This window comes from Leptonotus elevatus, chromosome 12 (genome assembly GCF_054856555.1).
Source record: "Leptonotus elevatus isolate MCC_2025b chromosome 12, RoL_Lele_1.0, whole genome shotgun sequence".
Classification (NCBI taxonomy): domain Eukaryota; kingdom Metazoa; phylum Chordata; class Actinopteri; order Syngnathiformes; family Syngnathidae; genus Leptonotus; species Leptonotus elevatus.
The window spans coordinates 2157345-2229433 of NC_141250.1; positions in this window are offsets into that span (position 1 = coordinate 2157345).

Sequence of the window (72089 nt, forward strand, 5' to 3'; positions counted from 1 at the left end):
AAGAGTTGTGAGCTTTGTATTTTTTTTCTTTGTGTTTATGTGTTTTAAATTTATTGCACAGCACTTTGGTGAACTCTGTTTTTAAATGTGCTCTGTAAATACATATGGATTAGATTGGGTTGATGAATTCACGTTTAAGAATTCTTTGGTTAAGTCTTGTATGGAGGTAAATATGGTGCAAAAGTAACTTGTACCTGTAAAAAAAAAAAATTGGGTCGTATTATTATTATTTTTTTACCTGTAGAAAAAAGTATACATTTATATCTGTAAAAGTCGTGAATTGTACCTGTACAAAAAAAATAAAATAAAAATTCTGTAGAAAAAAGTGTACATTTGTATCTGTAAATGTCGTGATTTGTACCTGTAGAAACGACAACTTGTAGTCAAATAAGTCACCACTAGGAGTCACAAGTGGTTTTTCTGCGGCTGTCTAGTCACTTAACTTTTGCACCAAATCAGATGGTGCAAAACTGATTTGTACTTGCAGAGCTCCGTGATTTGTACTCGTAGAAGAAGAGGGCGGGCTCTGGAGGATTTGGGCGGGCTAAAGCTCAACCTCATTGGTTCAGCGAACGACAGTGGGTTGATCTCAAATGCACAAGTCAGAAATTCCAAACAAACAGAGTAGCCACACCAGTTTACGCGTCATTTTGGAAGAAGAGGACGTCCCAGGAGTGAAAATTTCAACATGGTTCAATATACAAACACCGTGTGGAACAGCTTAAATGTTGGTTGACATGCAGAGCACTCAAAGTGGGCAGAAAGAAATACGTTTTTGTATGAAGGTAAGATTTAGCCGAAACCGTGCCATCGTGTGGATGAACGGCCTAAATGGTAAGAAACTTGCGAGGGTACCTTGAAACTGACTTTCGTGTGGACGGGGCCTTAGTTTGCTTTCGCTCCTCGTCCTGGTAATTCTGTCTATGTAAATTTAGTCTGAGCGTTTGTTTCTTTGAGTCTGTGTTTGACTTTAGGTGTTATTGATGTTTCAAGAGTTTAGTTTTCTTCTTATATTTTTATTCATTAAACATTTTGTGAGCACACCTGCCTTCCTGAATTGTTTCTGCATTTGGATCCACAACCCCCCGCACACCCCCATGACACATGACACGTTTTGTTATTTCATGTGATTTACATGTTGTGGTCAGCCACGGAAATAATCCATTCATGCATTCCATTAAAATAAGGAACCTGATTTTCATTTCAGCACTTGGGAGGTACCAGGATCTCAAATTAATGGCAACCAGTGCCAACCACCATAATCAAATTGGCAAACTGTAACTTGTATAGATTTATATTGGTGAAAAACACATACTGAGCTGTGCTGCTCATCTCAAGAATCCATGTTCCTTACTCCCTTTTCCAACACAGCTGATATATGATCAGCTCATCAGCAAGCTCTGCATAAGCCTGATAATGATCCTGTTGATTGGAATAAGCTGTGTTAGAAAAGGGAAACATCCAAAACCTGGAGGAGTCCAGCCCTCGAGGACGGAGTTTGCCCACCACTGATATACAATGTACTGACAAAAAAGGATTTTCATTTTTTTAACAAAGAACTAATTTACCAAATAACAAATACCAATGTTTTTGTTTCATATTTACCTAGACAGTGATTTGCCATGTCTACAGACCGGGCGGCTTTGCAAATTCAGATAATTACATGTATGTCAGCACCAGCATAATTCGCTGGTGTCAGGCCAAAACCTTGTCCACCGAAATCATCACTTCTCAGGAGACCCCAAAAACGGCATGTTTGCTCAACTATTAACATTGCATCATCAAAGGAGAGCAAGCCATTTTCAACATTCATAGTTCGTAAAAATTACACCACCCACATCTGTGGACTGACCAGCGATATGAGACGGACACAATAACTTTCAACACAAATGTGCACTGGCAGTGAGTCGCTGATGTTAAACTTCACACTCTGGCTGCAGCCCCTTACACACTGGCAGCTGTCTCTCTCCGTTAGAGTATAAAGTATAGCGAGCCTTGTAGACAGGCAAAAGATTGCTTTGACTGCCTGTGTGAAAGGGGATATTGATTCTTAAACGTGGAACACGGATGGAGAAAAATCACATACCGTACATGTATTCCAATTTGTTGCCCCATGTCTGCTTGACAGGTGATGCCTACAAATAGAAATTTACAAAATGGCTTTAGGATGTTAATACATACATTAATACATACATTTGGCTGTAACTGTGGATATGTACATTCTAGCTTTGAAATTAGATGGCATTTTGCAGAAATGACATAAATACTGTGGGCGCGAAAAGAAGAATCCAGTTTTTTTTGTGACACACTAATGGACCTTCTCGACCTCATAATGTACAACAACGGTATGTTGGGCACTGTTCATTGACCTTTCTGTGGATAGGCAGTCATTAACAAAACACATAAAATTATGTTCCAACTACTTTATAACATCCATATTTAACACTGTGTGGCGCCTGCACTGACAGGTACCAAGAAAGACGTAGAGTGATGAGGATGTAAAAAATAAATGAAATAAATAAACAGGAGGTGGATAAACAAGATTGCCATTTTCAAACCATCTGTTTCTTTGGCATCCATATATTACCGGCATCAACATCTCCTTGTCAGCTTTCTGGCTAATAAGATCCGATGACTACAATGTGTGTTATCCCAGTTGCCATGGCGATAGCCTCCCTCTCGTACCCCACTAACAGAATGCTAACAACTTGTCACCTTTCATACACACACAACATGCTGGCAAATGAGTGACTTACTCTAGCCATCTTGATGTAAATGTAAATGACTAAATACACAGGGATCTTTGGAGGATTGTAAATATATAGTTGTACAACCTTTCAACATTGCTCAAGGCTAAGATACCAACATAAGTACGTCGTTTCAGGCAGGGGTCAAATTACAGATGCGTGTGTTGTATTGTCTCACTTTACTGCTATTTTAGTGGTAGAAAACTGACAGTGCTATGTGTCTTGGGAAGTAAGACAGACTTGGCGGGAGGGGTGTCAGTAGAAAGGTTGAAGATGCTGTCAGTCAATGTCAATCTCTGCTATTTGGATTCCAATTACACTTGTCAGCTCAGTCTGAGTCTTCATGTGGCTCTGTCTGTCGTCTGCATCTACAAAAACTCCACACACACACGCATGCACACACGCACACCCCCCCCCCCCCCACACACACACACACACACACTTGGCCGCATTACTTAATATTCACACAACACTTTAATCATGTTCCTTATATCGACCATTTGCACCAACGTCACGTGATCACGTGACTGCCCTATGACGGACGGCGGAAGGAATTGATTGTTGAATGGAAGTGGACTACTACTTCAACCGAAGTTCGCCTGTCAGTCGAAGTTGCACATTTAGTCGGGACTCATAGAGCGCGATATTTACTTAAGTTGGAGATCGCTAGTTTGAAAACAGCCCCTTACCTTCTGTCTGTTTTTATCAAGTTAATCAAATCGCCGACTTTGCCGAAATTCACAGCGCACGACCTATATCATTATGTAGTCAATGCTTCTTACAGCGGAGCTGATTTAAACGCTCGTCGCTGGCGGCCTCTGGGACGAGATGCTACGATTGCACCGGGGCACAATATACCTCGTGAAGCTAAGGTAAAACTTGTTCATCATGCTAACTGACTTATTTTGACACATTACGTTATGTTATGTTGACCAGTATGGGAAAAAAAAAAGACTATCGTAGTGGTAAGCTATGCAGTTATTTCATGAATTTGATTCCGGCCGGCTCCAGAGTGGAAAAACTCCAAGCACAAAGACAAAATCCCCCATTATTAAACAGTCAAATGCACTTAATAGTTTTGAAGAAGGTACATTTTAAAACTAAGCTGTGTGTACGTGCAGTTTGAGTGGACGCTAACTATCTGGCTCGTTAATGTGATTTGAAACACGTAATTCGACACCTCTGTTATTAGAGTGTACGTTTACTAGTAAAATGTATGAACATTTATCTACTAACCTCGCAAAAAAATTATCGCTACAAATCTGTGAATACTTTGTGGGCTGCCAGTCCTTTCTGTTGATTGCTGCTATCTATCAACGTCTTTTGTCTTCATTAGAGGGTATGCGATAAAAATGCGATAAAAAAGCAATATTTGGTTTACTCCCTTTTCTATCTGTACAACCGACCGCACAGCAAGATATGACCATTTTATGAGATAATTAATTAGATGAAGGACTTTACGCTGTACGAGATTCAATGGTTACAATACAGGCAAGTGGTTCTTTTGCCGTCCAGCGTCCCGGAGGGGGCGTTTCCATTAGGGGTGAAGTCACGTGCAAAAGGTCAATATTTACTAGGAATGTTCCATACCACTTTTTTTTAGGCCGATACCGATACTCAAATCTTCAGCACACCGATAACGATACCAAGTGCCGATACCATTAGTACTTATGATCCATAAAATTTCCCCCAAAACAATAACAGATCGATTAAAAAATAAATAAATAAATAAATAAATATATATATATATATATATATATATGCTGTGCTGTCAAAGTTAAAGCGTTAACTAATTATATATATATATATATATATATATATATATATATATATATATATATATATATATATATATATATATATATATATAATGTAGTATGTATAAGAGCTATAATTTAGCACCGCAGCTCAATGATGTTAACAAAGTAAACGAGGCACTTAAATTCCACGAAGTTACGTGAGCCACAAACATATATAACACACATTGAACCACAGATATAGGTGATATTAGTCACAGCAAGATTACTTACTCATTCTCAGTAACGCACACTGAAATGGTGCTGCTGGAAGTAATGACATGAGCAAGTGTTACCTCATAAGGAGACACAGGAAACGAACGAGACGGAACAAAACTTTCATTCCCCCCAGTCTTTCTGACAGTTCCTGACTGAAAAATGGCCACAAGAGCGTGGGCTGATACCAGTATCGATTACAGTTGCGAGTACCGATACCATGAAATGTGGCCTAGTATCTGCCCGATACGATACCTGGTATTGGTACTCGCCCATCCCTAATATTTACTAACACTACGAGGATGGCAATATTACATTGTATTGCATTTTTTATTATTTTTTTAAAGGGTGAGAAAGAATGGTAAATTATACTTTTCCACCTTACAAGGCCCTCAAAGCGCTTAACATTCAACTACCCATTTACTTACTGGTGATGTAGCATCAGGAGCGCCTGGGGGTTCAGTATATTGCTCAAGGATACTTTGACGGTTCGCACAATGGCATGGGATCAAACCCACACCCTCTAGGTTGGGAGACAACCACTCTACCACTGAGCCTTGCCGCCCCAGAATGGTTTCTGGTGATTATTATGCTGACTAAAATGGTGCAATGGACTATATGCACGGCAGGTCATAACATATTTCGAGGCAAAAGATAAGAAGGTGTACGAGCTTCCGGTTTCCATTTATTCTAAGCAACCGGGACACCATCTGAAGAAAAAACAACATCATTCTTGAAAATGTACTTTACATGGATTTTTGTAATTGGTATATTCAATAGCTCTGAGCTGGTGCTTTTCAAGGTGGAAATGTCATCTGTAGAAGTGACTGCTTAAAGATATAGGAACAGCTCCTCTTGCCAACTCCGTGGTGTGCCTTTATATTCAGTTTTGTATTTGAGCATGTTTACTACCTTTGAGCCGATACCTCAAAGGAGATAACAAGTTTATACATTCGGCGAGTAATTTAACTATAGCAATTGAATTGACGAAGGAAGCCCGGCCATCTTTTCTTTTCTTCCTTCAACTTTAATTAATTTTTTTCTTCAACTTATATTTTATATTTCGTTTGTGTTTATTTGTTTATATGTTCAATAAACCAAACCTGCATGTACTGTGAAACAGCATATGGCTCATAAATCAGATATGGTGCTTTGATCGCTTCGCCGACATTTGGATAACTTGAGCAATTAATATCCATCCATCCATTTACTATCGCTTATCCGGGGTCGGGTCGCGGGGGCAGCAGCCTTAGGAGGGAAGCCCGGACTTCCCTGTCCCCAGCCACTTCAACCAGCTCTTCCAGCGGGATACCAAGGCGTTCCCAGGCCAGTCGAGAGACAAACCATGTTCTGGGTCGTCCCCGGGGCCTCCTGCCGGTGGGACATGCCCGGAACAAGTCTTGCCCAGGGGTTCCTTATGGTCTAGTTAGTTTATTATTATTTTTTAATGTATTTAGTTCCCTGGTTGCGTTCATTGTTGGTTTAATTGTCTGTTGATCCTGTCAGTCGTCACGTCTCCATGTCTGGTGAATTTAGTCTGATTGTTTGTTACTTTGACTCCGTTTATGGACTTCAGTTAATTTAAATTTTGTTTTTCCAAAGGTACTTGTTTTTCTTTTTTACATTTCTGAAATAAATACTTTTTGAGAGCACTGGAGATTATTTTTGTCAACCAATCTACATTAAAGCTCAATCCTGTTGATTGGCATTCTGTGCTTAAGTTTTGAGTTAAGTTTAAATATTTTAGGATTTTGTCCAGGGAATGAAAATCTCTCAATATATATCAAACATATTGATTATATATGATTATATATTAAACATATATGATTTTCAATTCAATTTTCAATTATTGATCACAGAAATGTGAGGAAGATATTAAACAGTTATCATGTTTTGTTCACAGTCCCAAAATGATCCAAACCATGTGCTAAACTCTATTTTACTGCAAATCTGAGGAGTCAGGGATGGCTTTTTGACAAAATAATGTAACAGCTTGACAAGAAAACAAACGAGAGTTTCAGAAGAGTCTGCAAAGCTGAAAAAATACATAGATAGAGGTGGAAGGGATTGAATTAGGTGACAAATAAAAGGATGAGTATAAAATAATTGATTTGTTGGATGTCTCACAGGATAAATATGTAGATGGATGGGTGAATGAATGTGGAGAGGCCTGACAGTTAGTTCAAAGGGTCGAAACACATTCATCAGGTCTGGTGACAGTTTATGTGAGGCTATTTTGTGACACACCCTACAGGCACAAGTCTGGAAATAGCCTGAAAGTGGGTGGCTTGAAATTGGTCTGGGGAGCCTTTCCCAAACTTATGTTTGGGACCATAACACTGTAAGCTATTTGCAGTGACGTGCGGTGAGGTTCATGACTGGTGAGGCACTACTCCCCTCAAGTCAGACATACAAATATGAAGCCAAAATAGATTTGCCTATAATTAAATTTTCAAAATATAATTTTTGAATATTTGTTTTCAAACCTTTTAATTGTGTTTCAATTGAATCCATACATTTCAACAATGTGATAGCAAGAAAAACAAAATAATATTTAATTTAAGGTCAAGATCATTATTGTTGGGTTGTTGCTTTTTGCAAATCTCTCTTTAAAAAAAAAAGTACAATGTATTTAATGTCATGAAAGCCATAATTATAAAATCCCCTAGGTGTCTGGTATTGGACATAACTGCATGTCTAATGTTTCTAAAAAAAACAATCCGTGCCAAAATCGACAAAGAATTTAATATTTATTGGAGCCTAACACAGTCACTTCAGTACAAGTGAATGGATACTAAAAAGGTCAATATGTTACTTCTTCTTTTTTTTTTTAACAGATGTGTTATAGGTAACTAGTCTTACTGCTTTGAAGTTATTACCAAACTTGTCATGTGTGGTTTTGGACCGATTCCTCACTTTCCTTATGATCATACTAACCCGTTGTGACAAGATCATGCAAAGAGCTCCAAACTGAAGGCATAACCAGTACATAGTGTGTATGTTCTTAACTCATTCAAACCCAAAAACGTCTAGATATGTTTTTTAATACTTTGTCCTTCACTTCCGAAAACGTATTTATACATTTTTTATGTTTGTTTGTTTTGCTAGAGCATACCTAAGGCTTTGATGCAGCTTCTGACCTGAAGAGGTTGCTTAAAACATTGGTAGTTATTACAATAAAATGCCCAGCAGGTGGCAGCAGAGTCCGAGAGATCAGCCAGGGCCATGTTGCAACAAGATCTTTTTGCCAGTGTTTTCACCAGGTTTGTGAATAATGATGAAACATAGCTATATATATAGCTAATTGCTGCAAAACGGAACCACATTTACTTTTTTTCCTGACGAAAGAAGGGACACTAATCTTTCTTTTGTTAGGTTCCATGTTTTATAGCAATAGCATACAATAGTCTGTGGGCCTTGCAAAATCAGTCAAAATCCAGTAAAACAGCCGGGAGCGAACGGGGTTGCTTCAGTGAAAATGGCTGCGAGTGAATGAGTTTGCGTGACAGGCTTAATCTATTAACGTCAGGGGCGCATTGCTGATGTGTGGGAAGCCATAATTCCTGCTGGTTTGCAGAGGATTAAATTTTAGGTTACACTATTGAGATCAAAACAAATTAGTTCAGAACCTTTATATTAATGTATTTTGTTCTGATTTATTATTGGTGGTATTCTGTCTATCTCGGTTAAAGTGTGTGTGTGCGTGCATGCATGCATGCATGTGTGTGAAAAGTGTGAATGGCCTTCCCGAATCCACCACACTGACTAGGACTGCATGGCATACAACACCTGGCAGAGGATATCACTGAAACGGCAAGGTCAGCACTGGGTGAGACACTCTGTGAAGTCTCATAAAACATCCAACTGCATCACATAAAAACTGTGCTGCAGGGATGAAAGAGTGCCACGGTCCTGATGTGAGTGTGAACACTGTTAAGTGCAAACACTGCTCCATCTGTGGCTAATAATGTTCAACACATTGGAGGCCTCTCCGCTGCTGCTTCTGGTACTCCATAAATCATGTACATCTGGTTCACTGATCACCCGCTGATGGACACCGGTGGCAGAGGAACACATGCGCAGAGGCCGATACAAAAAGGCAGAGACAATATGAACACTCAGTAGTCAGACGTGCACATTTATCATGTTGCCATGTTTCGCTCTTTCCACATGTGAAACTAGTTTCGAGCTATATTTGTATGTAAATATGAGCTCATAACCCATTAGTAAAATAGTGTTAATAGGTACATTATACTTATATCTCATCATTTTTTTAGATAGAGTGCCTGTTCATTTCCATATTATTGTGTGGTTAAGGCTCTAACGGATGGATCAAATTGCAAGATTACCAATAGAACATATGACATATAGTATTCCAAGCTGTGAAAGACGCAACCAAGCAAATGAGTTCATCAGGGCAACAATATTTCAAGAAAAAACTTGCAAATTTGCAACTTTATAAAGTGGCAAATTTGCGAGAAAAAAGCTCAGAAACTTATGAGAAATACACATAGTGTAGCCTAATGTGAGGATTCGTTGGTTGTTAATGGGACACTGTTTATAAAATGAAAAGGCAGGATGGAGACAAATTCATTCTTAATTCAAACTTTACTCGTCATACACGGCAGCGAGAGCAACAACACTTCCTGATCCCTATCAGCTGACTAACACTAACCAATCAGAAGCTAGCATACTTTAGGTAAATGCAAGTGAATGACAGAGAGCAGCAGATTCGACACATCAATTTAGCTACTTGTGCAAAAAAAAAAAAAAAATGTGTAAATAATAATTCTGGAAACATAAATGTCCAAGTAAATATACATTTTAACAAATTAACTTTAATGCTTGCTCCTCAGTGTGGACCTTCACAAAACGAGGCGTCTGTCGCTGGCCGTACACAACGCTTCAAAGAGCGAATGCTTAACATCATCTGGTTAATCTCTACTAAAGCAATTACTATCTCCTTATTTGAAAACGCGACCAAAAAGTATTGGCAAAAACATCAGAGTGGTACGCTATTCACCTATGCTGTCTAAGACATACTGTACAATACAGTAGGCTTCTGTATGTGGTTTAAAGAGAACAAGAGAAACAACATGGAACAACTTCCCCAGAAACCTCTCGTGTTTATTATCCATAAATCATGCATAAGAATTTGGCAAAAAAAGCCAATTTATGATCTTGTTTTGAGAAGGCTTAATCAATAGCAGCTCTGCTTCTTCTACAGAGACAATAGACACATTATGCAAAGGGCCCTGTCATAACCAGGACCCCCACCGGTGATGAACACCATAATCACCACCATGTGATGACCAAGTGAGGCATTCCTGACCCCTGACAGCTTCCTAACTTCCTTGATTGATGATATTGTTTTTAAAAAGTGAAAATCGTTTAAGCTTCTACTGGGCGCTTTGTGGGGTCCTCTCTCCAAAGAAGTTGCATTCCAGTGGGAATAAAGAATTGTATTATGGAGCCTAATCAGCTTAAGTAAAATAACTGCAATCCTTTGTAAAGTTTGAGTATTAGGTAGGCACATGCCCAGAGAACTGTGAGTGACCAAATGTCTCTGACTGATTTAATTTAGAGTCTAGCCTCAAATCTTTGTATTTTTATAATATAAGTCCATACAAGTGACATATAGTCTTTGTTTGGATAGGTCACCCATACTTTGTAAATTGCAAAATAATTTTACTGTCAAATCCAGATAACACTGAACGGGTAGAAATTCGCGTCCATGCAAGACCATCACTGAGTCTCCATACTGGCAACTTTCCAAAGCCTCTTGGCGACGTTTTTTTGTTTCGTTTTTTGGTTTTTGACAAAAGCGACTAGCGACAAATCTATAATTTATTTTACTTTTACTGGTGTTCTTTAGGGTGTTTTTTAAACTAATGTTTTGGCACTCCCAATACATTAAACCTCTCTTCTACACAGAGGTGGCAAATCCAGGTCCAGAAATTCAAGACCCTGTCATAGTTTGGCTTTAGCATCTTGTGCTAGCCAGGTGCTCGGTTACCTGCTAGGGAGCTCACTAGCTAGCACAAGGGGCTAACGCCAAACTGTGGCATGTTTTTTACTTTCTGGACCTGGATTTGCCACCTCTGCTCCTATAGCGTCCATTATTATTACATGCAAATTGCCAATTAGGAAATTATGTCATTTAGCAACTTCTAGCTACTTTCAGGACAGCCATTAGCTACTTCCCTTCCTGGGGAGTTAGCAACACTGCACCATACTGGCACAAATGACAGAAGTACACTTAACATGAAATGCCAACCTATTTTTATGATTACTATTTTGAAATGTTCTAATTTTTCATACATTATGAGGTACAAATTAATGGCACTCAATTCTGATGATAAATTACTGAAAGGTCATACATGGACACTCTTTCAATACCAGCTGGTATAGGCCCCAGTCTCCTCCCAACACTGGAACTACAATTTCCTTCCAAAACATTATTCCACAGTAAGTCTGATACGTTCATATTTAAAGAAAATCAATAAATGTATTCAACAGTTGATTAAATATAAAATCCTTGACCCTCATCTGTTACGCTACCTTAATATAAAGTCTACAACGGAAAACAACAACCCATTTCCCAAGCTGTTTGGTAACATTGTCAATTGAAAAAAGGGTGGGGCGAATAAGAAACTATGATGAAGTGTGGTGTTTTATTTTTACACTGACTGTACACATAAAACCACCATTGTATTTGTTATCATGGCTAACTAACCTGGAATTTAAAATTGCATACCTCGTGATCAGTAATTCTCGCCAGGTAATCATGACACACTTTAAAATTAAAAACATTTGCTGAAAAAAAGTCTAAGAACTGCTGATATTTTAAAGGGAATGTATCTCGGTATTTTAAGCCCTTCCACAGTTAACTATAGGAATATAATGGTTAAATCTTACCATTGACACCATCGCAATGTAATTTTTTTTCTAAAATATTAGGTATTTTGCTGGCTATTTTTCTAAAACGGAGGTAAAACGGCCGATTCAGTATACACCTCTCCCCGTGTGGTTGCTGTGCCCCACTCGTCCTAAGTCGGCTGCTGCGTGCAGCACCCACAAAACTCTGGAGCGCTGTGTTCGAGCACTCCTCTGAGTGGCCACGTAAGACCGACCAGACCTTGCAGTTCAATCTTCTTTAAATGTGGAAATTGGATGGATGTTCAATTCTTCAATAAACATTTGAAACAAAACGGCTTTTTGCTGCAAGAAATCGTAGTGGAGGTGAAGGGGAGGGAGGGAGGGATAAAATCCTTGAGTGGGCATGTTGTAAAAATGGGGGCAACTTCATTTTTGTGTTTGGGACCAAGTTGTGCCTCGCTGGACGGTCTGCCGTACAAAACTACTGCGCCCCCTGCGTACATGACAACTTAGTGACAGAATATAGACTGTGCTTGGCATAAAAACAGACACATCTACTTGTACATTTTTGTTCCCGGTGAAATCTAGTTTAATGAGTTTGTGGCCGGGAGTCGGCTGCATTTCTTTCCACAACAGCGCACAATGTTGCAAACAAACAGAGCTGGGCATTTCCGTTTTCTGTTGCTTCCCATCATTGACCTTTTACCTAGTGCTTGCTCATATTTGGCAAGTGCTTTATGATGTGAAATCTCGCAAAAATACACGGAATAAGAGAGATCGTTCGTACTTACCCCAATCAACGGACGTAAACCTGCTTCAGTCAGTACTCAGTCCGTGTATTTATCCGAGGCTTTGTGTCATTGTGCACTCACCGAAAAGTAGGCGTCGTCAACAGGAAGCGCCGAGAGACGGAAGTGCCCAGCTCTGCAAGCGTCCTCTTCTATCTGCGCTAGTTAATTAGACTGTGTTTTCTTGGCAAGGATGATTGTTTTCGCTTTATAATAATTATTGATGTGTTCTTAAAATTTTTTTTTTTAATTCTAAATTCAAATTTTTAACTTTTGGTTACATTTTGGGCATCTGTGACCAGGCGGGAAAGCAGGATTTGGGTTTTGCTGACAATCTTTTCTTTGGCTTTTGTAACTCTTCCAAATCATTGGATCTATTACTTTGTACTTTCACTTGTAGAAATTCCTAATCTGGAAAAAAATAAAGCCCTATAAAATGTAACCAAGAAATGCTAAATAGGTACGGCAGCATGTTCTATGTCAGGTTGTTTCATGTCTAGACTCCCTCTTGCCACTGGGGAGAGACAAGCAGACTATAATTTCTGGCACCCACACTGACAGATCAGAAATATTCATGCACACTGCCACACCACAGTCCCTCCCTTTTATCTAATCACTCACGGATTCCCTTTTTCCCGTTTTTACACTAATTCCTCTCATGCTTCCCTGTCCTTATATTTAATCTCTCATTACAAGTCCCTGCATCTTCCTCCATCTTTTCTCATTTCTACTCTCTCCCTCATTCCATTTTTCTTCTTTCATTCATCTCTCACGATAATGCATCTCACATTAATTTCTTTCCTACTCACCGCGGCCCCACTCACCCGCCAACACACACTTCACTCGATCTTCTGTGCCTCTGCCCTTATCAGAGTTCAGAATGAATGGTGAAAGGCAAGGATGCGAAGTTGAGACGCACACCTGATGCCTCGTGTGTGGGGAACCTCATTGTTGCTGGCCACTCAGAGAGTATAGAGTGAGAGCGAATGTACTACACTTAGCTCTCATGTGGTTAATAGAGTAGACCCTCTCATCTTTCCTTATGAGTGCATTGCTACCAACCACTTTGAGGGGACACGGTCGTAGCAGGGTGTGATGGATGACCTGACAAAATGAAAATTTAAAACATATACTACTTCAGATATTTTAAGAAACCGAAAGGCCGGCTGGCACATGACACTGTAAAATGTACATGTGTTGAAAAAGGTCAAGTTTATCAATCATTAATCATTAATCACACGCTTATGCAAACCACATTGGGAAAACTCTCCACAGGAAGGTTGGGGGCCAGATTCTAACATCCAACCTCAGGACAATGAGGCAAATGTGCCACCATGCTGCCAATAATAATAAAAACTAGAAAAATTCCCACGGAAATTTTGAATGGGCCTGCTAAGTCTTGCAACTCTTTTCAATGAGCTGAACAGTTTAAAATTTCAACCGTTGAAATCGCTCAAGAAATGTGGAAGTTAACCATAATCTACTAAAAGTATTACTGCCCCTTTAAGAAACATGCACATTCACGCACATACATTTGATTTTAACTAACATTTCAATGAGCTGAACAGTTTAAAAATTCAACCATTGAAATCGCTCAAGAAATGTGCAAGTTAACCATAATCAAGATCAAATAAAGTATCTTACTGTCCCTTTAAGAAATATGCACATTCACGCACACACATTTTATTTTAACCAACATTTCAATGAGCTGAACAGTTTAAAATTTAAACCATTGAAATCGCTCAAGAAATGTAAAAGTTAACCATAATCAACAATATGTTACTGCCCCTTTAAGAAACATGCACATTCACGCACACACATTTGATTTTAAGTAACATTTCAATGAGCTGAACAGTTTAAAATTCAAACCATTGAAATCGCTCAAGAAATGTGGAATCTACCATAATTAACAGTATCTCACTGCCCCTTTACAAAACATGCACATTCACGCACACACATTTGATTTTAAGTTGTGAGGAGACGTCACGCACCAACACTCCATTGATTTGTATAGGATTACGCTCACCTCAAACAAAAGCCTCTCGCGACTTAACGGTTGAAGATGCAGATTCCAGAAATGGCTCGTTAGAACGGCAAGGGTTTGGGGAACGCGAGCATGTTCTCAGTTTTTTAATCGGATGAAAAATGACCAAATGAGAGCAGGTTGAAAACTTATGATTGATCGAAAATGAAGAGGGGAAAAAACGGCTAAATTTACATTGAAAAGAGATCAAAAATGTGCGACTTCTCCTCGCTTAAAGTGAAAATAAAGGTACTAAATGACACCTTAGCCAAATAAAACTTAGTTCTTCAGAAAGCAGAGGCTTGTGGCTACAAAATGTGCGAATTTGATGTCTAGTGAGCAAAGATTGTGGCCATGGTGACGAGTTGAAGTGAAACTTTTGGAAATATATTTTTTGGTTCCCACCACTCAGACCTTAATTAGTCACGCTCTAACTGATGCAAGAAAGGCGACTTTCACCCCTTTGCTCACTGTCTTTGAACCCTCACAGGGGGGAGAGCTTTCATTCCTTAAAACATTTTTTGACACTGAGCTAAAGATGACAAAAATTCCAACAAAATGAGCTAATTTTCATATCGGTCGGTTAATGTATGCGCGCGCAGCGTGTCTTTGAAAAAGGTGCTTGATTGGAGTTGATCTCTTTCGGATTCCCATTCATTCCTATGGGACTTTATTTGGGAGTTTTTTGGGAATAGCGTCGCCATGGTAACTGGGAATTCTTAGAAAAATAATGCCGCACCGAGTCAGATCGAGCCGCATCGTTTGATACCTCATTCGTGCCGGTGCGATCTACGGTACGGGCCGCATTTTAGCAGAAAATTCGTGGAAGGATGATATAATAATAACAACAATAAACCCTTTTTCTAGGATAGTAATATGTGCCTGCTTGCTCCGCTTAGCAGGCCCATAATAAAAAAAACTAGAAAAATTCCCGCGGAAATTTTGAATGGGCCTGCTAACTCTTTTCAATGAGCTGAACAGTTTAAACTTTCAACCATTGAAATCGGTCAAGAAATGTGGAAGTTATAATCAACTAAAAGTATTACTGGCCCTTTAAGAAACATGCACATTCACGCACATACATTTGATTTTAACTAACATTTCAATGAGCTGAACAGTTTAAAATTTCAACCATTGAAATCGCTCAAGAAATGTAAAAGTTAACCATAATCAAGATCAAATAAAGTATCTTACTGTCCCTTTAAGAAATATGCACATTCACGCACACACATTAGATTTTAACTAACATTTCAATGAGCTGAACAGTTTAAAATTTAAACCGTTGAAATCGCTCAAGAAATGTGCAAGTTAACCATAATCAAGATCAAATAAAGTATCTTACTGCCCCTTTAAGAAACATGCACATTCACGCACACACATTTGATTTTAAGTAACATTTCAATGAGCTGAACAGTTTAAAATTCAAACCATTGAAATCGGTCAAGAAATGTGGAATCTACCATAATTAACAGTATCTCACTGCCCCTTTACAAAACATGCACATTCACGCACACACATTTGATTTTAAGTTGTGAGGAGACGTCACGCACCAACATTCCATTGATTTGTATAGGATTACGCTCACCTCAAACAAAAGCCTCTCGCGACTTAACGGTTGAAGATGCAGATTCCAGAAATGGCTTGTTAGAACGGCAAGGGTTTGGGGAACGCGAGCATGTTCTCAGTTTTTTAATCGGATGAAAAATGACCAAATGAGAGCAGGTTGAAAACTTATGATTGATCGAAAATGAAGAGGGAAAAAACGGCGAAATTTACATTGAAAAGAGATCAAAAATGTGCGACTTCTCCTCGCTTAAAGTGAAAATAAAGGTACTAAATGACACCTTAGCCAAATAAAACTTAGTTCTTCAGAAAGCAGAGGCTTGTGGCTACAAAATGTGCGAATTTGATGTCTAGTGAGCAAAGATTGTGGCCATGGTGACGAGTTGAAGTGAAACTTTTGGAAATATATTTTTTGGTTCCCACCACTCAGACCTTAATTAGTCACGCTCTAACTGATGCAAGAAAGGCGACTTTCACCCCTTTGCTCACTGTCTTTGAACCCTCACAGGGGGGAGAGCTTTCATTCCTTAAAACATTTTTTGACACTGAGCTAAAGATGACAAAAATTCCAACAAAATGAGCTAATTTTCATATCGGTCGGTTAATGTATGCGCGCGCAGCGTGTCTTTGAAAAAGGTGCTTGATTGGAGTTGATCTCTTTCGGATTCCCATTCATTCCTATGGGACTTTATTTGGGAGTTTTTTGGGAATAGCGTCGCCATGGTAACTGGGAATTCTTAGAAAAATAATGCCGCACCGAGTCAGATCGAGCCGCATCGTTTGATACCTCATTCGTGCCGGTGCGATCTACGGTACGGGCCGCATTTTAGCAGAAAATTCGTGGAAGGATGATATAATAATAACAACAATAAACCCTTTTTCTAGGATAGTAATATGTGCCTGCTTGCTCCGCTTAGCAGGCCCATAATAAAAAAAACTAGAAAAATTCCCGCGGAAATTTTGAATGGGCCTGCTAACTCTTTTCAATGAGCTGAACAGTTTAAACTTTCAACCATTGAAATCGGTCAAGAAATGTGGAAGTTATAATCAACTAAAAGTATTACTGGCCCTTTAAGAAACATGCACATTCACGCACATACATTTGATTTTAACTAACATTTCAATGAGCTGAACAGTTTAAAATTTCAACCATTGAAATCGCTCAAGAAATGTAAAAGTTAACCATAATCAAGATCAAATAAAGTATCTTACTGTCCCTTTAAGAAATATGCACATTCACGCACACACATTAGATTTTAACTAACATTTCAATGAGCTGAACAGTTTAAAATTTAAACCGTTGAAATCGCTCAAGAAATGTGCAAGTTAACCATAATCAAGATCAAATAAAGTATCTTACTGCCCCTTTAAGAAACATGCACATTCACGCACACACATTTGATTTTAAGTAACATTTCAATGAGCTGAACAGTTTAAAATTCAAACCATTGAAATCGGTCAAGAAATGTGGAATCTACCATAATTAACAGTATCTCACTGCCCCTTTACAAAACATGCACATTCACGCACACACATTTGATTTTAAGTTGTGAGGAGACGTCACGCACCAACATTCCATTGATTTGTATAGGATTACGCTCACCTCAAACAAAAGCCTCTCGCGACTTAACGGTTGAAGATGCAGATTCCAGAAATGGCTTGTTAGAACGGCAAGGGTTTGGGGAACGCGAGCATGTTCTCAGTTTTTTAATCGGATGAAAAATGACCAAATGAGAGCAGGTTGAAAACTTATGATTGATCGAAAATGAAGAGGGAAAAAACGGCGAAATTTACATGGAGGAGATAGGCGCCAAAGTCCGACTTCTCCTCGCTTAAAGTGAAAATAAAGGTACTAAATGACACCTTAGCCAAATAAAACTTAGTTTTTCAGAAAGCAGAGGCTTGTGGCTACAAAATGTGCGAATTTGAGGTCTAGTGAGCAAAGATTGTGGCCATGGTGACGAGTTGAAGTGAAACTTTTGGAAATAAGATTTTTTGGTTCCCGTCACTGAAGCCTTAATTGCATATCAGAGTGGCGATTACACTCACTGTCTTTGAACCCGCACAGGGGGAAGAGCTTTCATTCCTTAATATTTTTTTTGACACTGAGCTAAAGATGGGAAAAATTCCAACAAAATGAGCTAAAATTCATATCAATCGGTTAACGTATGCACGCGCAGCGTCTCTTTGAAAAAGGTGCTTGATGTGTGATTTTGTCTTTCCTTTTCCCATTCATTCCTATGGGACTTTTATTTGGGAGTTTTTTGGGAATAGCGTCGCCATGGTAACTGGGAATTCTTATAAAAATAATAGCGCAGCGAGTCAGAGCGAGCCGCATCGTTTGATACCTCATTTGTCCCGGTGCGATCTACGGTTCGGGCCGCATTTTAGCGGAAAAGTCGTGGAATAATAAAAAATAATAATATACACTTTTCTAGGGTGGATAGTAATATGTGCCTGCTTGCTCCGCAAGCAGCAGCTTCGCTGCTGCTTGCTCCGCTTAGCAGGCCCATAACTAGAAAAATTCCCGCGGAAATTTTGAATGGGCCTGCTAACTCTTGCAACTCTTTTCAATGAGCTGAACAGTTTAAAATTTCAACCGTTGAAATCGCTCAAGAAATGTGGAAGTTAACCATAATCTACTAAAAGTATTACTGCCCCTTTAAGAAACATGCACATTCACGCAGACACATTTGATTATAACCAACATTTCAATGAGCTGAAAAGTTTAAAATTTAAACCATTGAAATCGCTCAAGAAATGTAAAAGTTAACCATAATCAAGATCAAATAAAGTATCTTACTGTCCCTTTAAGAAATATGCACATTCACGCACACACATTTGATTTTAACCAACATTTCAATGAGCTGAACAGTTTAAAATTTCAACCATTGAAATCGCTCAAGAAATGTAAAAGTTAACCATAATTAACAGTATGTTACTGCCCCTTTAAGAAACATGCACATTCACGCACACACATTTGATTTTAAGTAACATTAAAATGAGCTGAACAGTTTAAAATTTAAACCATTGAAATCGGTCAAGAAATGTGGAATCTACCATAATTAACAGTATCTCACTGCCCCTTTACAAAACATGCACATTCACGCACACACATTTGATTTTAAGTTGTGAGGAGACGTCACGCACCAACACTCCATTGATTTGTATAGGATTACGCTCACCTCAAACAAAAGCCTCTCGCGACTTAACGGTTGAAGATGCAGATTCCAGAAATGGCTCGTTAGAACGGCAAGGGTTTGGGGAACGCGAGCATGTTCTCAGTTTTTTAATCGGATGAAAAATGACCAAATGAGAGCAGGTTGAAAACTTATGATTGATCGAAAATGAAGAGGCAAAAACGGCGAAAATTACATTGAAAAGAGATCAAAAATGTGCGACTTCTCCTCGCTTAAAGTGAAAATAAAGGTACTAAATGACACCTTAGCCAAATAAAACTTAGTTCTTCAGAAAGCAGAGGCTTGTGGCTACAAAATGTGCGAATTTGATGTCTAGTGAGCAAAGATTGTGGCCATGGTGACGAGTTGAAGTGAAACTTTTGGAAATATATTTTTTGGTTCCCAGCACTCAGACCTTAATTAGTCACGCTCTAACTGATGCAAGAAAGGCGACTTTCACCCCTTTGCTCACTGTCTTTGAACCCGCACAGGGGGGAGAGCTTTCATTCCTTAATTTTTTTTTTGACACTGAGCTAAAGATGACAAAAATTCCAACAAAATGAGCTAATTTTCATATCGGTCGGTTAACGTATGCGCGCGCAGCGTGTCTTGGAAAAAGGTGCTTGATTGGAGTTGATCTCTTTCGGATTCCCATTCATTCCTATGGGACTTTATTTGGGAGTTTTTTGGGAATAGCGTCGCCATGGTAACTGGGAATTCTTAGAAAAATAATGCCGCACCGAGTCAGATCGAGCCGCATCGTTTGATACCTCATTCGTGCCGGTGCGATCTACGGTACGGGCCGCATTTTAGCAGAAAATTCGTGGAAGGATGATATAATAATAACACCAATAAACCCTTTTTTCTAGGATAGTAATATGTGCCTGCTTGCTCCGCAAGCAGCAGCTTCGCTGCTGCTTGCTCCGCTTAGCAGGCCCATAATAAACCCTTTTCTAGGGTGGATAGTAATATGTGCCTGCTTGCTCCGCAAGCAGCAGCTTCGCTGCTGCTTGCTCCGCTTAGCAGGCCCATAATAAGAAGAAAAAAAATAAACCCCTTTTCTAGGATAGTAATATGGGCCTGCTAAGCGGAGCAAGCAGCAGCGAATAGTAATATGTGCCTGCTTGCTCCGCAAGCAGCAGCTTCGCTGCTGCTTGCTCCGCTTAGCAGGCCCATAATAATATTAAACCCTTTTCTAGGGTGGATAGTAATATGTGCCTGCTTGCTCCGCAAGCAGCAGCTTCGCTGCTGCTTGCTCCGCTTAGCAGGCCCATAATAAGAAGAATAATATACACTTTTCTAGGGTGGATAGTAATATGTGCCTGCTTGCTCCGCTTAGCAGGCCCATAATAAACCCTTTTCTAGGGTGGATAGTAATATGTGCCTGCTTGCTCCGCAAGCAGCAGCTTCGCTGCTGCTTGCTCCGCTTAGCAGGCCCATAATAATAAACCCTTTTTCTAGGATAGTAATATGTGCCTGCTTGCTCCGCAAGCAGCAGCTTCGCTGCTGCTTGCTCCGCTTAGCAGGCCCATAATAATGACAATAGCCAACTTAAGTCGTATAAAACAACCGGTAGACATATAGACCACACCGTAAATCCCCTCAAAATAAAGGTGGAATTCTGCAACTAAAGAGCATATTTTCCGTTTCATTTGAAATCCAGTGTGGTGCTGTTTAGACATATTACACTAATCATATTAGATATGACACATCTGTCTTGTGTTCATCAAATAAGACTTATTTAATAATTTCATCTTTTAATAGTATATTACAATTTGATCTGAGAGTAATTCTAAGATCGGTGTTAGGGCCAGTGTTTTAATAATAATATCGATTTTTATTACTCACATAACATTTAAAATAATAATATATAATTTAAAAGAAATCTTAAACTGGCAACAATAAAAACAATGGAAGCAGACAGTAAATAAAAACTGTCAATTAAAAACAAAAAAAGCTATTTTAAACCTGTGGAGCTAGGGCACTTATAAGTGAAGAAAAACCTCACAGCAAACAAAAATAAAAAGTTTGCATACTAAAATAATTTTCGTAACTTTTTTTAGTCACAAAAATATTTGAACACAAAGCTGATATATTTGCAGGTAACCATGACTTCGTCTGTTCATTTGAATGGCAACAGTGTAAAACGGGTGTTTGGACCCAAGGCAGACAAAAACAAAAAAGCAAGCTTACAGGTTTTATTTGAACATAGGGAGCACGCTAGCGTGAATAAAGAATACAACCAAAAGCATCGTGACACGAGGCCAACACGGAAATAAACAGTACACATTAACTAGGAAGGTGGGCAGAGAGATACAGGAGAAAAGGACTGAAGGCAAACGCAAAAATCACTCTAAACCTACACAAGGCTGAGGGAGTAACAGAGGACAAAAAAAAAATCACATTAGTACTTACTAATAAACAGAAGAACAAGTTGCACTATTGGCGAGGACGAAGTCGCAAGGAGCACGAGAGTATCAGGTTGGCAGTGTCGATGGCAATTAGCAAAGGTTGCAATATCTCGGCACCCCTCACCTGTGCTTAAATACTCTAATGATGATGCAGAGCAGGTGTGACGCAGGAGGCTCCGCCCACCACCACCACCACCACCACCCACACACACGGGCAACAAAACAACAAACCAGGATGCGACAGAGGCCCCACCCCCCGCCCTTGCTCAACAAACGCCCCATGGCGGCCCACCTGGCTTCCCGGGGCAACGGTAGTAGTTACAGATGACGGTGGAATCCAGGAGCGGTGGATCCACTGGCACTCCTCTGGGCCGTAACCCTCCCAGTCGACCAGATATTGCAACCCCCTGCCCCACCTTCTGGAGTCCAAAACTGACCTCAAAGTAAAAACTGGACCACCATCGACCAGGCGTGGAGTAGGCGGCGGCACTTCTGGAGGGCAAAGCGGCCTGTAAGAGACCGGCTTCAGCAAGTAGACGTGAAAAACAGGGTGGATCCTGAGCAAAAGAGGAAGCTTGAGCCTCATGGCCGCAGGGTTGATTTTCCACCTCAAAGGGCTCAATGTAGCGTGGACCCAGCTTCTTGGAGACCCCTGCCACATGTAAGTCCATAGTCGAGAGCCAAACCACCTGGCCCGGCGCGTACAGCTCTTCTGTGCCGGTCAGCAAACCGCTGGTTGTGCGCAGCTGTCCTGCAAAGCGCTGCACGTGCATCCGGCCAGACACGATGGGCCTGTTGCATGTGATGCTGAACCGAAGGAACGGTGATGCCTGACTCCTGGGAAGGGAACACAGGAGGCTGGTAGCCGTAAGCAGTCTTAAAGGGGGACATACCTGTAGCCGAGCTGACAAAGGAGTTATGCGCATACTCCACCCAGGGAAGATGGAAGGACCAGGACAAAGGGTGCTGATGGCAGACACAACGAAGAGCTGCCCCAAGGTCCTGATTAGCTCGCTCTGTCCGGCCATTTGACTGAGGATGGTATCCAGACGACAAACTCGCCATTGCCCCCATAGCCTTGCAGAACACATTATACACTAGAGACAAACTGTGGACCCCTGTTGGACACCAAGTCAGAGGGAATACCATGAATGCGGAAAACGTGACTGACGAGTAGATTGGCCGTCTCCAGGGATGACGGCAGCTTGAGAAGAGGAATGAAGTGAGCCATTTTGGAAAACCTGTCCACAACGCTCAGTACCACAGTGTTTCCTTGGGACATGGGAAGGCCGGAAACAAAATAAAGTACAATATGGGACCAGGGCCTGGATGGAACAGGCAGTGGATGCAGGAGACCAGAGGAAGGGCAGTGGGAAGCCTTGTTGCAAGCACAGACCGAGCAAGCCAACACAAACTCACGAATGTCCTTCATTCCAGATGAGAAAGAGTGTATGAGAGGCCCCTGGGAGGCAGGCGACCTTTGATCCATGTCCCCATAAAAGAACATCAGACCTCAGTTCATGGGGAACAAACAGCTTGCCTCCAGGACAACCTGCTGAAACGTCATCACATACGGAGTTGGCCACCTCTTCTTCTACCTCCCACTGGAGTGCTCCCACCATTCAGGCCGCAGGTACAATGGATTCAGGCACGGAATCCTTCTGGGCTGGGCTGAAGACCCTTGACAGCGCATCAGGTTTCGTATTTTGAGAGCCAGGGCGGTAAGTTATAATAAAGTTGAATATAGTGAGGAACAAGGCCCAACGTGCCTGACGGGGATTAAGTCTTTGGTCTGCTCGGATGTAAAAGAGATTCTTATGGTCCGTGAAAACCTCGAATGGTTCGGTTGTTCCCTCCAGCCAGTGCCTCCACTCCTGCAACGCCAGAACTGTGGCTAGCAGTTCTGTTACCAACGTCTTAGTTGCATTCAGCAGGATTGAGGCGACGCGAGAAGAAGCAGGGGTGCACACTCTGGTCAACTGGGAATTGCTGCAAAAGGACCGCCCCCACTCCTGAATCCGAGGCATCCACTTCTACGATAAACGGCAAATCATTATTAGGGTGAGAAAGGACAGGGGCGCGAGTAAACAAATGCAGTCTCAGCTTCTGGAGTCCATTTGAAAGGTATCTTTGTTGATGTAAGCCTTGTGACTATCCCCGCCATAAAATGCTGCGTAGTAGCGAGTCAAAGCCGCTTTCGGCCGCCAAAATGCAGAAAGAGACGGAGTAGTCCGAAGGCTACTCATAACGAAGGCTACTCTAGACCGATCGGAGGAATAAGTAAGCGGCTGCTGATCAAAAACCAAGGAGCACTGGTGCAGAAATTGGCCACACGAGCAAAGTTCCTCTGCATAACATGGCGGGTGATGAATGTTTGGCTCGCAGGGGATGGGGGGGGGAAGAAACGCATCAATGGGCGGAATGTGGCCAGTGTCGCGCAAGTCTGACCTAGTCGGGATTCAAGTGAGCTAATGTTAGAACATTAATGGCCGCCATAATCTCCTGGAGAGAGCGACTATGTTGGTTTACTATTTCCCTTTGGCTTGAAAAAGCCTGCACGAGATGCTCGCCGTCCGCGGGGTCCATTTGGCCGACATAGTCTGTTACAGCTGTGTAAAACGTGTGTTTGGATCCAAGGCAGACAAAAACTAAAAAGCAAGTTTACAGGTTTTATATGAACATAGGGAGCATGCTAGCGTGAATAAAGACTACAAACAAAGGTAACGTGACACAAGGCTAACGCGGAAATAAACAATACACTGTACAAGGTGGGCAGAGAGTGTTGGAAATCAATTCTTTGATTTCTGCGTGTTCAAATAAAACTCAAAGTTGAAATCTGTGAACAAGTTTGCCAGCTTTTATTTCAGAAAAATGTAATGTTTGGAGCCCAGTGTTTGCAAAAGAGTATATATGATATGAATATATGTGAACCTTTCCCAGGATGTCACGGTTCGGCCGGCCGTGGGGTTCTGGGTTGAGATTATATGATATGCTAGTAAAATGATTCCTTTCAGGATGGTGAAAGGCACAGTCATGCAAATTTAGAACAGTAAATGTCGAGGTAAAAAATTACCTACAATTATATGAAATCTATTTGAAAAATAAATATTTACAAGCTTTGTCTGTTGTATTAATGAATGAGCAAATGTCATTCAACTCAATCAAAGGCTGGGCTCTATTTCAATGTCACAAAAATAGATATTTTCCTGTTCCAACAGCACAATACCTATGGATCTTAATCAAATAACATTTACTAATCCCAACTAACAAAAACTATCAGGGTTTTTCCTCCAAATAAAATTTATGTGAGTTTATGAGAAGACTAAATGAACATGTTTCGCTCTCAGGTTGATGACGGAAAGGAGAAGGAGACAACATTCTACAAGGCTGCCGGAAACGTCCCAGGCTCAGCTATCTCATCAACCGATGATCATCAATCTTATCACCTCCAACCTGGGAGCCACGTCAGCTGATGACCCAATGTCCGGTTCCGGAGCTGCCGTTTGAGGACATCATTCGACCTTATTGAACGGAGGTCAAAATCAAGTGCCTTTTCTTGGGCAATCATTCCACGAAGAGTCACATTTTCGGGCAGAATAATCCCGGTGACAGATCGAAGAATTTGGGTAGTCTACCCCAGATTCTTAAAGAAGAGAAAAACTATTGTGACACTCTTTCCACTCAACAAAGAACTTCATCACAAGATGGCTTCGAGGAGAGAAAACATCTCCAACCGCTGTTACATTAGGACAATTCTTCCCATGATGACAATGATACTGATGTGGTATTTATGTGACCTCCTTGCTCCAACTTTGAATGTAACTACAACACATCGTATTGAGCGAGGTATAGATCCTCCCCACATTCCCTGGATCATATCCTGGACTTATAATAACTCAATTACTGTGATAGTGGCTCCAAACACAAACACCTCTGTTAAAATTCCAATTAAGTCTTTGAAAGGATTCAGAGGAGGAGGAAAGCAGACTAAAGGGAAGGACTGGGTAAAATACTGGTGGTATTTGACAGGACATGTTTTACAGCTAGACTGGAGTACTTTTATAACTGCCCAGGACAGAAGTTACTGGCCACCGGGAACTAGTGAGGAGGCTATTTTCTTTAGCAAAAGGGTAACACTGAGAAAACTGGGAGGTCTACTCGAATTGACTTTTGCTCTTCCTGAAGGAAATTTACGGCCACATAATGCAACGCTATATAACGCCTCTTGTTATGGGCTCTTACTATGGGCTTTATTCGCCGGACCTGATCCATATTTTCCCATTTTAGTATGTGTAAATAAGACTATGAGTAAGTTAGAACAGCCAAAAATGAATAAATATACAATGGAGTCCGGGGTGGAGGCGTTTAGTGTACCGACTGATGAGTTAATTGAGAGGTTTCGTGTTACGACAGGATTTTCCGGCAGCAGTAACAATTGGCTATTATTGGCGAACGAAGCGGCTCGTGCCTCTGAAAAAAACTGTGTGGTATGTGTAGGTCCACGTCCTATACTGAGGGTAATTCCGGCTAAAATAGATGATAACTGTGTAATGGAACTAATGAATAAGACTATCTATCCCCAATGTCAAATGCTCTCAATGGAATAAGGTGTATCCCCTCGTCAATTGGCAGACAACTAAACCAATATTTTCAAACACAGTTGCAAATGGTAATTTTTCATGTATAAAAATGACAGGTACTGGAGAACAATTGGGAAAACTAAATCAAATCACCCAGTGCGTGTTTACAATTGATGTGGGACAGAAGCTTCAACCGAGATCCAGAGCGGATATATACTGGTGGTGTGGCGACAACAGAATATTTGATAAGTTACCTTTGAATACAAGAGGATATTGTGCTCTCATAACCCTCCTCCTGCCAGTACAAATCTACCCCACCTCTGTTGATAACCTTCTACAAATGGTTGATAATTGGGAACCAAAATCTCCTCTTTCTTTTCAGAGGACCAAAAGATATTCTTGGCAAGAGCAGAATGTCCCCACCTACATTGATGCAATTGGAGTACCAAGAGGTGTGCCAGATGAGTACAAATTAACTGATCAAGTACTCTCAGGATTCGAATCTCTAATTTGCTGGTGGTGCACCATTAACAAAAACGTGGATAGAATTAATTATATACATTATAATGTCCAAAAGCTAGGAAATTGGACTCAATCAGGTTTTGAAGCTGTGCGTGGCCAGTTAGCCGCAACATCTTTGATGATATTCCAAAATCGAACTGCGCTAGATATGTTGCTGGCAGAAAAGGGCGGAGTTTGCTCAATGTTTGGAGATCAGTGTTGCACTTTTATTCCTAACAATACGGCGCCGGATGGGAGCTTATCCATTGCAATTGAAGGATTGCAGACACTCAACAAGAAAATGAAAGAGCAGTCCGGTGTGGATACTTCGGTATGGGATAAATGGATGACTGTATTCGGGCGCTATAAATCTTTAGTTTCCTCAATTTTGATATCTGCGGCTGTTTTTACAGCATTATTAACGACTTGTGCTTGTTTTTGTGTACCCTGTATTCGTTCTCTTTGTCAAAGACTTATTATCACTGCTATTGAAAAACAGGATGTACAAAATAAGTCGTCTTATATGATGGTGGCTTCTGCTAATCAATGCATGTCTCCTGTTGCTTCAAATGAGGGGGATGAGGATCCCGCTGGTATTTTCCTTTAAAAACAATGTCTAAAGGTGTTGAACTCTGAAGAGTTCAAATGAGGGAATGTTAGATTATTAACATTGTTTTTCTGTTTCAATTGATATTTTTCAAATTGTTTTTGATATTAGTTAGAGATGTAACAACTGTTCCCCATATGTTAGTTAATCTGTAGTCTTTTGTTATTTTCCTAAGGAAGTAAGGTTTTTGTGTCCATTCAAATCAGGGGTGTAGGGAACTGCATATCAAAGGAGCCAGGGGCAAATGGTTTACCCCCATTTAAAGTAGAAATCAGGAATTGAAGTAAGATAAAAATGAGAGGTGTCTGACCAAATGGCCGTCTGCGTGAATCCCTGGTGCCAGGAGGCGCCGGGGACCAATTATTTACCCACATCTGTTGTGGACTAAAGGAACTGAATGTAAGATATTCAAATTGTATTTCACTCTGCTGACAGGACAAGATGAAAGGGGGGGGGGGCACAATCTCTTCCTCAAAGGCTGTACTCTGTGTGGGGTTTTATGGGGGCTGGCAGGAAATGCCACATGGGGTGCTCGGTGTCTGTAGGGGCAAAAGGTACTTCTTTGTCGAAATGGGGGAGGGAACTGTTTTTGTATAAATGAGGAAGTGTACTTTGAGGAGGACACATTTTTGGGCCAGATGTTGTTTGAGCAGGGCTCTTGATGTCTTTCAGACTGAAATAAAAGCTGGCAAACTTGTTCACAGATTTCAACTTTGAGTTTTATTTGAACACGCAGAAATCAAAGAATTGATTTCCAACAAGAGCTACAGGAGCAGGGGACTGAAGGCAAACGCAAAAATCACTCTAAACCTACACAAGGCTGAGGGAGTAACAGAGGACAGAAAAATCACATTAGTACTTACTAATAAACAGAAGAACAAGTTGCACTACTGGCAAGGACGAAGTTGCAAGGCGCACGAGAGTATCAGGTTGGCAGTGTCGATGGCAATTAGCAAAGGTTACAATATCTCGGCACCCCTCTCCTGTCTCTCCTGCGCTTAAATACTCTGCTAATGATGATGCAGAGCAGGAGCGACGCAGGAGGCTCCGCCCACCACCACACACCTTGGGCTCTGCAACACACACACACACACACACACACACACCCCACACACACAATAGGGCAACAAAACAAAGCAACAAACCAGGATGCCACAAGATAGATACACAGGTTAGTTTTACCTTTTGCCATCCAATTGAAGAGCAGTTATTTGTTATGCCTGCCACTATATGCCAGTGGCATAAATTACATAATATTTTAAATGATAATACTATAATAATAATTAGCTGTGAGTACAATAATATACACTTTCACTTTTAATTCCAAGACATATTTGATTTTTGTAAAAAGACACTGGATACTGAACTGAACCAAAAACTGTCAGCACAACACCGAAAACCAAACCAAACCGTGGATTATATGTATAATATATATCATTGGCCTCCAAAATATTTACCTCATGCTTTAGAACCGGGCTACTTTTTCTTTTTTTTTTTAGAACCACAAGGGATGCGGTACCAAAACAAGCGAGTAGAGTCGAGTAGATTTGTTGGTGGAGACGGGGCTTTTTTTGAGTAGAGTAGAGTAGAGTAGAGTAGAGTAGAGTAGAGTAGAGTAGATACAGTCGGTGGAAATTAGGCTTAAGTGAGGTAATTTGATATGGGCTCATTACTCATAGCTCACATTGAGCCTTGAGGTCTGACTTGAGCTGCTCTATGAATTGACTGCTAAAATGCTAGTTTTCCCAAAAGCTTAGCAAGCAAGCTTACAATAGTTTAGATTACATTTGCAAATCTTTGTCCACAATAATATTGTTGGAAATCATTTCTTTGATTTCTGCGTGTTCAAATAAAATTCAAAGTTGAAGTCTCGTGGAGAAGTTTTACTAGCTTTATTTCAGAGTCTGAAAGGCATCTCTAGAACCCGGCTCAAATAGCCCTGGTCCCAGAAGTGTAACATTTTCAAACTACACTCACCCATATATACCTAACAGTTTCCACCTCCTTTATTGACAAAGAGTCTTCAAGTCTACACATCTCCCAGTTTTATCTTTCTTCAGGATGTGTCTTGATCAACTCAAAGGATGTAGGCAAACACCCGGCCCCCACCACGTCCTGGCACCAGGGTTGTTTATGGACCGACCTTTTGTTCAGACACCTCTTGTTTAGATTTAATCAGACACCTCACTATGACAGGGAAGAGGACAAAGACCACAGATAAACTAACATATAGGGAACAGTTGTAACATATCTAACTAAAATCAAAAACACTTTGAAAAATATATATTGAAATAGAAAAACAATGTTAATAATCCAACAATATCAACCTCATTCTCTGACCCACAGTGATTGTATTTGTTAGCCTTGTCTCACTCTCACATGAGCAAACACGCACGCACCCCCACACACGCATACACACCCACACACACACACACACACACACACACACACACGCTCACAATTAACATTTCACTCCTGAGGCCAATTAGTCTAGTTGAAACATCTTCATTTTTCATGTGAGTGTTCAATGATCAGTATAATTTGAATTATGAAGGCAATTTGACTTGGCAATGTTGGAGGTTTTGGCTCTTGTTTTAAGCACCACAGACCACAAAACAAGGTTATCATTAACTGTGTCAATTACATTTGAAACACCATATTAACATTTTGATGTCTGGCATGAGAACAGAATTTGATGTAGGCTATATTGGTGTATTTTGTATTTTATCTGATTCTCAAAGACCACACAGTTAAGCTAACACTGTGAGGCTGTTTGAAAATGCAGTAATCTAGATATTTTGTCATGTTGCTTAAAGGAATGTGAATAACCTGAATGACATCTGAATTTTGATAAATTCTGAAAAAAATTTAATTTAATGGTATGGCGATACTGTGCATCTTCAATGGCTTCATGATATGTGTACTCTCATTCGCATCAAACTTTTTCCCAATCAACAACTGTTTAAACCGACAAGTGAAAACAATTTAAAATATAGTTGATCAGAATCTCCTGTCACGTGTTACATGTGTTGAGTGATGTTTACAACAAATGTAAATAGCTACAGGAGTCAGCGTCTCATAGTCAAACTATGACACGGTTTTGTCATTAGAAATTTGAGTAATATATTTCGCAATATATGTGAGATATTGTCACTTTACTATTTTCTCTGCCCTTTCATTATGAAGACAAAATACTAATTTGTGTATATATCACTTCTAAATTTCACAATCCTTAAATAACTTGTTTCTGATTCAGGATGAGCGAGTACCAATACTAGGTATCGATATTGGGACGATCCCTAACCTTATTTCAAGGTATCGGTACCCGCGACAGTGTTCGATGCCATTGGCTGCTCTCTGGTGGACGTTTTACGATCAGGAACTATGAATTAGGAAACTAGAAAATTGCCATTAATTTCACGCATGTTTCGGTTCTGGGGGATTGGGGTTTTGTTTGATTTTGGGTGTTCTTGTTGTCTTTGTCTGTGTGATCAGTGTTTTGTTATGTGTTCTTTGGCTTGTCATGTGTGTGTGTCTTTCCGTACCCGTGTGTTGACCAATCATTGCCCTCAGCCACTTGTGTCTCACCCAGGTGTGTCTTGTTGTGTCAATCAGTGTAAGTGTATATAGGCCCTGTCAACACGAACGCCAGTTTCAATGCATCCTCACAAGTTTCTTACCGTTTAAGCTGTTCGTCCACATGACGGCGCGGTTTCGAAGCTTGAAACCGGGCTCCAGAGTGGAAAGATTTCAATACGTGCCCCGTACGCGTCCGTCTGGACACCATATGCAGGATACTCCTCCAGTGATGACGTAATGGCCGCACTCGATGACGACACGTTGTCAGCAGATGGATGACGTATGCGCCAATTCTCGCGTGACTGTGCGCGAACCGTCAGTTTGTCAACAACAATGGCGGATAGCCCTGTCGTAGTTGTTTTGCGCGGCCTCCTTAGCTTGCTTATGCATTTGCAGCAAAATATTTTGGTTCTTTATTCCCATGTTCAACATGCGGTGTTGTACTTGAATCACCCGCCATTGTCACTTCTCCTGTGATTGACTTGTTTATGTTGTTTTGATACATGCAAAGCCATGTTTGTTCTGTAGATTGCAATAAAGTTAGAAAAAAAATCGTATTCGAAGCTGATTCTTCATCTACGCTTTCCGTTAACTCCCTGTGGCTGCGCTACAGCGCCACTCCAGACTTGGCATATACATTACAGCCATTAAACGTCCTCAGCGTCTTCTTTTGGACACACGCAAGTCTTGAAATGCTTCTGTGTGTACAAGATTTGTTTGAGGAACGAAGCCGGCTTTGCTTCCGTCTGGACGAGGCCATAGTCTACTGTTTTTGTTTAGTCAGCGTGGGTGCTTTGTTGCTAACTGTTGGTGTTGCGTGTCGTATGTTGAGTGTCTCGTCTTGTAGCTTAGCCTTCGTCTTGTTAGCCATCGCCACAGCCAAGTCGTCTACACCCAAGTCGTTCATGTTCAGCCAATTTGTCCACGTTCAGCCAAGTCAAGCCTCGTCAAGTCCTGTCCTGTTGAGTCAATGTCCAGTCCAGTCCCGTTGAGTCCAGTCAGGATCACTGCTGCCATCTCATTCCCTTGTCTTGGTTTAAATAAACATTTCACGTTTACTTCCATCCCTATTTTGTACCGCGTTTCCCTTCCATTTGGGTCCACAATCTCCGCCACAATCGTGACAAAAATGCTGCATTGGGTTACATAGGTCTTAATTTTAAATTAGCTGTCATTGTTCGTGGGGAAAATTATGTGTATCAAAAGTACTTGTAGTATTGGTACTTGGTATCAGTGAATTGAGTACTACTCGTACTGTTATAGGTTTGAAAAAAGTTACATCTAACATCACCAGTTTCATATATCTTTGTTTTCCTTTTTTTCCCTCTCTTTTAATGCACTGCAAATTGAATATTACGCTCCGGTTCAAAGTCTGTCTGTGTACTTTTGCACACAAAAGGATAGGCCAGGCCAGCTTCAATTCAAAGTCAAATCAGTCGCCACGATTGTTTCAGAGGGATAACTTCAAAATCAATGTCAACAGGAATTTGATTCAACTGAGTGCAACACACGTGTCTGGGATTACCATATTTGTGGTCCCTTCTGAAGGTTTCTCATTTACCCCTGATGTTTTTTTTTTTTAATGTTTTTTCTTGCCCTCCTATGAGATCATCAGGGGATGTTGTCAATGTTTGTTGACTGTGGGCATGTAAAGCCTTTTGTGATTAAGGGCTAAATAAATAAACGTAACTTGACTCAACATTCTCTTAACCATTGCTTTTCGTCGATAGATGTCGATGGCAGTGAACGGTTGGAATTCCACTTGATGACTAGGCGTCCATTGTTGTGAATTAATATATCTACACATACTCCTTCCAAAACACACACAATAAATTGAATAGCAATAATGGCATATTGGCAGACGTTTCCTGGATGTGCACATACTGTCTGTTTCCATGAAGAATTAATAGGAGATATAAATTTGTGCTCTAGTATTGATATCAATTGGATGATTTATTTATTTTGTTCACAGTAGTTACACTGCAAACAAACTTGCAGTCTTATGAGAGGTGTGTGTATGTGTGACATGACTAATAAACATGTTGCATATATACAATGAGTGTTTGGGAACACTCACTACTAAAGTACTTACTTGCAACTTATCATTAATATATAACATTAAAATAAGTCATTTGGATTTAAATTACATGTAGAAAGTCAGCCAGTATGAAATAATAGGGATTGCGACATTTGACCCATGGTGTGAATTAATATGCGTGTGATTGTGGTGTGCTTCTAAGCGTTAAAAAGACGTGCCTACAAAGCTTCTTAGTGTACGATGTTAATAAACTGTCTGGCCACGTTTACTAAATTTTAAAAAACAACAACATATCACTTTCAGGGCGGTGATAACCCATTTTGGGTCCATGTTATGTAAAAAATACTTTTCTTTCAGTTTTTTTTGGAATCCTAATACTTAACTTTCTGCACAAAATAACGTGTCTCATAAAAATGTGTATATCTTTTATTTGCGTTGGTGAAGGATTTTTAATCATAACCAATTTCTTCACTCTCTGGGTTGGAGTTTTGTCTATGAAATGCTCACCCTTATCATTTGCGGGTTGCACAGTCACTTTCAAGAAGGCACTCAAATCTTTCTTATTTTAGAAGACATTCCCCTTGGTTATTACTCTTTGTTTGGCTTTTTAAAAAATGTTTTAGTTATTTTAATTTTATTTTTTCTATTACACTTGTCTTGTCATGTCATGTCTTGTATATTGCAAAATGCGCACCCCCAAATACAGTGGCCCTGAAGTGCAAAACACAAAAACAAAAAAGTGACACGACTGCAAACCAAAAAACACAAACTGAATTTAAAAAAACACAAAAACAAGAAGTAATACACTGGAGCATAGGTGTCAAACTCCGGTCCTGGAGGGCCGCGGTCCTGCAGGTTTTGGAGGTTTCCCTTTTTCAACACAAGCTGATTCCAATCAGCAGGATCGTTATCAGGCTTATGCAGGGCTTGCTGATGATCTGGTCATAGACCAGCTGTGTTAGAGAACGGAAACATCCAAAACCTGCAGGACTAGGGCCCTCCACGATCGGAGTTTGACACCTATGCTCCAGTGTATTACTTCTTGTTTTTGTGTTATTTTTAAAATTCAGTTTGTGTTTTTGCGTTTTGCACTTCAGGGTCACTGTATTTGGGGGTGCGCATTTTGCATTATACAAGACATGACATGACAAGACAAGTGTAATAGAAAAAATAATAAACATAAATAATATGAACTAGAGCATTTTTTTTTGCACATGTTAACATGGCCTTTCTATACCAAAATATTGCCAATATTTTGGTTTTAAAAGGGCTGTTTCCTGCATGTAATTGTAGTCAATGTTCAGAAAAGAAAAGCAAGATTGTGTTTTAGTCCTAGTACACAGTCAATTTGTCATCATTCATCACCTTCGCATCTCATAGTGTGGTTGGCCTAACACCATGGTCAACATACATCATCTTTTCTTCCACAACTGTATTCTCTGCATGATGTCAGAGCTCTTGCTCTTTCTCACACCCTGCATGTTCCTGGTGTGTGTGTGTGTGTGTGCGTGCATGTGCTCTCTTATGGTACTCGGGCCTAGTGTGTGGGAATGGTTGTCTGTTCAAGTGTCCTTGTTCTTGCCTCAGGCAAATACGATTAGTTGATCAAATTGGATCTTGAAGCTCTGTTAGTGTGCGCTGATTTTTGGACAAGTAGTAAGTGACCGGATCAGATTTGTTGCATCCACTTTGTGCTTACATGACGATTGTAGGCATCAGTTTTCACTAAAGACCATTTCAAAATGGTCTTTAAAGGTCTCATATTATTCAACTTTTCCAAATACTAAAATAGTTCTCAAATGTGTAAAAGAGATGTCTGTGACATGCATTCGTCAAAATTGACTTTGGATCTAATATTTTTGCTGCCCCTAAATCAGCCAAAAAACGCTCTGTTCAAAACAGCCTGTTTTAGGGGTGTGTCACTTTTATGTAAATAGCTTCACCAGACCACGCCTAAGCCATACCCTTCTCTCTCGTAGGGGCAGTGATTTGGGTCATGGTAGCCATGTGCTTAATGTGTGAATGGAAACAACTGGCCATGGCAGCAGAAGAAAAAAAAATACAGACATGTCTTTTACACATTTGAGAACTATTTTAATATGTGGAAAAGTGGCATAACGTTTTACCATAAGAAAAAGTAGCATAACGTTACTACAGAGACTAGTTTGTGATTGTTTAGGCAATGGTTATTTTGCCGTAACCGGCAAATCTCCCACAAACGTTATTTTGCCGTGAATCGTTCCGATTTGCAGGGAATGCTTGTAGACATTTAAAAGCAGTTATGAATAACACAAATGTGCACATTTAGGCCACTGCGCGGTCGCGACGTGCAAGCCGTCTCGTCGAGGCCACTTAGCGGCCGGTTAGCATCACAAAGTCATGTCAACTAGGTGGCGAGTTGCCAGTCACGGCAAATTCACCACCGTGACAAAACAATACGCAACAGCTTCATATTATCCAACCACCGTCTGCTTTATCATATCTGACCTATTGTAACCAAACTGTCACGGTGGAGGACCCAAATGCAGGGAGGCAAGAGAACCACAGCAGGGAAGCATGTAATATAATTTATTTAACAAAAACACTAACAGCGGAACTGGGTAAAACGCTAAATAAACAAAATCAACAAAGTTATGAAAAGACCAAAAATCAAAGTAACAACAAAACACAAGAGTGGTGACAGCGACAATGATCCAACCCAGATTGAACGAAACTTGGAAACTAAATACAAGCCAATTGAGGAGACAACGAGAGACACCTGGACAAGACACAAGTGGCTGGGGGAGATGATTGGACGACAAGGGAACAGGATGACGAGTACAGGCGTAAACAACCCAACCAGCAAGACAGGACACAAAGCCAAAACAACAAACCCAAGCATGACAGACACAATTCACAACAGTACCCCTCCCTCAAGGGACGTATCCCAGACGTCCCAAACAAAAGTCAAACATGGCAGTGGGGCCAGGAAGAGGGTACAGGTGAAGAGGCCAGGGGCTGCAGCGGCACAGACGAAGAGGCCAGGGGCAGCAGCGGCATGACGTGCGCCGCCGGAAAGGGAACTGGTGGCAGGCCGCAGCACGTGCGCCGCCGGAATGGGAACTGGTGGCGGGCGCAGGACGTGCGCCACCGGAACGGGAACTGGTACCTGCCTCTTGCGCTGAGAGACTTTTTTCATGCCTGGTTGGATTGTAGACAGGCTTGGGGATGCATATTATTGATGGAAAACCCCACTAAAGTGCAATTTCATACTATGGGACCTTTAATGTGTGAAGAACATGCATTTGTGAGCAGCAGAGCTGGGAGTTTTACCAAATGTTTTGCTGCCAATGCAAACAATTTAGTTGGCTGTTATAATTATTATTATTCACTCACAGCCATTTTCACTGACGCAATCCCCTTCGCTCTCGGCTGTTTTACTGGATTTTGACTGATTTTGCAAGGCCCGCAGAATATTGTGTTTTATTGCTATAAAACGTGAAAGCTACCAAAAGACAGATTAGAGTCTCCTCTTACACCAGGAAAAAACGTATATTTGTATCTGTTTTGCAGCAATTAGCATTAGAATATAGCTAAGTTTCATCATTATTCACAAACCTGTTTAAAACAGTGGGGAAAACAGCTTGCTGCAACATGGCCCTGGTTGATCTCTTATACTCTGCTGTCACCTGCTGGCCATTTTAGTAATAACTACCATTTATTTTTTGCGTTCTCTTCAGTTCAGAGGCTGCATCAAAGCCTACTGTATGTTCTAACTACGTCTTTAGGAGCATGGTAATATTTAAAATAGAACATATTTATACGTTTTTAGGAGCAAATAAGTTAAGCTTCAGTCATCAGTCATCCTCACCACCTGTGTGTATATGCCCTGCAACTATAGTAAATGATAAATAACTAGTGTTCACCCTCTTCATTCACCTTCACGAAACTCAAAGCACTTTAACACTGCCTCCTCTTTGACCTTCTGCCAAATTCCAGCAGCATTAGCATATATAGGTTGAACAAAAGGGGTATGAGGACAGACCCTTGAGGGACCCCCACGTCATGGCCATTCGGTCAAATTCAATAGTAGCCCACAGGCTTGTTCTAAAAATAGCTTACGAGTGATGGGACCGTGTGATTTTCTAATGCAAACACTGGGAGATAGTGATAGAAATAATCTGTTGCATATTGATATGGAACTGTTTCCCAAATATCTTAAAACATTATGTCAGTGTTTTAACATAAATTAATGTCATTAATCATGAAACATTCATCATTAATTATTCATAATAACATATACATATAACTTTAATTCAACAGTAAAAACAGTACGGGAAAAAAATACTTTGGCTATTATTTTAGGAAGGTGAGAATATGAGAACTAAATGTATAGGAAGGAAAATTGACCAGAGAATCATCAGATATTTTAAAAACGGAAACCTCAAGAGGCCATCCATCCATTAGGGCTGGACAATTTATTACAATTTTATTGTGATTCTCTCGAACTGTAAAAACGTAATAATTGAAGAAAAACGATGAATGTGCAGAACGGCGCAGTGCACTTATAAGTTCCCTACATTGTGAAAGTACCATGTAGCTCGTAGCAAGCACGGAGCGAATCAGTGTCATTTTGCCGTCCCTAAGCATCCTTTAAGCTGTTTAATGACACCCCAGTTGGAGTTAACTGTAAAACTAAACTCACAACAAGAATAATTACATGCACTGTATACTTAAATACAAAACATTGCTAGCCATTCATTCAAATACTAACAGGAAATTAGCCTAAACTTTGGGAGTGATGTTCCTTCAAATAACGAATATTCACACACAAATGCTGGGCAAACGCATACCCACAGGTAAGATAATACTACTGAAAGGCACAAATTATTCCCAATATCTGAACAAGTTATTTTAATAGAATTAAATCGCAACTTTCTTCTGTTCTCATTGTAAGCGTGTACACCATGGATGCACAGCACCATACTGCCCCCAAGAGGCCAAAATGTATGTGCAGTAACACCCAGTAGTTGTTTTCAATTGCTATTTTAGTGTATATTCTTGTTTTACTTTCTTACTCATTTAATTTTTCGCTGTCCTTTTAAGAAAAATGTAAAGCTTTTTCTTTCCTCAAAATTCAAGGATACAAATATCCAATGACTTTTTTTCATACCAACTCACATTTCCACATGACATAGCACAAAATACAATTCCTGAGGTCCCAGGTTAGCCCACTAAGATAAAAATAAATATGATAAACAGGGCAATGTTTGCTTTTATTTGTTAATTTTTCCTTTCGGATCCGAAAAGAAAAAGGGCTGACGGTATGAAGCCGAAATTTAATAATTCCCGTTCCCAGAATATAATACTTTAAATACTTTGAAAATGAAAGAATGAAAATACAAGAAATTTGAATTTCACATGACACAAGGTTATTTTATATTTGACAAGAAGAAAAGCGTTCAAGAATAAAGTGTTCAACGTGAAGGGATGAATGGGTGAGGCTATGATCATAGTTTTGAGTAGTTTTAAAAATATGAATTTAAAATAAATGAATAATCTGCGATTGGCTGGCAACCAGTTCAGGGTTTACCCCGCCTACTGTCCGAAGCCAGCTGGGATACACTCCAGCGCCCCCCTGCGACCCTTGTGAGGACATGCGGTTAAGAAATTGGATGGATGGATAAATGAATAATCCTTTTATTAATCGTGATTTCTCAATCTCAATCACAATAATTGTGATTATTGTTTTTTCCATAATCTTCCAGCCCTACCATCCATCCATCCATCATTCTTTACACTGCTCATCCTGTTCAGATGTTGGAGCAAAGGCGGTTCTGACCATTCCAACCCCCAACCCCCCACCCCCGTTTGGTGCCTATGCCGTCTGTCTCAGGGCAAAAAAAACAACTATTAAAGCCACACTGCCTGCTTCTGAATCCATAATTCTTATTGATAACATTCCACTTCCTAAATCCATTTAAAGTTTGATAATTGAATATCCACCTACTTCTAGACTTTTGTCCTTTATCAGCAGAAACCCAAGTGGTTTAGGATTTAAGACTAAAATGATGCATTGGATCTATGTTTTCCCACTAGTGCAGGTGTAATTCTTGTCAGATTAAGATCTGTATCACTAGCAATGTGAATTAAGATTGCTTTGAATGGATGAGGCAAGACTGCATAATACATGGTAAATATTTGAATACGAGCTCTTTCCATGGAATTCAGAGACAGAAACACATCCAGGGACTTGAGAACAGTTAACTAGAGAAATCTATTTATTTATTTATTTATTTTTTAATCACGTATGCCTCCATACCACCAGCCGAGCATGATAAACAAACTAATTTTGCTCTGTATCATCTCTTGCCTTTTACCTTGCAGATATCTCTTGGGTGTCTGAGCTCAGGTTTTAGCAGAGAATTAAGTAGGACAATGTCAGAAGTAGAATCAAAACAGATGGCTTTGTCTCACTTCTTTCCTCAATATTTCATCAGCGGTTGACTCTAACTAGAGAACTGCAGACGTGGTAAATCCTACTGTTATGTTAACATTCATAATGACCCTAGAAAATAGCCTGGCAGAGGTGGCAAATCCAGGTCCAGAAAGTAAAAACCCTGCCACAGTTTGGCTTTAGCCTCAGGTGCTAGTTAGCAAGCTCCCTAGCTAGCTCCCATGGTGCTCGTTTACCTGCTAGGGAGCTAGCTAGCTAAAGCCAAACGGTGGCAGGGTTTTTATTATCTGTACCTGGATTTGCCACCTCTGCTTAGTAGTAGTGAATGTGGGGAGAAAAAAAGCTATTCCAGAAATACAACAATAAGTGAAGGACATAGTTATTGCTGTAATTTGTTATTTTTCAGTTTGAAGAAGACAGAATGGAAATTACTGTATGTGTTTTATCGCTTCTCTGTTAGAGTTTGGACTGACCTACATGATCTATTTCACAATCCAACTTCAACCACTTCTGTTTAAGTACAGATTGTGAACTGCAACTATGATCACACACTGATCCTAAATATAAATGGCAGGATTATTAAAAGATTCACTCCTATTCAAATTCTTCATTATAAATGCAAATAGGTTTGAATAAGGAATACGGGCAAAGTGTGATCCAATGTGTGGTGTAATTGTTACACAGTTGCTTACATGAGCTCGTTAATTTTATATCACTACATTGACTCAATCCCATACCAGTGTGATGACCTCAGATATTAATGGTATGATGAGTTTTTTTTTATCATGTGCAAAATCTTTGGAAATTAAAAGCATATGCTGCTAAAAGGGCATTTTGAAAGGTCTGACAAACTGACACTTTTTTTCCATCTAATTTCATCACATAATAAAGATGATATAATATGGAATATTGATTTTATTTTTTATTTTTATGTTTTTACTTTGTCCTTTGAGAGCCTGCCAAATGATTAAGTGTAAAAGTACACAACAAAATAAATCACCTGGGCCCAGTATTTCAAACATATTCTTGGCGGATTAGATTAAACACAGATCTGATCCAAAATAAGGTATTTCAAACCACACTTAATCTTGAAAATCCAAATCCAGATTTGGAAATCCAATCCTGTCTTTACCCCAGATTTAAGACCATGTTCGGCATTTCAAAACTTCAGTCCCAAATCTGGATCAGTATGATCCTTAAAAAACAGTATTAAATGAATACCATTTCAGGGTAGGATTAGACTGTGAACCATATATTAGTTGCACATATACTCATCAATAAATAAGCATCACTTGCATTTCCTGGAATTAGTAAAGAGATATTTTCAATAAATGAAACTTCAAAAGGTAAAGTTTCTTTTTTATTTTTAAATTGAACTGAAAAAAATCAAAATTCCACAAATGTAAGTAAATAAATACATACATACATATCCAAATAATGGAAAGCACAATTGCAGGAGAAGGCACCCTCCCCCCCCCAAAAAAAGAGTTATATATGGGCCCCAACTATTCTAGACATGGCATTCTGAATAATATTGTGTTTGTGGAATATAATTTGAGCAGCAAAAAACAAAAAAAAATCCAATCATGGCTCACCTGTTTCCTGAAGCTGAGCTGTGATTGGTCATTACTTGAGCTCTGATCATCTGGGATGTCATTTTCAGTCACTAGAAAGTGGCAAATTGGCCACCCCCTCAGATGGATAAAATCTGTTTTTGTTTTCTGCTAAATTTATATTCCACAGATCAAATGTAATATTAATCAGAATACCGTGTTTAGACAAGTGGGTCGGCATAGAACATACAGCGTTATTGTAAAGAAATTTTGTTTAGAGTTGAGTTTCCTTTTAAACATTTCACACAACAATCCGTTCTTCATTTGCTTTTCCAGTAATTGTAGTTTCTACTTCATGTGTTCTTGCTGAAGCGTGGTATGTTTTAGTTCTTCCTTGGCAGGGAGAATTTGCGTCTGTACTCTTTCAGTTTCCATCTGGATGAATTTTGGTAAGCATGATCCTCATCATAATGTCTCTTTCGGCGTGGTCTTGTTTAAAAAGAGAATTTAAGTGATCATTGACTCCATGCAACAGCAAATATTTTGAATGTCTATTTTATACTTTTGCATTTGGTATATTGACTTATCAAAGCCTTCAGGTCTACAAAATACACTTTCTGTCTCTGTCTGTGATCCTGGGGGCGGGGTTATCCTAGGATTTGGAAATCTCAATTATTGGATTATTCAGATCCATTCCAGCAAAGTTTGCAAATACCGGCATAAAAAAAATCTGGATTTAATTTTTTTAAATACTGGGTCCTCCTGTTCATTACCTATTTCTCAAAATGTGTCTAAAAGTACTCATCCAGGGACCCTCCCTCTGCAACCGGCCAAAGCTCCTGACCAGTGTTGGGAATGTTACTTTATAAAAGTAATTAGTTATAGTTGCTCATTACTTGCTCAAAAAGTATTTAGAGTTAGTAATTGAATTACTTAATAATAAAAGTAACTAGTGTCCAGGCAAAGTAACTTTAAAAAATGCTTTATATCAAATAATTTGTATTTATTAATTTTTTTATATTATTATTTATTTTTTTGTACAAGGAATTTAAATTATGTTCAGTCTACAAATAGATTTTTGCGAATGCCTCACTCAAAATGGCCGATATCATACATGTTCTACCACTGCCAATTACTACAGCAATCAGAATAATAATACAAAAATTAAATCAAAGCGCACATGACTGTGCAACCTACTGTAAGCTTACTTCAAGACTTGAAACTTATAAATCAATTTTTGTAACGCAACACATTTCACCAACAATAACGATAACGGCGTTTCATATATGGGAAAAATAATTAGTTAGATTACTCCATTCATAAAAAAAAGTGCAGAGTTACCAATGCTGTTAGTTTAAATGCCGTTATTCCCAACATCGCTCCTGACCATAATGACCTACTAGGGCACGCTGGAGCTGCTGGTCATTCACTGAGGGGAAGCTCTTTTTTTCTGGGCAAATCACTAAATGTGTTAGTTTATTCACTCTAACTTTCTCTTCGTAAGTAAGACTAACAAATGGCTTCATCAAAATTCGGTCGACAACAGTCATATTATCTGTCATGATGTACAGTTTGCTAGCAGGTTGAGCTTCTTACGAGGGTACACCACTGTGTGAACAAGGCGGTTAGCTCATTGGGGAAAGAAACCGCAGTGATACAAGAGAGTCGCCAAACACAATGCTAGTTGTTTTTAACTAAGTCGCTGCGGAACGTTAAAGTCTCCGGTCAGTTCCGAACAAGGGAATGAAAAACTTAGAAAATGCCGTGGTGGAGTTTTATATTTCAAAATCGCTGATTCTCCTATATTGGCTGGCCACCAGTTCAGGGTGTATCCCGCCTACTGCCCAAAAACATCTGGGATAGCCTCCAGCACCCGCGACCCTTGTGATGAATAAGCGATAAATGGATGGAGGATTCTCTTCCTTCATTGTCAATCAAAGAGGCATTTTGCCTCAAGACAGATCATCCAATCACCATGCAGAAGTTGAGCGTCCAGGCCAGCCAACAGCCTCATTTATTCCCAGAGATGCTGAGCGTCCGAGGGCGGGATAAAGCCCAACATTTATCCAATGATTATCCAGTTTTGCGTAGTGGAACAACCCACCCTACACTTCCCCATATAAGTACTTGACGCTGAGCGTCCCAGATACCATATGAAAGATTGGATTCCATTATTTCATTAGAAAAAAAACTATGTTTCTACCTTATTCCGTTCTTGAGTAATCACCATTCGAAAATAGGTAATTTGAGTGATATCAAGCCAAAATGAAAAAATAAATAAGGAGAAAACAAGCTTTTTGTGAAAAGATACATTTTCTGCACAACAATGACTTTGTCACTAATATGTTTTGTTTAGTGATGCTTTGTGAATAAGATTTAATGTGACAAACGCTTTGATCATTCACATCATCCTTGAAAACGTTCTATTTCCTGTGATCCGCCATGTTTTCATGTAATTTGACCCCGGGAGGCCATTGAAAAGAGATACAATGCTGCCATCTACAGGCCATAGTTAGTGGGTGTTTTTAGATTTTCACAACCCCATTCACAAACCAGCGCTGCACAAGACGTTGCACTGCCCATTGAGAAAAAAACTTAGTTGACGTCAATTGACGTTGCTAGCGGTATACAGTGGGCATGTCCTTATGGCAATTGACATTTTTGGCGGTAAAATAGTTCAGGTCCTATTCACCAAAGATATTGTTCTCATCAAATACCGGCACAAACACGGCATCGACACAAGTGTGACAGTTGAGTGCAGTGTAAACCTGATTTACCACACATGGCAATGCTGGATTTGCGCCAAAAACACTATGGCAGAATAATAGCAGTTGAGAGAAGGATGACATTTTCAGAAAGCGAGTTTGGACCAACGAGGTGCAAAAGTGGGACTGTCAGAAAACATTTTATGGACATAAGCCTTTTCCTCATTAAGCTCCATTAAGCTGTAGTGAACGGAGAGGAATAAGATGACATCATTCATTCAATTAATGTCCATAAAATACAAATTACTGGTTCGATAATTTTTATATTTTGTGCACGTGGATTTTGGTAACACTTTATATTTATTAAGATCCCAGTAATAATTATATATTACATAGTAATACGACTTAATAAGAATAAATAATCATTAATAAGGCCCTTATATGAAGCTTATTAAAATTATGTGTTTATTAGTCTACATAAGCATTAATTATGGCATTATAACATATATATCAGACAATAAGTCATTTATAAAAACTTAGTCCATAGGTCATAGGGCCTTTGTAAGTCATTATAAGATGGTCATGTATGTTCATAAGACTATATGAGTATTAATATTGTAATTTTAACACACAAGACACACAGAATATTAAAGCCTGGTTCACACGGCAAGATTTTAAAATCGTCGGCCAACCCCACACGTGATGAGAAAAAAAATCACGGGTGTAACAGTTTTGAATGTACCGTGTGTGTTGTGCAGCCACCCGGCACAATCAACACATCACACACGAACCTATTTCATTCATGAATGTTTCCTGGTTAGACATGAAATGTCACAAAACATCTCAAGATTAAACATGACTCAGAGTAAACAAACATAAAGTACCAGTCGCGATACTTTCTGGTTTGCTTTTAGCCGAAAAAAGCGACATATAAAGAAAAGGCATTGTTTAAAGGAGTGTAAACAGTGCAAGCACAAACTTTCTGTTGCGCCATGACTGTTTTGATTTTGGATTCCCCACCATCTTCCTCCGCCGCCTGGCTTTCTGATTGGCTGCACGTCACTGTGAACCGGCTGCATGCTCGCTTGTCCTGGGGGCACACAACACACGGTTTGAAGCCAGGCCAAAACAATCAAATATGTTGAATATCCCTGATTTGAGTTTGGAGTGGCCCAAACGACCTTCTGAGCGGCCAAGAACGATCTGAACACATCACACACGGCAGGATTTTCTGTTAAAATTATCTTTTGGATATCGCCGTTTCATTACGATTGTCAGGAGGGGAAATTCAGGGCTAAAATCTGGCTGATTATCTTGCCATGTGAACCCATGCGAAGCTTTACCCGTCCAGTATGTCTTTGTCAAACCTTAATTCATCTTTTTTTTCCTTTAATTATACTGGAGTATTCTTAATTGCTTAACAATGATTAGTTTACAAGTGCTGTTGTGCTTTTTGCAGCGACTGAATCTAATGTGAGAACAATGCATTATTAGGGCTAATAAATCTGTATAAATGCATTATTAAGCCTTTAATAAACAGTTAACTGAACTTTTTGCAGTTACTGTATCTAAAGCGAGAACAGCGCATTTGTCAGGGCTTATAAATCTTTATAAATGCATTATTAAGCATGTAATACACAGGTAACAGCTTTTTGCAGCTTCTGGATCTAAACCAAAAACAATGTGGATGATTAGTTTCACGTTTAATAGTTGTTAATAATAGTTTTCAACACTTCCAAATCTGAAAAAAAAACACAAAATGTAATCAAGGTTGATGAAATAGTGACGAAATATATAGTTGTTTACAGTTGTAATACAGTTGTTTCAACAGTTAGGCCAGAACTGTCATTTTGTTGCTGTCAAGTTAAGAGGACATTTTTCTCAAAATGTCTTTAAGTGAACTTTAAAGGCATTTTGAAAAGAAAAAATAGATAGTTCACCTTTAGCGCCTGTTAATATTGAAGAATATTATACTAAACATCAATAAACACAGAAAACTGCAATTCTGTAAAGTGCAACATAAAACTCAGGTAGATTAATCTTTCTAAAATGTATTATGTTCACCTACAACTGGCAAGTAAGCATTAATAGTAGTGTTGTTCCAATAGTTTTTTTGGCCCCCGATACGATACCCAGTTTTAGTTTCGATGCCGATACTATACCAATAGACTATATGCCACGGAGGAGGCGGGACTTCACACATCTGGGTTTTGACCCATCAACTTTGTTCCTGTTTCCGGTTTGCGACATGTGGGCCGCGTACCAGTACTTGCACTTCTGCCTTTGTGCCCCTCGGTTGCGCGTTCCCGTCGACGGGTGCGAGAATGCGAGTGTGTAGTGTCTGTCTCAGTGTCCGAAGCATTTCATATAGTCGAGACGCGCGTTGTTCGGGGGCGTAGGGGTGGGGGTGCGAGTGTTGGAACGCGGCCAGCAGTGGCCGGAAACGGCACTGATGTGTAAAACCCGGAAGTCGGAAGACCGTGGCATCTACCCCATATCTAAGTTTTTTCCTTTCTCAATGTGAAAAAGCTGTCCTGCCACTGGTTCAGAGCTTTCAAGGGCCAATAGGATATCTTGGCTCGGCATGCAGGGAACAGGTCACACATCAGTGAATGCCGTGCACGAGCAAGACACAAGATGCTGCATCTGAAGTCCTATATTAGCGTCGGAAATAATGTTATCGGCATGTTACTTGTTAGTACTCGCCGATGCCGATACTACTGTTTTAGCCAGAACAGGCGAAGTTCAGCAGCGTAGTATTGGAGGAGTGCAGTCGCAAGAAGGTGGACATGAATCAGGAATAAAACAACATGGTTGTGGAAAAAGAAACAGTGTGACAAAGGCGGAGTGGGGGTGGACTGATGTCTCGACTCAGCAGGTAAAAGCTTTCCAAGCAATAACCAATCAATCACCTAGGATTAATTACAATGCAGGAAGACCTAGAATAGTATAAAATGTATCATAACATCACAAAAAAAAAACATAAGCAAGCCGGTGAGCAGCAGCAGCATAACAAAGACAACTTTGAAATCAGTTTAATCTATATGTTGGATTACTTAACCGGGCAAGCATTTCACTTCTTACTGATACACATTCGCGCCTGACTCAAACATTGCTAGCTACATAGCTAGCTGTGTTTTTGAGTTTGCACTTAAGTAGTCCCAGCCTTACATAACAGCAGATTTATTCTCTGGTCGGATACTTCTTTTCGACGCCTAGAACACGTCGTTATTCTGCCTGGGGGTGAAGGAGTTGGGAGCGGGTCAGCTACTGTAGTTCCATATCCAGCGGCATTAGATATTAATGCTTATATAGTCTTATGAACATATAATGACCATCTTATAAGCATTTACAAGGGCCCGATGACCTATGATCTGTCTTTATAAATGTCTTAATGTCTGATATTAAAATGTCTGATGTTATAATTCCATTATTAACGCTTATGTAGACTAATAAACACATAACATTAATAAGCATCATATAAGGGCCTTATTAATGCTTATTAATTTTTGTTAAAACTTATTACTATCACCTTAATATAAAGCGTTACCTGCATGCTGGAGTGTTAACATATCACATTCAAATGATGATGCCCGGGCTGATCGGCGAAGGCAGGGGGATGGGGGTAGTACGTCATGTCTTTCTCCCCTACGTGGTGTGGAAAGTGTGTAACAACCAGAACCAAAGCGCCAACAATTTATTTATTTCACAATAATTTAATTGAATAACATGATTATTTAACATGAAAATCATGTTGATGATACCAACATTAGACCAATTAGTTTGTCACACCCCTCAATGAATGAGATTGATGTGCAGTGAAAGTTTATTTTTCTTTTTACTCCATTTTGTTCTGTCATCAACAGATTTTGGATGTGATAATGAGCCTGAACACTGTAATCGCACCAATTAAGTGATTCAGATTGTCTGTGTGAACTTGATAATTGGGAGTTAGATGGATTCTTACACCAATTTGTCAGCATGTTTGAGATTGTGAGAGCTTCTAACACTTAAGTCACCCCAGGCTGCATTTTGTTTGTTTGAGGTGCACAGACATTAGAAAATAAATAAACCTTATCTTAATTTCTGGGTACAATGAGCACAATTGATAGCGTCGGCTCTTAGTTGAGCCCTTTGCTCTGCTTGTCCTTAGCCCATTAAAAGTCTACAGCACACTGAGCAACACAGATGAACTGGACAATCCCAGAGTAATTGCAGTCGGAACCTCACACCCACAATCCTGGGTTTAACTCCAAGGCCTGGATAATTTAACTCACTCACTCCCAACCATTTTCATAGAAGCAACCCCCTTTGCTCCACCGGCTGTTTTACTGGATTTTGACTGATTGAGAAAACATGCAACCTACCAAAAGAAAGATTAGAGCCTCTTCTTTCATCAGGGAAAATGTATATTTGTATCTGTTTGCAGCAATTAGCATTAGAATGAAGCTAAGTTTCATCAATATTCACAAACCTGTTGAACACACTGGCAAAAAGAGCTTGTAGCAACATGGCCCTGGTTGATCTCTTGTACTCTGCTGCCACCTGCTAGCTGTTGTTTGTAATAACTACCATTGCTTTAAGCGAACTATTCATGTCAGAAACTGCATCAAAGCCTTCTGTATTCTCTAGCATTAAAAAAAAAACATAAAAACGTATAAATACATTTTGGGGAGTGAATGACAAAGTATTAAAAAACGTATTTATATGTTTTTGTGTTTGAATTACTTAAAAATAAAAGTTCCAGAATTAAGGTGGTACACAAGACAGTACATAAAATTGTACATGTAAGAAACTATTTAAATTTTAATTAATTTTAATGTGATTGTTTGTTTGCCGAGTTTTTGATAGAATAAATTAATGTTGCAAGCAACATTGAACGGGCCTTCAAACCCCCCATTTGTATGGCCAAACCTCAAAATAATCAAGCTTTGAAGTCATGATCTGCTCACCAAGGGTAATTAAAAAAAAAAAGCTTTGTAATTTAGCGTTACCTTTCTGTCTTGGAAACCTGCTCTGAACCCTCTGATAAGCCCTCTGATTGGAACTCATTTGGCTATTTTTCTAGTCATATTTATTCTATACAAGCACTGGAAAATGCCCCCAAATGGCCACTTCAAACCATAATGTTAGACTTCCTGGCACAAGCCTTTGAGACGTTTCATGATGTCCACTGAATTTAGTGGCGATCGGTGAAACTGGGGGCTGATTTATTTATGTATTTGGGACTCCTAAAATACATACACTTTCATCTCTTGATTAAAAAAAAATATCTTTACGGTTCGTTTTTTGTTACACTCCTAATAATACACCAACATTTTAAACACATACCATTCAACAAAAGAATGAGAGAGAAAACATGTTCTAAGTCTAGTTTTTAACTTGAATTCTAGATTATTTGTTTCAGAGTACGATCTCATTTTAGGTCAAATTTAGAACATTTTATTGTCTTACCTTTATTTCTCATATTCTTCTTTAAAGTTCAAGAGTCTCTATTCTCTATTCTAATCTGCAGTGCGGCTGCCACACTTTATCTATTTGTCTCACCCATTTAGTCAAATGGGCAAATACACAAATGTAGCAATTTTAATGATGAAATAAATATAATAATAATAAGAATAAAATACAAAATAAAAAATCAATAGGAATCACATGCCAGAGAGATAAAATGGAAAATAACTTTATGCAATCATTAATTTTAATTTTATGTATTTATTTATTCTACACAGCAGAAGAGGCACTACCTCCACTGCCTCCGAGCAGAGCCTCGAGGAACATGCCTCATAAACCAAGTGTGGCAGTGATTTATAAACAGACCAAAATCCAAAGAAAGCAGTGGTGATAATTATTTGTTAGATGTCTAGAATGTGAGTTGTGGTAGGAACTTGTGTTGTAAATACTGAGTTCAATTCATCCTAATGCACTTAATCCAAACCCTCCTTCAGTTCTCTGCTGATTGTTGGAAGAAGGATTGAAGGAATTAGAGACCTTTTTTTTTTAAATACAAAAATGTGGCAATTTCTGATAGAGATTTATTGCAAAATAAATGTTTTCTCCTGTTTTAATTCTTTGTTTCCGAGACAATGCAAAAATAATAATGTATCAATATTGTTCTCTGCCAAAATCCTCTCAGACAATCAATTATAATCCTGCATACCTTTGCAAAAGACAAAACAAAATATAATACCCATTATATTTCTATCACATGCATAGTGTATGTTAATCCCCACTGTTGCACAGACTGGCTAAATCATTATGTTGGTGTTTACTGGGGACCAACTACGCACGCACGCACGCACGCACGCACCTCTTAATAAGATTCTGTGCTCTCTCATCGGCTCTCTTTCCTTGCATCATATGCTAATATATGTGTCATAGGTGAATAAAACCATGTGCCTTATTTTTTATACAAACTATCACGTCTATTCTTTAGTTTTATGGGTAGAATTTTGAGGCCAAAATGTTATTTTTCACAGATGATTTCCAACATAAGTCTTGTCTCAAGTGCACTGAAATCAAATGGGTTACAGCTTTTTATCATTCCATAAACACTAACAACAAAATAATTATATCATTATCAACACCTTACAGTCAAGGAGTAAAACCTTGGACCAGATTTTCATCACTATAAACACAAATTCAGCCTCACACTTTTTTCAGAACAATACACACAGTGATTTGAGAAGACTAAACACTTATAGACACTAAAGTATGCCATGATGTCACTTCCTTGCAATTCCAAAGCACTCATTGACATATCACAACACTCAGTTGATTAAACACACACATTAGGTGTGCAAGCACATGCTTGCTTTATTGTAGACACACCAATCAGGTTTGAGCACTACAAAAATGCAGCATGTGAGTTCACCTACATTCAACCAAAATGGAAGACAAAATTTGTATAACATCTGTTTAACGTATAAGATGAAAGTAAGGTTAATAATATACATTAGAGAACATAATTTTCAGTTTTATTCAAATAAGTCAAATCAAAAGTACACCCCACTGAAAGTCTCTGGAGCAAAGCCGAAAAAGCCTTGATTTCAGACTACAAACGTCTACAGCTGAGTCTAATTATTCATTACATAGGTGTCAAGCAGACTGTTGACTATAAATGGGTGTTACTTAAAGAAAACAGTTTCCCATTTTATGCTGTTAGCAATGGCACCACACGGAAGAGAAATGTCACAGGACCTGAGAATTTTTTTTTAAATATATTTGCACAACAAAGGCGATGGCTACAAGAAGATCAGACACAGCTTTATTATCAGTCAGAATACTGTAGCAAAAGTGGTACAAAAATTTTAAAAAGATGGAACTGCAACCATCTCATAGAGACGTCAAGGTCGTCGAGGGATGTTAACAACTCGACAGCAGTGTGTTCCAATGAGAAGGGTGGAAGAAAATCGACATCTAAGTTTACTGTAGTTATCTCAGGAAAGAAAAAGCCAAACTGGGGTGACTATTTCCCGTAACACAATACGGGGACACTGCAGAGGAATGGCATGTATGGGTGCCGTCCGCGGAGGAAACCTCCTTTTTTTTTTCTTTTTTTCCCCTTTTTTTTTTGAGAGAGAGCTCAGTATTGTTCATTGGGTACTTTTACCGATTCAACATGTCATCATCATTGCTCTCTCTCTTTCTCTCTCTCTTTTTAATTTATTTTTATTTTGTATGTGCGTGAGTATGTGCATGTGCGTGTTATGTGTGTGTGCATGTGTGTGAATGTGTACTCATTAGTTAACGTAAAACCTATTAAAAATCCCATATCGTTCACATAAACCGAATACTTCAGAATCCAGCTAGAGTAGTGAGGTTGTCAGGAGACCCGAGGAAGGATCAAAGAAAAGAAAGGAAAGTGAAATCCAGCACCGACCAGACATTACCTACTACCCACCGGGTTACCAACCAGAGTCTTTCACCAACCCCAAAAACATCTAAATTCCAACAAATTAGGGAGACCTCAAGAGACCAAAGGAGAGACTGAGGAAAGGAAGGAAAGATAGATGAAGCAGAGTGAGATCCACAGACATCAGCTTCCACTGATTCAACGACCAGAGGAAGAAGCAGATTGTGTTTGAATTTCGATAGATGCTGGTGTGGTGGATCTGGCATGCATGAAAACCTCCACCAAAGAGGGGAGCCGTCGACCCTGGCCAGGAGCAGAGGGAAATGATATCCCCCCGCTCCGATCCACCTGCCTCCCAGACATGTCAGTAAGTGTATGTGGTGCATTAAAAAATAGGCGTGGAGGCGCGGCGGGGACACGGGTGGGGGACCGCAGTACTGCTTAATACTGCGGTCTGCCCCAACCTCATGCGGGGTTGCATGAGTACTGCTGGTGTCGGGGAGCGGCATTTCATTGATGGCAATATGAATTAACAGCTGTATTGCTCAATTTTGAAAGAAAAGACGCTGCCACCACTCCATGCCCTTGGTCGTCGTGCACTTTTCCAACATGACAATGATCCTAGGCACACATCTAAGGCCACTGTTTGATTTCTGGAGAAAAAACAGGTGAAAGTGATTCAGTGGCCAAGTATATCTCCTGATCTGAACCCAATTGAACACCTATGGGGAATTCTAAAGAGAAAAGTTGAGCAACCATCCAGCATCTAGTCTCTAAAAGAGGTCACTCTTGAAGAATGGAAAAAGATTGATGTAACAAAATGTTACCAGCTTGTTCATTCAATGCCTCGAAGACTTGGTGCTGTGATTAAAAATTGTGGAGGCCATACAAAGTACTTTTTTGTTTGTTTGTGTGGGGTGTACTCATTTTTGAATCACCCCTATTTAAATAAAACTGAAAAATGTGTAATCAAATTTTAAATTTTTAACATTACTTCAATGTTATAATTTTACCAGACGTATATTAAACTTAGTCTTGCCAACAATTTGGAAATTGTTTTTGTGTTCATTGAGCTATTGTTTAAAATGTTACTTTTCAAAGGGGGTGTACTCATTTACGCTGAGCACTATGTATATATATATATATATAGATATAGATATAGATATTGATTGCAGGGCAGTCGCTGTAATAGTAAATATATTTACATGGATATGTTGTTCCAAGTTTAAACCTCCACAATCACAAACTGATCAATGATCCTTTAACACATTTATCCAGCATTATTAAATTCAAGATTAAGTGGAAACAAATCCCATTTGGAGTTGAATTTCTGCATAAACTAGTCACAAATTGTTATTTGATCATTCAAGTCACTACAATGTATAACATAAGGCAGAGGAGATGAGAAGAGACAGTAGGAATACCATGGGACAAGAGATGAAAAAGTATGAGAATAGGGCCTGAAGTCCTTGAGAGACTCGAGGGTTTGAGGAGAAGCAGTAGACATCAAATGGGATTAGTGAGAATCATAGTTTGCCAAGGTAGAGTAGGATACAAGTGGTCCAGAGAGGTACAGACTTTTTTTTCATAGGACAATGGTACACAGTGCCCTTTATCAAGCTTGAAACCAAAATAATAAGAGGTTTGGTATAGATCAATCTTGTCCTATATTTAAGATTGATTTAAATAACTTTGTCAACAGTGACTAAAGAACTGGATGTCATTTGTATGGCCGTAAAGAGTGGACCAGCAATGTCCTCCAAGATGCATGGGGATTTGCCCATCCAGTCTATATGTGTTTTGTGGATTTGGAGAAAGCGTTCTGTGGGAGGTGCTTCGGGAGTATGGGGTACTGAGCCCCCTGGTACGGGATGCACCACCGATGTCAGTTTGACTTGCATTGACAGGGATGAGTCAGATTTGTTTCCAATGAGGGTAGGCCTCCGCCAAGGCTGCTTCAAGTGGAGGAGTTTGTCAGGCTCAGTCAACCTAGAACATTTAATAAACAACAGACAAGGAAGGAAGACAAGAAATTTAGATTATATTTTGCTCAAGAGGAGAACTGACATAGATGTGCACAGATTACAATCTCCTACCCGCTCTGAAAGCACACTCTAAAGAGGAGGGAAAAACACAGCAGCAACCATCACGGATATAAGTCATTGTGCAGATAATAATACAGACGTATCTTTCTTTGGCAATGAAGGTTTCAACAGTCAAAGTTCAACAGTCAAAGTTCAACAGTCAAAGTTCAACAGTCAAAGTTCAACAGTCAAAGTTCAACAGTTCATCCGCAAAGTGTTTCTGCCACTATCTTGTGATAAGGCACAATTCCTGTTTTGCAACTGCAGCTTCTGCTCTCTTCACAGACGACCCCAACCCACATGGTTCAAACATAGGTCACACTGCTGAATAAATGCTTTGCAATATATAAGCGTAAATATGGGATAGCATTTATTCTAACAGAGTTCAAGTATCTCGTTCACGAGTGAAGGCAGGATGGAGCGGGAGATCGACAGGTGGATCCGGTGCAGTATCTGCTATGATGCTGTGTATTGGTCTGTTGTGTCGAAGAAGGGCCTGAGCCGAAAGGTGAACCTCTCGATTAATCGATTGATCTACGTTCCTACTCTCACATATGGTCAGGAGCTGTGGGCTGTCACCCAAAAAACAAAATTCCGGATACAATCGGCTGAAATGAGTTTTCTCCGCAGTGATGGGGTGAGCAGCTCAGTTATCCGGGAGGGGTTCAGAGTCGAGCTGCTGCTCCTCCACGTTGAGAGGGGCCGGATGAGGTGGCTTGGGCATCTGGTTTGGATGCATCCTGGACGCCTCCCTGGAGAGGTGTTCCGGGCATGTTCCTGGCAGGAAGCCGGGACACACTGGAGAGACAATGTCTCCCGGATGGCCTGGGGATGTTTTGGGATCCCCCTACAAGAGTTGGAAGAAGTGGCTGAGAGGAAAGTCTAGGCCTCCTGCTAAAGTGACCCAACCCTGGGTAAACTGTAGAGAATGGATGGATGGAACTCAATGGTCAAGGTTACACAATCTGTTTTACTTTTTTATGTTCACAAGATCAACAGAAATTGTTTTAAAAGGGGAAGGCAAGTTGTATTTAGTCTTTTATGTTAAATTTCACGGGGCAATCGTCTGCAAGAATTTGGGCTTTGCAACCGGTGTGAATCCAGTTTTGCAGCCAGACAAAAGGGGAAAAAAGGCAATTCATTGTCAGAGTTGCAAGTGTTACTTTTAAAATGGTCACATTGCTCTCAATCCTTATATGGCACCTGGTGAATCTTCTCTGGTGGTTTGACGCTGTGCAACAACAAAGCAGGATGCATATCATTGTTCCTCTATGGGCTTTTTGTCCAAAAAATGAAAGGAGTACACGTTCAGTATTTAGGTGGTCTTTTCAAATTTCGATTTTCAGACTAATCCTACTGTGTTCCTCATTTTTGGGTAGGCGGTGGAAACTACTGACAACAACATTCTCTCTTTGTTCAAAGTGTTGCTCTCGTAGCCATAGATTCAAATTCTGCTGCTTGTTAGTACAACAGCAAACAGTTCCCAAGGTGCACAGGACATTTTTAAATGCTAGAGGGGCTGATGATCGAAAGGGAAACAAAAAACATTTAAATAAACCGCTCTGTGAACTGAAACCCACCAGTCACAAATGGGTCACTGCTACTATATAAAATGCAGTCCATTTAATATTTACTTTTGGTAGAGTTCCAAACATAAATATAATGATTTGGTCAAATAAAAAATTATAATGATATAATTAAAATAATTAATATAAATCAATCAATCATTATGTATATATATATATAGCCAAACCATTTTCAACAGTTGTTCCGCAAGCTATTCTCTTTATTTGTTATCTGAGTTGGAGGTTTGCTCTTGTTGTTTGTTCCTCACAATGCAAGTCCAGTGAATTAATACTTTCAATACGATCTAGAGTTGGAGCTCCTATATGGTTACAATGGGAAAAGACCACTATATAATTAGTTGAGAGGAAGTTGATGTTAAAAAGGAAAAAAAAACAAAGAATAGCAAAGCTGAAACAATTGAAATGAGGTGACTTAATGAGGGATTTAGTCTTTTTCTTCCTGAACACAGACACACACACACCCACACACCCACACCCACCTACACACACACACACACACACACACACACACAGTCAATCCATGCGGATATGAGCTTAGCCTCGCACCCTCATTTAGCCTGAGACAAGGTGATAATTAAAGTCACAGCCATGGTTCTGCTTGCATCTGTTGTGTGTGAGTGTGTCTGTATGTACTCATGCGTGTGCACTTGTGTGTGCATGCAAGTGTGGTGCTTTGTGAGGAAAATGTGTCATCCATCTGTTGTGTGTGGACAAAAGTGCAACATTTCTAAACCCCTTATTCATTTAGTTTTATCATTTTAATCATAAAAAAATATAATAATATAAAAAACTCCTCCGTGAATCATCACCTTATCGTGGTGGAGAGGTTTGCGTGTCTCAATGATCCTAGGAGCTATGTTGTCTGGGGCTTTATGCCCCTGGCAGGGTCACCCATGGCAAACCGGTCCTAGGTGAGAGGCCAGACAAAGCATGGCTCAAACAGACCCCTTATGATGAGCAAAAATATTGGATCTTGGTTTCCCTTGCCCCTGTGGAGCAAGGCCTGGAGGCGTGGCTCCAAGTTGAGCGTCTGGTGGCCTTCACCCATGGGGCCCGGCCGAGCATTGCCCGAAACGTGGGTCCCCCTTCCTATAGGCTCACCACCTGTAGGAGGGGCCAAAGGGGTTGGTTGCGTAGCGGGCTGGGTGGCGGCCAAAAGCGGGAATCCCCGGCTACAAAAGCAAGCTCTTGTAACATGGAATGTCACCTCTCTGGCCGGGAAGGAGCCCGAGCTGGTGTGTGAGGCAGAGAAACTCTCCTCCACACACGCCGTGATTGGGTGGAACCAGCGGTAAGGGATGCCGTCAAACTGAAGAAGGAGTCCCCTATCGGGGTGTTGGTGGGTGATTCAAGTACAACACCGCTTGTTGAATGTGGGAATAAAGAAGCTAAATATTTTTGCTGCAAAAGTATAAGCAAGCTAAGGAGGCTGCGCAAAACGACTACGACAAGGCTATCCGCCATTGTTGTTGACAGACTGACGGTTCACCCGCAGTCACGCGAGAATTGGCGCATATGTCATAAATCTGCGACATTGCGTCGTCATTGAGCTGCGACCATTACGTCATCACTGGAGGAGTATCCTGCATCCTGCATATGGTGTCAAGACGGACGCGTACGGGGCGCATTTTGACATTTTTCCACTCTGGAGCCTGGTTTTAAAAGTGATCGGTTTCAAGCTCCAAAACCGCACCATCGTGTGGACGAACGGCCTAAACGGTAAGAAACTTGTGAGGATACATTGAAACTGGCTTTCGTGTGGATGGGGCCATAAACAGGCAGAAAGGCACCTCTCGAGGACCACTCCTGCTTTTCCAGCAAGTAAGTCTGGGCACAGTCACTATGAAACACATTTCTGAGACAGGGCAAACCTGACCAAACAGACAGGGGAAAACCAATCAGCGAAGAGCGGATGTGATGTCAAAAAAGCGACGTGTAGAAGCCAAATAGTAAACAGTAGCGGTGGACGGAGACAAAGTAAATTCAACATGGCTCGTCGAAGAGAGACAGTAGTAATTAATGACTTATGTCGTTGTTGTGTTAAAAACTTGATTTTGAATGTTATTAGGAGGACGACGGACTTCGTTCCGGCACCGAAGAGCGACGTTGCTAACAAAGAATATGTCACAGCAAATAAACAAATTGTATTCCGAGTCACAGTCGATGGCAGCCTTTCCAGACTCACTTTTTGCTTTTCAAATGGTGGGTGTGGCTTGCCAGGCTACTTCTCAACTGGCTATGAAAACTTGCCAAACATCATATATTCCGAAAGCGTAAATTATTTAGTGTACAAAGTAAATGCATACACATTAAAAGACATAAAATCTTACAAATCTTTGTTTATTTTTTACATTATTCGGGCTTCCAGCTCATAAAACCCACAAAAACAGGATTTCAAATAATGTGAATACTTTGAAGAAATCAACATGTATACTTTACTTTGTATACTCAGTGTTTTGCAGGGAGGATGAATGGTATTTTCAAAACGATATTTCAATCTTCAATATACACTGTAAAAATTATTACATGTAGTTGTTAATTGAAAGTAATAATTTCCATTCAAAACAGAAACAATTATTGACTTAATTGTGAAAATAATTTATTTTGCATTGATAGACATCAATTTAGATTTGTACGTAACTAAATATACATCCAAAGGACCAAATAAAGTTTTTGATTTCCTTCCAATTTTTTTTTTCTTCATGCCCTCCAGGCAATATATTTAGTTTGAGACAAATGGACTTGCGCATGTGACAGCACATCAGTATCACCATGGCATTGTACTGTAGCTGTAACCATTTAAGGATATGCTATATTGTTGGGCTTTGAGTGAGTGTTTTGTATTTGGTAGTTTGAGGGTCAACACTGCTTTGAGAAGTCTTTCATTTGACAGTGTTTAATTACAGCTCAGATTGTGTAGGCTTGTTACCACGTGTGTTTGTCCGGGCTTGTTAGACAATCTTTTGTTGTTGTTGTTGTCTGACATCTTTCGGAAGATATTATAAATAAGATATTCTGCCTTCTCCATCATCTTCGCTTTCCTCTTCTCTCTCCATCCTCACCTCATCTCTAGTTCATATGTTGCATATGGCTCATGTTTTAAGATTAATACATATATTTTGAGTATACTCTGTTGGCCAAATGTCTTTTTACATCAACTTTATAAAATGGGCAAGTCAAATAGACTAAACCACCTCTGTGGCCTAGTGGTAGAGTGTCCACCCTCAGACTGGGAGGTCGTGGGTTCAATCCCCGACCGGGTCATACCAAAGACTTTAAAAATGTGCCTCCCTGCTTGACACTCAACATTACAGGTTGGAATTGGGGGGTTAGATGACCAAATGATCCCTGAGTGCAAGCCAATGCTGCTGCTCACCGCTTCCTCAGTGGATGGGTCAAATGCGGAGATTGAATTTCACCCCACTTAGATGGGTGTAACAATCAGTGCTATTTCAACCTTTAACTTTATAAAATGTGAGAAATATTATTTATAAATTAATTAACTGGTGTTAAAGTGAATATGTTAATACAGTTAAAAGTAAATAAATTAGTTTGGTTCAGTAACTAAAATGTTAAGAAAATAATTTGGACCAAGGCAAAAAATTAGGTTGGTTTAAGTGAAGAATTATTGTTTACATCAACATGAAATTACTTCACAGAAACTAAATTGGAGAACGGGACATGGCAGGCCCGCCAGGCACCCCACCGGCCCACAGCCCCCGCTCCCCCCATTACCACCCATCCATTAAGTAACCAGATTTAGATTTTAAAATTCTATATACGTAGACCATGTTTCTATACATTTTGATATTTGTTTTTTATTCGAGGCAGATATTTTTTCCAATAAAATGTGATTCATGAGGAGGTTAGACCATTGGTCGATATTCAGTTTGTTTATTTTTCCAGTTAACAAGAATGTTTTTTTTAGCGATAGTAAGGGCTACACGTGTAGATTGAAATTGTTTACGTGGTAAGTCAGTTGTTGTTAGGTCACCTAGCTTTGGAGTTTAATTTAAGTTTGGAGATAAATGTATCTATCCTACAGTCCTAGATAGCGGAAAGTTTTTCTAAGACTTTAGTCTAAAAATACATAACCGGAGTGCATAACCATAAAGCATGAAAATAGGTGTCTGTAGTGTTTTGTAAACTCTGGAGACAAATGTCGGAGTCTGAGAGTCCCATTTTCTTCATCATATATTGAGTAATGTATGTTCTATGAATAATTTTATATTGGATAAGTTGTAAATTTGTGTGTTTTGTCATTTTAAATACATTTTCACAAACTTGAATCCAAAAGTCAGATTCCGGAGCTATAGACAAGTCTGTCTCCCATTTCGAGAGGGATAAAGACAATTTATCAGTATACGAAAGGAACTTATATCTTTTTGAGAGTTTTTTTGTTGTGGTCGGTAATATCTTTAGCTAAAACAGGTGCTTGAAGCGTACCCCGAAGTGTTGGAATTTGTTTCTTTATCATACTTTTAACTTGCAGATAATGTAAATAATTTCCGTTTTTTATTTTGTATTTTTGATGTATATGATATAGACATATTATCTGAGAAAAGATGGTGGAGATGTGTAATTCCTTTCTGCTCCCACACACCTAAATAAAACGATTGGTTGTTTAGTTGAAAGTCGGGGTTATGCCATAGGGGAGAAAGCCCGCAGGGCTCTACTTGGGCTTTTGTAATTTCTAGTGCCTTCCACCAGGCAGTCAGGGTGGCGGAAATCATTGGGTTTTTAAAACAATTGTGTCGCTTAATCGATGTTGTAATAAAGAGTAAATCTAAAAGTCTGAGGTTTTTACAATCCTTCTGTTCTAGTTCCAGCCAACAGTTAGTATCTCTGTTGGGTTGTGCCCATAGAATGATATATTGTAGCTGGTTAGCTATATATATATATATACAATTTGGTGCCTCTAGACCTCCTTTGGATTTACTTTTCTGAAGAGTAGATAGACTAATCTTTGCTGTTTTTTTATTCCAGTAAAATTTTGTAACGGCCGAGTCCAACAACTGGAACCAGTTAGACGTAGGTTTAAATGGAATCATTGAGAAAAAATCATTTATTTTGGGTAAAACTTATTTTAATGGTGTCTATTCGTCCTATTAGAGAAATAGGAAGATTATTCCAGCGCTCCAAGTCACTATAATTGCTATCCAAAAGTGGAGTAAAGTTTAAATGAATTAAATCAGTTAATTTAGGTGAAATTTTTATGCCTAAGTATTTTAAATTACCTATAGGAAATGAGTAGTGTGGGTCCTGGTTTGCAGGGTTCCATGAATTTTCTGTAATAGGTAGTAGTGTTGATTTTGTCCAGTTAATAGAATAATCTGATAAATGTGAGAATTTAGTTATTAAATATTTCCCCTAATGAAATAGCAGGCTTTTCTAAATAAAGTAAAATATCATCGGCATATAGATACATTTTGTGTTCTGTTACCCCAGAGTGAATTCCTTGAATCCTTCTTTCCTGGCGTATAGCTAAAACAAGCGGCTCAACAAATATTGCAAATAATAAAGGGGACAGTGGGCATCCCTGTCTTGTGCCTCTCTGTAGAGTAAAACTCTGAGATATAATCCCATTAGTAGTAACTGTAGCTTTAGGAGAATCATATAATACTGACACCCAGTGAATAAATGACTTCCCAAAGCCAAATTTATTTAAAACAGCAAAGAGGAAGGACCAGTTAACTTTATCAAAAGCTTTTTCTGCATTCAATGATATAATAACTGCCTTTTTATCATGCCGCTGTGACATGCTAATAAGGTTAAAGAGCCTCCTAATATTTTTGGTAGAGTGACGACCTTTAATAAAGCCTGTTTGGTCGCTATGAATGATTGTCGAGATTACTATTTCTAGTCTAGATGCGAAAGCCTTAGCGATAATTTTAATATCAGTGTTAATTAGTAAAATCGGACGGTAACTTGATGGAAGGGTGGGGTATTTTTCTGGCTTTAATAAAAGCTTAATTGCTGCTGTATTCATGTGTGGGCGTATGTAACCATTAGTTTTAATTTCTGTTACTACTCTTAAGAATAGTGGAGCAAGCATTAACCAAAAGTGCTTAAAAAATATAGCCAGATATTCATCCGGGCCAGGTGCTCTGCCATTAGGCGTACTATCTAGAGCACTGTACAGCTCGTCTATAGTAAGTGGCACATCTAACATATCTTTATATTCAATAGTTAACTGAGGTATATTTAAGCTACTAAGGAATGCCTCAATATGCTCAAGGTTAGGCTTGTTAGTTTCTGAGTATAGGTTGTGATAATAGTTGTAAAAAATGTGATTAATTTGTGATTGTGTGCATTTACAAAGTTGTCCCTTTAATAGCCTTTATAAGAGATTTTTCCTGATTGCGTTGAAGTTGGTTTGCAAGAAATTTACCTGATTTGTTATTACATTCAAAGTTGTATCTCAATTGTTGTATTATAAACTCTGTCTTTTTAGAAAGCATATCGTCTAACTGTATTTTTGTATTTTGTAAGTCACTCCATATTTGGTTATTTGGGTTTATTGCGTACTCATCCGTCAGTTGTTTAATTTTAACTTCCAAGTCTTTTTCAAATTTTTGATCCTGTTTATTTTTCTAAAATGAATTTGATATAATTCTACCTCTAATTACCGCTTTCCCAGCTTCCCAGAGAAGAGATTGAGATAAGTCTGGAGAGTCATTTATTTACAAAAAGTCTGCCCACTCTCTTCTTATAATTTTGTCAAACTCTGCGTCATTTAGCAGTGAGATGTTAAAACGCCATGTCGGGGGTGGTTTAAAGGTATAATCAACTTGTAGGGTAAGGGAGACTGGTGCATGGTCGTTAATAATAATAGGATGTCTTTTTGTAACAATTTTATAAGCAATATAATTTTTTGTAAGAAAATAATCAATGCTTGAAAAAGACCAGTGCACAGCGGAAAAGAAGGTCAATTCCTTCTGAGTTGGGTTTTTTAAGTCTCCAGCTGTCGACGAGGCCAAAATCATCCATATATTCCCCTATTAATTTAGTAAATTGTAATCGCCTTATACATGTTGTATTATTAGAACGATCTATTAATGGATTTAATAAGACTGTTAAAGTCTCCTCCAATAATAATAGTAGAGTTCGCTGCTAACTCAAACAGCTGAGAAAAAAATTCATGGAAAAAGGCCGGATTATCATTATTAGGGGCACATAAATTACCAAATGTATATACTTTATTAAATATAGTGACCTGAATAATAATGTATCGGCCCTCTGGGTCTGTTACTGTAGTATTTATAGTAAAAAATATATTCTTATGTTTGAGTATACAGACTCCTCTTTGTCTACTGTTATATATATAAGTACACTTGACTAAAATTCTTATCAATAAGTAATTTTTCTTCAGATTTTTGTAGGTGGGTTTCTTGAAGGAAACAAATATCTGCTTTTAATTTTAAGAGATGGTCTAAAATTGTTATTCTTTTTGCCTGTGAGCGAGCGCCACAAACATTCCAGGAAACCAGAACAGTCCTGTGTATATATCTGTATAGGCTATTTGTTAATATTGGCATGTTATAGGATAGAATCAAAGTGGTTAGGTGGTTTATGTAATTTGTGTGAAATATGAGGTAACATGTAAGTGAATATAACAGTGAAAAAACGGGGAGGGAGGTAAAAGTGAAGGAAATTAGCGGGGGATTAAACATAACTAGTAACCTAAGCGAGATTTTTTGTTTAAATATATTTTAAATATAGTTATGTATTAATATTATATTTGTAATATAGCCTAAACATAACGAGTATTCATATTTTAGGTTTTATAACCACATATACAGTATATGTATACATCTAATAATCAAACAAAGTTTAGTTCCACCAATGCCAATTAGAACAGCCAGGGAGTGGAGTTGGGGTTCCGGAATAGTTGGCCATCAATGTATAGCTTATCAACGACTATAGTAGTCCGTTTACCCTCCTGCCTATTTTGTCTCATTATAGGAAACAGTACCTTTCGCCGCTCATTAATCTCTCTCGGGAATTGGTCATTCATTCCGAAAGAGGTCCCTTTAAGCTCCCGTTTACTTTTAACACATTATTTTTGTTTAAAATGCTCAAACTTAGCGATAATAGGACGGTGTCTGTTGCCCCTACAGGCTCCAAGCCGATGTACCCGGTGAAAAGAGATATTATTTACCGTCTCCTGAGGAATTTTTAACGACGTCGTCATACTTTTTTTTTTATCTCAGCCTCTGGATTGTCAGAGGTATTCTCTATCCCGCATTCTACGGGATTGGACATCCAGAACCATTTATTTTAATGTTTTATTCTCCTTTTTAATAGTTTCCAACTCGACTGAACATCCGCGAGTGAAGAGCGTAACTCGGCATTATCTCGTTGGAGGTCACTTACCTGTTGGAAGACAAATTCCAAACTCACCTTTAATTCGTTAACGTCCTCGCGGATGAGGCAGAGGACATCTAGTTTTTTATTTATGAGTCCAGCATACTGACCGAAACGTCCGTAGTAGCTAGATCGTCCGTATCCGTCGCTGAGTCATTTTTTCTCTTCTTGGAAGGTTTCTCGAAGGAAGGATCCTCCATCGCGCAGCTGTTTAGGTATCTGTCGATGAAACGTTCAAGGTCCTCCACGCTGGGTGGTATTCCAAATCTTTCGCATGAAAGAGAGAAGAGAAAAGCCAAGTTATATGGTGGTTAAATTCGGATTTGGTTTAGCATAATAGAGCTAGTTCTATCTTAGCAGCAAGGCGCCGCCATGTTGGATATTCCCGGTCTCGCTGTCGGTCTTGCGATAGTCACAGCATCTCGAGATGGCAACCCGGTCCTGGTCTGGCACATTGGTGACTCTAGTCGGTTGCTTCTGTGCACGAGACAAAATCATTATACTTCTACATTCACGTTTTGCTGTGTCTGTAAGAGCAAGGAATTCCATAAAGCAAGAAAATACGCCTTGAGTTTTCCTTTTAAGTTCGCTGGCTGTCTAGCAGCACAGAGTCACGTGTCGTGAGGACAGCACAATATGACAGTGGGGTAGTGCGGGACTCGGAGCACCCAATGCTAACAGAACATTCTGTCAGCCAAGTAAGATCTAGACCACTCAAGAGCACTACCGTTAATGCCCACCCGGTGCTGTAAACAGGCCAACAGAATATTGTGGGTCCACTGTATCAAACGCTGCGGTCAGATCTAACAGAACAAGACATACATAGTCTCCAGTGTCATTTGCCGGTAGGATGTCATTAAAAACTCGTAACAGGGCTGACTCAGTCCTATGCATCGTCTTAAAACCTGACTGGAAAACCTCCAAATGTTTTTTTCATCCAAGAAAGCGCTTAGTTGCATGTATACCAATGTTTCCAATTTTTTTTAGATGAAAGGCATCTTAAAATTTTGCAGCACACATTGATCTTGTCCGGGTTTCTTCAGCAGTGGTTACACCACAGCATGTTTAAATTGTTTGGGGACTCCGCCAGAAGACAGGCTACTGTTGATAATAGCCAAAACTGATTTACCGATACTCGGGAGAACTTTTTTGAAGAAATGAGGGAGAACAGAATCATATGGGCAGCCAGATGGTTTAATCTGGCTAATTACATCTTCTAAAGAGCTCAAGGAAATGGCTTCAAAAGAGTTTAGCACCACCCAGCAAGCTTTGTTGGTCATGGGAAAGACTGCATGAGCTGTATGGGCTGTGTTTACGTAACTTACACATGCTTTATTTGAGATATTTTATGTTGACAATCTGTGTTTATAATTTAGGCTCAATGTTGTATTTTATAATTGTAAACCTGTTGCGTATATACTTTAGTTTTGGAATATTTTGAAGGATGACGCCCCCTTTTGTGTTATTAATGTATGGCAGGCTTATGTTAGCAAACGCAAGGCAGGTGTGCCAGATGTGCAACGTGGAAGCTGGACTTTTTGCCCTTTTTGCTTTCACACAGACGGGGGATAGACACTTTTTCGACCACTTTTGTTTTTGAACACCATTTTGCACTTTGAATACATTTTGTTTTTTGGATCTCTTGGAACTGTGAATTGTGAATTGACTGGGAATCATTTGGATCACAATACACTATTCAAACTTTCATTATGGACTCTTGGATTGTTAGAAAGTGCATCAGAAACCTTACCCTGATTTGAACAATCCTGGCCATCGAAAGAAGGTACACCTGCCCTGTTGAAACTGCATTCAGCCCCAAATAACATACCACAGGAGGTAATGACCACAATTGAGAGGTTTATTATCCTAATATATGATCAGCACATGCAAAGAAATAGATACAGCAAGGAGGAAGTAATTTGCAAAGAGGCACAATGTGCAATCAATACCGCCAACCAAAAGAGCAGTGTAACAAGGAGGCCAGGTGAGGGGTCAAGTGCTGGTGTCAATACCAGAACTAGCTTCACCATGGGGCTGGTCAAAGTCATCAGAGGGAATCTATGAACCCTTCTGGACATGCCTACCAGATGTAGGCCAGTCTAGTTATGAACGTGTGTCTGTGTTACAATCTACAGTCCTCTGTTTCTGTGAAGGGGAGTTTGATAGTCTTCCATTGATAGACATAAGGTTAGGCTTCCCTTAATATGAGTCTAATAAGATAGAAACAAGCTTATTAGAGATACTGAAGTTCCTTATTCAAATTCTGCATCAAGATAAAAGTATAATTTGGCAGATTGTCGACTATTTTGTATTTGTATTCAACATGTTCAGTATCCAAAATCCATTTGTCAAGTACTATCCATAGTAAATTTAATATATTACGCAGAAGAAAACATCTTGCTGGTGGCCATTTTGAAAAATGGCTGCCATGGGCGACATGTTAAAAATTCATGTTGCCTCCATATCTAAATCTTTTCGGAATGCCTTTGGCTATATGTGTACCAAATTTCCTGCTTTTATCGCAAAATGCACAATTCTTCCACATGTTGTTATGATCCTGTACTATTTAGAACTTTTAGAACTACCGAAGACAACTTGGTATAAAAAAATCCTGTCTTCATTGTCACAGACAGCTTTCAGTGGCATACGAAGTTCATCCATCTCATTATTATCATCATTATTATTATGGTTAATGTTTTTTTTTTATATATATATATGCCAGCTCTGTATTGTAAGCTGAATGGCTCCCTGCAAATATACAGTAAGAGCTTTGTGTTCCATTAAACAAGCTCAGATTTCACACTAAGTATATTTTGGGACCACATTGGACAAGATCATTGTTTTAGTATTCATACTTTTGTATTTTTTTCCTACATTTATTTTTGAATAGTTTTTTTGTTAGAGATTTTCTAACGTAAAGTAGGCACCTGGGCTCAACAAAGGTTATTTTCCAAGTGATCAAATAAAATGTATTGGCGCTTCCAATACACTCTCCTAAATAAAAGGTGACGGACACTGCGGGTGCATGAGAGATCTTGAGAGACTTGGTAACAAGGTTATTTTAGTTAACTAAAACTAACGAAAGCACTAAAAATAAAATTCAAAAAACTATTTTATTAACAAAATAAAATAAACGAAAACTATCCGAAACTACATTTTATGTTTACAAAACAATGCAATAATTATAGCAAAAATGTCCTTCGTTTTGGTCTTTGGTAATACATTTAATGCATGAGCCTTTGGGGATGATTTTAAATGTGATTTTAAGTAGATTTATTTTGATATTAACCGGAATAAGGACATTTTAAAGTGTGTCACACAAAAGTGACGTCATCTAGCAGCAGCCAATAGAAAAGCACCTTCAGATGACGTTGCTCCCATGGTTTTTAAATATTGCGCACAAGTAATATATTTTTTTAAACTAAAACTAATACTGAAACTAACTAAAACTAAACTAAAACTAAGCATTTGTGAAAAAAATAAAACAAATAAAAAATAACAGAACCACTTTGAAAACTAAATTTAAAAAACAAAACTCAAAACGAAATAAAAACTAACTAACTAAAGTATAATAACCCTGCTTGGTACTCTGGTCTCACTTAAAATTGCGTATCTTGTTTCTGTCGTCAGTCTCTTTAAGTTCTTGGCGATGAACACCCATCCATTCACGGTTCCAGTACGCTTACTTCGCCCATTTCATCAGCGTTGGCTGAATTGAACTTTTGCCGCCATCGTGTCAGCGACAGCCAATCAGTGTTGAGATCACGTCAGCAAAAAGGGGGACATATTTTTAAAAATGAATAAGTGTTTCCTCGCTATTACTTTTCACAGCCTCGCTGTTTCGCAGATTTTTTGTGTGCAATTTTTTATGCATTTTTTACAGTAATTTGCCTATTTAATAACATTTATGAAGGTTTGAACATTGAGAATGTTTAAACAAGAGAGAAATGTGCGAAAAGTGTATGAACTGTGTGGTGAGGTATTTTAGAGCCTTAAAAAAATTATAATAAATGTAAAACAAAGCTATAACTACTTAGCTATAACCCCAGCGGAAAGCCAGAGCGCTCCAGCGCTCTTCTCCATTCTTGGTCTCTTAGCCGTTCCGTTCCGTCTTCAATTCCGCTTATCTGAGGTCGGGTCGCGGGGGCAGCAGCTTTAGCAGGGAAGCCCAGACTTCTTTCTCCCTAGCCACTTCAGCCAGCTCCTCCGATGGGATCCCAAGGCGTTCCCAAGCCAGCCGTGAGACGTAGTCTCTCCAGCGTGTCCTGGGTCATCCCCGGGGCCTCCTGCCGGTAGGACATGCCCGGAACACCTCCCCAGGGAGGCGCCCAGGAGGCATCCGAACCAGATGCCCCAGCCACCTCAACTGGTTCCTCTCAACGTGGAGGAGTAGCGGCTCGACGCTGAGTCCCTCTCGAATGACCGAGCTTCTCACCCTATCTCTAAGGGAGAGCCCGGCTACCCTGCGGAGGAAACTCATTTCGGCCGCTTGTATCCGGGATCTTGTTCTTTCGGTCACGACCCACAGCTCGTGACCATAGGTGAGGGCAGGAACGTAGATCGACCGGTAAATCGAGAGCTTTGCCTTTCGGCTCAGCTCCTTCTTCACCACAACGGACCAATACAGCGTCCGCATCACTGCAGACGCTGCACCGATCCATCTGTCGATCTCCCGCTCTAACCTACCCTCACTCGTGAACAAGACCCCAAGATACTTGAACTCCTCCACTTGGGGGAAGGACCTCATCCCCGACCCGCAGAGGGCACTCCACCCTTTTCCGACTGAGGACCATGGTCTCGGATTTGGAGGTGCTGATCCTCATCCCAACCGCTTCACACTTGGCTGCAAACCGCTCCAGCGAGAGCTGGAGATCACGGCTTGAAGAAGCCAACAGCACCACATCATCTGCAAAAAGCAGAGATGCAATGTTGAGGCCACCAAACCGGACCCCCTCGACACTCTGGCTGCGCCTAGAAATTCTGTCCATAAAAATTACGAACAGAATCGGTGACAAAGGGCAACCTTGGCGGAGTCCGACCCTCACAGGAAACAAATTCGACTTACTGCCGGCAATGCGGACCAAACTCTGACATCGGTCGTACAGGGACCGAATAGCCCGTATCAGGGGGCCCGGTACCCCATACTCCCGAAGCACCCCCCACAGAACTCCCCGAGGGACACGGTCAAACGCCTTCTCCAAGTCCACAAAGCACATGTGGACTGGTTGGGCGAACTCCCACGCACCCTCAAGGATCCTGCTGAGGGTGTAGAGCTGGTCCACTGTTCCACGGCCAGGACGAAAACCACACTGCTCCTCCTGAATCCGAGATTCAACTTCCCGATGGATCCTCCTCTGCAGCACCCCCGAATAGACCTTACCTGGGAGGCTGAGGAGTGTGATCCCTCTAAAGTTGGAACACACCCTCCGGTCCCCCTTCTTAAAAAGAGGAACCACCACCCCGGTCTGCCAATCCAGAGGCACTGTCCCTGATGTCCACGCGATGTTGTAGAGACGTGTCAACCACGACAGCCCCACTACATCCAGAGCCTTTAGGAACTCCGGGCGAACCTCATCCACCCCCGAGGCCCTGCCACCGAGAAGCTTTCCAACCACTTCAGTGACTTTGACCCCAGAGATAGGGGGGCCCACCTCAGAGTCCCCAGACCCTGCTTCCTCAAAGGAAGGCGTGTTGGTGGAATTGAGGAGGTCTTCGAAGTATTCTCCCCACCGATTCACGACGTCCCAAGTCGAGGTCAACAGCACCCCATCTCCACTATACACAGTGTTAACGGCGCACTGCTTTCCTCTCCTGAGACGCCGGATGGTGGACCAGAATTTCCTCGAAGCCGTCCGGAAGTCGTTCTCCATGGCCTCACCGAACTCCTCCCATGTCCGAGTTTTTGCCTCAGCGACCACCGAAGCCGCATTCCGCTTGGCCAGCCGGTACCTGTCAGCAGCCTCCGGAGTCCCACAGGCCAAAAAGGCCCAATAGGACTCCTTCTTCAGCTTGACGGCATCTCTTACCGCTGGTGTCCACCAGCGGGTTCGAGGATTGCCGCCCCGACAGGCACCAACCACCTTACGGCCACAGCTCCGATCGGCCGCTTCAACAATGGAAGCACGGAACATGGTCCATTCGGACTCAACGTCCCCCGCCTCCCCCGGGACAACGGAGAAGCTCTGCCGGAGGTGGGCGTTGAAACTCTTTCTGACAGGGGATTCTGCCAGACGTTCCCAGCAGACCCTCACAATACGTTTGGGCCTGCCTGGTCGGACCAGCATCTTACCCCGCCATCGGAGCCAACACACCACCAGGTGGTGATCAGTTGACAGCTCCGCCCCTCTCTTAACCCGAGTGTCCAACACATACGGCCGCAAATCCGATGACACGACTACAAAGTCGATCATCGAACTGCGGCCTAGGGTGTCCTGGTGCCAAGTGCACATATGGACACCCTTGTGCTTGAACATGGTGTTCGTTATGGTCAGTCCGTGACGAGCACATAAGTCCAACAACAAAACACCGCTCGGGTTTCGATCGGGGGTGCCGTTCCTCCCAATCACGCCCCTCCAGGTCTCACTGTCATTACACACGTGAGCGTTGAAGTCCCCCAGCAGAACGAGGGAGTCCCCGGGGGGAGCGCTCTCCAGCACACCCTCCAAGGACTCCAGAAAGGGTGGGTACTCTGAGCTGTTGTTCGGTGCATAAGCACAGACAACAGTCAGGACCCGTCCCCCCACCCGTAGGCGGAGGGAGGCTACCCTCTCGTTCACCGGGGTAAACCCCAACGCACAGGCGCCCAGCCGGGGGGCAATGAGTATGCCCACACCTGCTCTGCGCCTCTCACCGTGGGCAACTCCAGAGTGGAAGAGGGTCCAGCCCCTCTCGAGAGGATTGGTACCAGAACCCAAGCCGTGTGTGGAGGTGAGTCCGACTATATCTAGTCGGAACTTCTCAGCCTCGCACATCAGCTCGGGCTCCTTCCCTGTCAGAGAGGTGACATTCCATGTCCCCAGAACTAGCTTCAGTAGCCGAGGGTCGGACCGCTAAGGCCCCCGCCTTTGGCTGGCACCCAACTCACTGCGCACCCGACCCCTTTGGCCCCTTCCACCGGTGGTGAGCCCATGGGAAGGGGGACCCACGTTGCCTTTTCGGGCTGTGCCCGGCCGGGCCCCATGGGTGTAGGCCCGGCCACCAGACGCTCGCCTTCGAGCCCCACCTCCAGGCCTAGCTCCAGAGGGGGGCCCCGGTAACCCGCGTCCGGGCAAGGGAAACGAAAATCCAAAGTTTGTATTCATCATTGGGGTCCTTTGAGCCATGCTTTGTCTGGTCCCTCACCTAGGACCTGTTTGACATGGGTGGCCCTACCAGGGGCATGAAGCCCCGGACAACATAGCTCCCAGGTTCATTGGGACACGCAAACCCCTCCACCACGATAAGGTGATGACTCACGGAGGAGGTCTCCGTGAGTCTCTTAGCCGATTAAATTAATCAGAATATGCACGAGAGGGTGACGTGGGCCTCGTAGCATGTCCTGGAATGTTATTCAAGCATTTATGGTTGACCCAGATTCACGGGAGTTATGAAATAAATGACGTGATTGACAACGGCACCGGCGGAATTCTAATCAGTGTAACGAGTCGACAGAGATATACTGTTAAGAAATATGTTTGTAGACAATGAGGATGTTGAAAATATTGACGATTTTGTAACGGAATGGACAAATCGATCCCCCCGACAACTGCGCTCCAGTGTAAATATAGGCCTATATGGAGTTATGTACCCGCAGATGCAACATTTGTTTGTTGATTAAAAAAAATATATATTGAAGGTTTATAATAAACTTATGTTTGTGTGAACGCCACAGGTGTACGCTCAGAAATGTTTTGGGAATTATGTTTCTATCCGCTTTAGGAGCTGAGATATCAATTATTTTTAATATTGTTGAATTTCCAGGAAAACTTGAGGCATGTTTTGCCATGCGCAGACCAGTTGTGACAAACGGGTGGGGGCTGATGTTGGGTCACATAAAATCAACCACGGCTCATTTTCTTTAAAAGGCGGACAAACAGCGTCTGGCTTAGGGTTGCGCAGGACGCCGGACTCATCACTGAAAAGTAGGACTGTCCGGCCTAAATCCGGACGTCTGTCCACCCTAACAACACAGCAAGCTACGTGTACCGGGACTGGGCCAAAAAGGAGATCGCCTGGAGAAAGATAAGCGTGGGGGTTGGCTTATCTGGTGAGTTTGTTTGTTTAATTGTGAAGCAAGGTAGCAATGCTACTATAAAGTTAGCACCACCAACCGAAGACCAGATTGACTACACAGAAACAAAAGAGGCGGAAATCCCTCCTCTTCGTCCGTTGCGGCGCAAATCAAATCCCATTGGAGAACCCCGGGAACATTCATGTGCGATATTTTCAGTTGAGAGTGAACGTAGCATAAGAGCTCCGTAGAAAAAGCTCTTAGGCCAACTGTGGTTAAAATTTTCTTGGAGCAAACAAGACTATTCACATTATTGAAAAGCTGGACATTTACACAGTTAGATATTTGTTTTGATGTCGCAGTATAAACACCAAACGGCATCAGAGGCCA